This window comes from Lathyrus oleraceus, chromosome 2, assembly GCF_024323335.1.
Source record: "Lathyrus oleraceus cultivar Zhongwan6 chromosome 2, CAAS_Psat_ZW6_1.0, whole genome shotgun sequence".
Taxonomy (NCBI): Eukaryota; Viridiplantae; Streptophyta; class Magnoliopsida; order Fabales; family Fabaceae; genus Lathyrus; species Lathyrus oleraceus.
Window position 1 is genome coordinate 430,222,686 of NC_066580.1, and position 72,089 is coordinate 430,294,774.

The following is a 72,089-nucleotide window of genomic DNA, read 5'->3' on the forward strand; positions in this document are numbered from 1 at the left end:
ATGCCCCTATTTAAGGTCATTCTAGCCGGAGAAGTGAAGTTTAGAAATCTTCATCTTGACGCGGTAGAATGGGCTTAAATAACAGTAATGAGACAAATTTTGGTCCCTAAGAGACCTCATGATGCAAATGTATGCATGTAAAAGACACAAACTCTGTGGGGAATATGGTTCACACAGAAGAAAAGACGATCCATCGGAGTAATACACTCACCAGGAACGGAGACTCTAACAGGACTCTTATTGGGGATAGAAAGAAAAAGAATGCGTGAGCAGGACACGACTCTGAGTTAGGAAAAGCAAAACTCAGACTGGAGACTTTACTGGGGAGTGAAGGACTCAAACTGGGAAGAAGAATTCCAAAGGAAGACACATCCATTGGAAAGACACAAGCTGACTCAAACTATCCGCAAAGGATACTTCGGATAAAAATCCGGAAACGGACCAAGGAACAGATTCACAAAGAATCTCCCTGCCGGGGAAAAATGCGTATATTGGGGAAAACGCCAATACAACAAAGGGTAAAAATCACAACAGGAAACTCCACCGGAGAAGTGTCTAACAAAGAGACTCTCCTGGGGAAAAGCAACAAGATGAGGTGTTACCGGTATAAGGGTAACAAACTCAGGAAGAATGAATATCTAAGACCGGTATAAGGGTGAGAGATATCAATCAACCAATCATCTGAGAAAGACCTGAAAAAGGTACATCCACTCAGAAAAATCTGACTCCACAGGGGACCAAAGTCATAATAGGGAGCAGAAGGGAGGGAACACCAGGGATACCGAGGTATATAATAGGTGACCGACCGAAACATGAATTGGTATATATGCCAAGACACTCATCATCCAAAACACAAACTGGTTAAAGGACGGATATTCGATTCCACAAGGAATACGAATCTTACTCTGTGGAGACAACAATCAAAAGATTGACCCAAGAGTGCATGAGACATATTATTCATTACCGTCAGAACGTGAATAATATACTCGAAAGGAAGAGACACCAGAGATACCGGTTAGGGCATATAATAGGTGACCTACCAAAGCGTGAATTGGTATATATGCCAAAACACTCATCATCCGAAAGGAGGGCTTGAAAAAGCAAATCGACTTACAGGATGGACATTCGAATCCACAACGGGAAAACGAATCTTACTCAACTGGGGACACAACAGAGGACTCCAACCAAAGAGTGCATGAGATATAATATCCATTACCGTCAGAACATGGATAGAATACTCGCATGAGATATATTATCTATTACCGTCAGAACGTAGATAATACACTCGCATGGAAGGAAACACCAGGGATACCGAGGTATATAATAGGTGACCTACCGAAAACGTGAATTGGTATATATGCCAAAACACTCATCATCCAAAACACAAACTTGTTAAAGGATGGATATTCGATTCTACAAAGAATACGAATCTTACTCTACTGGGGAAGATCAACAAAGGACTCCAACCAAAGAGCGAAAGAGATATATTATTCATTACCGTCAGAACGTGAATAATATACTCGAAAAGGAAGAGACACCAGAGATACCGGTTATTGGGTATATAATAGGTGACCAACCAAAAAGAGAGACAATCGATACCAAGCATACGGGTAAACGAAAGACAACTCACAAGGGATAAATTGCTAGCATCCGACATTTATCCAAGAGCAACAAAGAATATTCGATTCCACAAAGGGAAATAACGAATCTTACTCGACTAGGGAAACACAAAAGGCTTCGACTGAAGAGTGCATGAGATATATTATCCATTACCGTCAGAACGTGGATAACATACTCGCATGGAAGATCATCCACAACCGGTTACTGGGTTAACAAAGGATAAATCGACCGAAAAGAAAGGCATCGGGATACCAAACTAGGTATATAAAGATGACCAATCAAAGGGACAACCAACATTACCAAGCAAACGGGTAAATGAAAGGCGATCTGCTGAGGATGAATTGCATAAACAGCAATTATCCACAAAGACTAGTTGGGGATATATTGATAAACAATCAATAATCCGGGGAACAAATCACTAGCAAACGGTGAAAGGACCCACTGGCGACTTCAAAAGGGATAAAATTGCAAGCATACGGAAATTATCCAGAAGACTTGTTGGGTATACAATTGCTAGCAACCGGCAATTACCCACAAGCAAGGGAGGAATATCAACATCGAAGATTGAATGAAGATAACCACAAAGAGTAACCATCATCGGTTAGGATGAACAACAAGGTTAACTCTGCAAAGGGGAGAAATTAGGGTTTACAACTACCGAATACGGGGTAGAATACCAAAACTCTGGTTGGGGATAAAATTGCTAGCATCCGGCAATTATCCACAAAAAGCACAGACTCCGTTGGGAATAAAACCACAACAGCACAAAATCCACCATCAACCAGACTGAACCACAAAGGTTACCTCTGCTAGGGGAAAAGAAATAGGACTTACAACTACCGAATACGGGGTAGTGGCCATCAAACTCTGACGAGGATACAAGAATTAGGGTTTACATCCACCGAATACTGGGTAGAAAACCAACAACTCCGCGTGGGGAATGAAAGAATCACAATTCCGCACGGGAAACAAAAATAGGGTTTATAACAAACCACCCACTCTTGCTGAGGAATAAAAGGTATATAACCACAAATTCCACCAAGAAGAGGGAACATAGGACTTACAACTACCGGTATAAGGGTAGGGGCCCAAAAAGATTCCGCTGGGATAAAAGAATTAATGCCGGTTACTGGGAGATTATTCATTTATTCCACAGGGAAGCACGAGAAACAACTGACAAATAGCCAATTCGGGATCAATCCGAAAAGACATACTGAATCAAGACACGTCCTAATGAGGATATAACTCAATAGGAACATCCATCCCAATATATATGTTGGGAGGAAACGGAAGAAACCGTCATCCACGAGGATAATCTCAGTGGGGAACTGCAGAAGGAAAGACAGACACTTTCTGCTTATGGGGTTGACTCTATATGGAGAGATTTAAACCCCCGACATCTGCTTGGGAAGATCCATTGAGATCTATGAAACCCATAGCAAGAGACAAACAAACAAGAGATATATGGCAAAAATGCAACATGAATATCTGTATGTTTATGATTATGCATGAATATGCGTGATTTATGTTCGATGAATGCTGACAAAACAGACATTTCTAACACAAACAGGCTCAGGAATCGGACGCCCCGTACTATACTTCCAGGGGAAAAACCAACTGGAAAGCCAATCTGCTGGAGATCTACATGCTGAAAAGCAAAGATCTGCGGGGAGGCAAAACAACTCCAAAGATATCACAAAATCTCTGAGTAATGGATCAACAATCAACCCAACTGGCACAGAAAGTCACAACAGGCAACAACGGCCACAAAGAAAAATCTGTTAGGGAAATGGAGAAATCCCAAAATATCTGCAGGGGAGCAAGAGCTCACTGCACAAGCGAGAACTACTATGAAAGCAACTCCACACAACTCCACTGGGGAACAACCCACTGAGGGAGAACAGATCATCCATGTAGAATCTACTGCATAAGCAACTCTACCTGGGGAGAACACAAATAGCCACTCCATCGGGGATACACCCACTGAAGGAAAAACATATCACACAAGTAGATTCTGCAACAAGCCACTCTACTGAGGATCAAGAGCAATCAGGGAATCAACCAAATCTCTGGATGTTAGGCTACCAACCAACCTACTAGAGAAAACAGAGGTTTCAACAGGCGGAAACTGCCACAAAAGCAACTCTATCAAGGATACCAGCTCTGACGGAGACTCTGAGGGGAATATTGCAGATGCAATCCCGACTCTGTTGGAGATACCAACTCCATTGGGGATTTTGCATAAATACAGTCCACCATACCACAAATCTACTGGCGGTTCCACTGGGAAATCCACTAAGGGAACCCATTGGGGAAATGGAAGAGAGCTGGGGAATCAACCACCAAATGCTACACCTTCTGAGGAGAACATCCACAACTGCTGAGGAGGAACACAATCACTGCTCTGCTGAAGGGAGAAGCGTTCTGACGGGGAGATATAGCAACTCTGCTGGCGACTTGGCCGGGGAAGAGGGTACTGTTGGAGAAAAACGACGTCTTCCACAAGCACTCTACTTTAGGGATATATCACAAATTCCACTAGTGACTGTGTTGAGGAAAGAAGCAACAGCTCATCCGGCGACTGCACTAGGGAGAGTGACGGGGTATCGGGGTCTCAAACCACCCACTACCGAAACTTCCAAACGGGAAACAACCATGTTGGGGAGAGAAAACTGCTGGAGAAGAAAATGAAGTCTTCAACAACATCTGCTAAGGGGAACAACCCCAACAAAAACCCTGCTTGGAGAACAACCCCAACAACAAAGCAGGAGAAAGAGGATACAACCAAATGCCAGGAATATGAACCAATGTCTTACCTGTTGGAACTCATGCCACCCTTGGGAGAGCACTGAGAGATTCTTAAGTATCCTTTCATCATTGTGAATATTCACTTTGTTTAAAACAACAATTTTGAAAAATTTATTTGTTTAAAACAATGACATTTTATCAATTAAAACATGCAAAACATTTGTTAAATTGAAACAAATAAGAGTGCAAATAATTGGATAAAAGCTCAAATTGATTTGATGGAATGGTAGCCTGCAAATGGCAAGACTCCATAGATCTGTACAAATTTGAAATCAGTGATATATATTGGAAGAGGGCTACATTGAACATAATGATCCTTTCTCTACCAATTTGAATCTCGATGTATTCGAAACTTCAGTTGACGACGAATCGAGAACCTCTGACGAAAAGACGGCTGCGGAACAGAAAGTCTTGTCAGGATGCAGTTACTTGCCAAATCCCTAATTTTTTGCCTAGATTGCCCCAGGGTGAGGTACTCAATCTAGCGGGATGCAAATATTCTTTTTTTCAAGTCTCTAATTTTTGCCTGGATTACCCTTGCGGGTTATCCACCGAGACGCTCATTTTTGCCTAAATCACACCTTGGGGAACATTCTGTTATCGAGTGATGCCCTTCGGTTTGAAGAACGTCGGAGCCACGTATCAACGAGCTATGACTACCTTGTTTCATGATATGATGCACAAGGAGATAGAGGTCTATGTTGATGATATGATTGCTAAGTCCCGAACAGAAGTTGGACATGTTGAGCATTTGTTGAAGCTTTTTCAGCGTCTGAGGAAGTTTAGACTTCGTCTGAATCCGAACAAATGTACATTTGGAGTCCGTTCCGGCAAGTTGTTGGGTTTTATAGTCAGCAAAAGGGGTATTGAGGTTGATCCTGCAAAGGTCAAAGCAATACAAGAGATGCCTGCACCCAAAACTGAGAAGCAAGTCCGAGATTTTCTTGGCCGCTTGAACTACATTTCCAGATTTATATCCCACATGACTGCCACATGTGCGCCGATATTCAAGCTCCTTCGGAAAGATCAGTCTCATGATTGGACCGAGGATTGCCAGAAAGCTTTCGACAGTATCAAGGAATATCTGTCTGAACCTCCGATCTTGTCTCCGCCTGTGGAAGGAAGACCTCTGATTATGTATTTGACTATGCTTGAAGACTCGATGGGTTGTGTACTCGGTCAACAAGATGAATCAGGGAAGAAAGAATCTGCTATATACTATCTCAGTAAGAAGTTTACTGATTGTGAGTCTCGATACTCTATGCTTGAGAAGACGTGATGTGCTTTGGCTTTGGCTGCTAAGCGTTTGCGCCAGTACATGATAAATCATACCACTTGGTTGATATCCAGGATGGATCCAATCAAGTATATCTTCGAGAAGCCTGCTTTAACGGGGAGGATTGCCCGTTGGCAGATGTTGTTGTCTTAGTATGATATCGAGTATCGAGCTCAGAAAGCTATCAAAGGTAGTATCTTGGCTGACCATTTAGCGCACCAGCCGATTGAAGATCATCAGTCTGTTCAGTATGACTTCCCAGATGAGGAGATTCTGTATTTGAAAATGAAAGATTGTGATGAGCCTACACTTGATGAAGGTCCGGAACCTGGTTCCAGATGGACGATGGTGTTTGATGGCGCTGTAAATCAATACGGAAATGGAATTGGGGCAGTAATCATTACTCCTCATGGCACGCATATTCCGCTTACAGCAAGGCTAACTTTCAAATGCACGAATAATATGGCTGAGTATGAGGCCTGTATCATGGGACTGGAAGAATGCATTGATTTGAGAATCAAACATCTTGATGTGTATGGTGATTCGGCCCTAGTTGTTAATCAGATCAAGGGTGAATGGGAGACGAATCAGCCAGGTCTCATTCCGTACAGAGATTATGCAAGAAGGATTTCAACGTTCTTCACAGAAGTTGACTTTCATCATATTCCTCGAGAGGATAATCGGATGGCAGATGCTCTTGCTACGCTTGCTTCCATGATTGTGGTCAAGTATTGGAATGAAGTTCCCAACATTGTCGTGATGCGCTTGGATAGACCAGCTCACGTGTTTGCAGTTGAATAAGTGAATGATGACAAGCCTTGGTATTTTGATATCAAGAATTTCCTCCAGAACCAGGTCTACCCGCCTGGGGCATCTGTGAAAGATAGGAAAACTTTGAGAAGGTTGTCAGGCAATTTCTACCTCAGTGGTGAAGTGCTGTATAAGAGAAATTTTGACATGGTTTTGCTCAGATGCGTGGATAGACACGAAGAAAACCTGTTGATGACTGAGGTCCATGAGGGTTCATTTGGTACTCATTCCAATAGACATGCCATGGCAAGAAAGATGTTGAGAGCAGGCTACTATTGGCTGACAATGGAGTCTGACTGCTGCAAATATGTGAAGAAATGCCACAAGTGTCAGATTTATGCGGATAAGATTCATATTCCTCCGACACTTCTGAATGTGATTTCATCACCATGGCCTTTCTCTATGTGGGGAATCGACATGATCGACATGATTGAACCGAAAGCGTCCAATGGACACAGGTTTATTCTCGTAGCAATTGATTACTTCACCAAATGGGTTGAAGCCGCTTCGTATGCGAACGTGACCAGGCAGGTGGTTGTGAAGTTTATCAAGAACCAGCTGATTTGCCGTTATGGTGTGCCAGATAAGATCATTACTGATAATGGATCTAATCTGAATAACAAGATGATGGATGAGTTGTGCACCGAATTCAAGATTGCACACCATAATTCCTCTCCTTACAGACCCAAAATGAATGGGGTTGTTGAAGCTGCTAATAAAAATATCAAGAAGATTATCCAGAAGATGACAGTTACGTACAAAGATTGGCATGAGATGCTGCCATTTGCTTTGCATGGTTATCGTACATCTGTCCGCACTTCAACAGGGGCAACCCCTTTCTCTCTTGTTTACGGCATGGAGGTTGTTCTCCCAGTAACAGTGGAGATCCCATCAATGAGAGTCTTGATGGAAGCCAAGTTGACTGATGCTGAATGGATTCAGAGTCGTTACGACCAGCTGAATTTGATCGAAGAGAAGCGATTAACTGCCATGTGCCATGGTCAGTTATATCAGCAGAGAATGAAGAAAGCATTCGATAAGAAGGTCAAGCCTCGTGTGTTTCAAGAAGGTGACCTCGTGCTCAAGAAAGTCTTGTCTTTTGCGCCCGATTCCAGGGGCAAGTGGACTCCAAACTATGAGGGTTCATATGTTGTTAAGAGAGCCTTTTCAGGCGGTGCTTTGATGCTTACAACAATGGATGGGGAGGATTTCACTCGTCCTGTGAATTCAGATGCAGTCAAGAGATACTTTGCCTAAAAAAAAAGAGTATATGCAAATGAAAAACAGAATAGCTCGCTAAGTTGAAACCCGAAAGGGCGGCTTAGGCAAAAATGAGCGTCTCGGTGGAGAACCCGCAAGGGTGATTCAGGCAAAAATTAGAGACTTGAAAAAAAAGTGAATTTGCATTCCGCTAGATTGAGTACTTCACCCTGGGGAAATCTAGGCAAAAATTAGGGATTTGGCAAGTAACTACATCCTGACAAGACTTTCTGTTCCGCAGCCGTCGTTTCGTCAGAGGTTCTCGATTCGTCGTCGACTAAAGCTTCGAATACATCGAGATTCAAATTGGTAGAGAAAGGATCATTATGTTCAATGTAGCCCTCTTCCAATACATATCACTGATTTCAAATTTGTACAGATCTATGGAGTCTTGCCATTTGCAGGCTACCATTCCATCAAATCAATTTGAGCTTTTTATCCAATTATTTGCACTCTTATTTGTTTCAATTCAACAAATGTTTCGCATGTTTTAATTGATAAAATATCATTGTTTTAAACAAATAAATTTTTCAAATTTTTTGTTTAAACAAAGTGAACATTCATAAAGATGAAAGGATACTTAAGAATTTCTCAGTGCTCTCCCAAGGGTAGCATGATTTCCAACAGGTAAGACATTTGTTCATATTCCTGGCATTGGTTGTATCCTCTTTCTCCTGCTTTGTTGTTGGGGTTGTTCCTCAAGCAAAGATTTTGTAGGGGTTATTCCCCAAGCAGAGTGTTGTTGAAGACTTCGTTTTCTTCTCCAGCAGTATTCTCCCAGCATGGGTGTTTTCCGTTTGGAAGTTTCGGTAGTGGGTGGTTTGAGACCCCAGTACCCCATCATTCTCCCTAGTGCAGTCGCCGGATGAGTTGTCGCTTCTTTCCTCAGCACAGTCGCTAGTGGGATCTGTGATATATCCCTAAAGTAGAGCGCTTGTGGAAGACGTCGTTTTCCTCCAACAATACCCTCTTCCCCGGCCAAGTCGCCAGTGGAGTTGCTATATCTCCCCATCAGTACGCTTATCCCTTCAGCAGGGCAGTGATTGTGTTCCTCCTCAGCAGTTGTGGGTGTTCTCCTCAGAAGAGTCAGCATTTGGTGGTTGATCCCCAACTCTCTTCCATATTCCCAGTGGATCCCTTAGTGGATTTCCCCAGCGGAGCCGTCAGTAGATCTGTGGTTTGGTGGATTGCATTTATGCAAAAAATCCCCAATAGAGTTGGTATTCCCAACAGAGTCAGGATTGCATCTGTGATATTCCCCTTAGAGCCTCCGCCAGAGCTGATATCCTCAACAGAGTTGCTTTTGTGGCAGTTTCCGCTTGTTGAAACCTCTGTTTTCCCCAGTAGGGTTGGTTGGTAGCCTATCATCCAGAGATTTGGGTTAATTCCCTGATTGCTTTTGATCCTCAGTAGAGTGGCTTGTTGCAGAATCTACTTGTGTGATCTGTTTTTCCTTCAGTGGGTGTATTCCCGATGGAATGGTTACTTGTGTTCTTCCCAGTAGAGTTGCTTGTGCAGTTAGACTCTACATGGATGATCTGTTCTCCCTTTGTAGGTTGTTCCCCAGTGGAGTTATTTGGAGTTGCTTTCATAGCAGTTCTTGCTCATGAGGATCCCCTGCAGATATTTTGGGATTTCTCCTTCTCCCCAACAGATTCGTCTTTGTGGTTGTTCTTGCCTGTTGTGACTTTCTGTACTCCAGTTGGGTTGATTGTTGATCCATTACTTAGAGATTTGATGATAGCTCTGATCTTTTGCCTCCTCGCAGATCTTTGCTCTTCAGCATGTGGATCTCTTGCAGATTGGCTTTCCAGTTGGTTTTTCCCCTGGAAGTATAGTACCGGGCGTTTGATTCCTGGACCTGTTTGTGTTAGATATGTCTGTTTTGTCAACATTCATCAAACATAAATCACGCATATTCATGCATATTCATAAACATTTAGATATTCATGTTGCATTGTTGCCATATATCTTTTGTTTGTTGTCTCCTGCTATGGGTGATATAGATCTCCATAATAGATCTTCCCAAGCAGATGTCGGGCGTTCAAATCTCTCCATATAGAGTCATCCCCATAAGCAGAAAGCGTCTGTCTTTCCTTCTGCAGTTCCCCACTGAGATATATCCTCGTGGATGACGGTTTCTTCCGTTTCCTCCTAACCCATATATTGGGATGGATTTTCCTATTGAGTTATATCCTCATAGGACGAGTTTTGATTCAGTCTGTCTTTTCGGTTCGATCCCGAATTGGCTATTTGTCAGCTGTTTCTTGTGCTTCCCTGTGGAATAGACGAATGAATTGCCCAGTAACCGACATTAATTCTTTTATCCCCAGCGGAATCTTTTTGGGCCTCTACCCTCATACCGGTAGTTGTAAGTCCTATGTTCCCTCTTCTTGGCGGAATTTGTGGTTATATACCTTTTATTCCTCGGCAAGAGTGGGTGGTTTGTTATAAACCCTATTTTTGTTTCCCATGCGGAATTGTGATTCTTTCATTCCCCACGCGGAGTTGGTCTTCTACCCCATATTCGGTAGATGTAAACCCTAATTCTTTATCCTCATCAGAGTTGATGGCTACTACCCCGTATTCGGTAGTTGTAAGTCCTATCTGTTTTCCCCTAACAGAGGTAACCTTTGTGGTTCGTTCAGGTTGATGGTGGATTCTGGTGCTGTTGTGGTTTTATCCCCAACAGAGTCTGTGATTTGATAGATGATTGCCGTATGCCAGCAATCCTATCCCCATCTGAGTTTTTGGTTTTCTACCTGGTAGTTGGTAATGTTAAACCTCTAGTTTCCTCAGCTAGAGAATTTCTCCCCTTTGCAGAGTTAACCTTGTTGTTCATCCTAACCGATGATGGTTACTCTTTGTGGTTATCTTCATCCAATATTCGATGTTGATATTCCTCCCTTGCTTGTGAACAATTGCCGGTTGCTCGCAATTGTATCCCTAGTAAGTCTTCTGGATAATTGCCGTATGCTTGCAATTTTATCCCTTTTGAAGTCGCCAGTGGGTCCCTTCACCGTTTGCTAGTGATTTGTTCCCCGGATTATTGATTGTTTATCAATATATCCCCAGCTAGTCTTTGTGGATAATTGCTGTTTATGCAATTCATCCTCAGCAGATCGCCTTTCATTTACCCGTTTGCTTGGTAATGTTGGTTGCTCCTTTGATTGGTCATCTTTATATACCTAGTTTTGGTATCCCGATGCCTTTCTTTTCTGTCGATTTATCCTTTGTTAACCCTTATACCGGTTGTGGATAATCTTCCATGCGAGTATGTTATCCACGTTCTGGCGGTAATGGATAATATATCTCATGCACTCTTCAGTCGAAGCTTTTGGTGTTTCCCCGGTCGAGTAAGATTCATTATTTCCCTTTGTGGAATCGAATATTTGTTGTTTCTTGGATAATTGTCGGATGCTTGCAATTTATCCCCTTTGAGTTGTCTTTCGTTTACCCGTATGCTTGGTATCGATTGTCTCTCTTTTTGGTTGACCACCTATTATATGCCTTAACCGGTATCTCTGGTGTCTCTTCCTTTCGAGTATATTATTCACGTTCTGGCGGTAATGAATAATATATCTCTTTCACTCTTTGGTCGGAATCCTTTGTTGATCTTCCCCAGTAGAGTAAGATTCGTATTCTTTGTAGAATCGAATATTCCATCCTTTAACAAGTTTGTGTTTTGGATGATGAGTGTCTTGGCATATATACCAATTCACGTTTTCGGTAGGACACCTATAATATACCTCGGTATCCCTGGTGTTTTCTTCCATGTGATTGTATTATCTATGTTCTGACGGTAATAGATAATATATCTCATGCGAGTATTCTATCCATGTTCTGACGGTAATGGATATTATATCTCATGCGCTCTTTGGGTTTGTGTCCCCAGTTGAGTAGGATTCGTTTTCCCGTTGTGGATTCGAATGTTCATCCTGTAAGTCGATTTGCTTTTTCAAGCCCTCCTTTCGGATGATGAGTGTTTTGGCATATATACCAATTCACGCTTTGGTAGGTCACCTATTATATACCCAGTAACCGGTATCTCTGGTGTCTCTTCCTTTTCGAGTATATTATTCACGTTCTGATGGTAATGAATAATATGCCTCATGCACTCTTGGGTCAATCTTTTGATTGTTTTCTCCAGCTGAGTAAGATTCGTATTCTTTGTAGAATCGAATATCCATCCTTTAACAAGTTTGTGTTTTGGATGATGAGTGTTTTGGCATATATACCAATTCACGTTTCGGTTGGTCACCTATTATATACCTCGGTATCCCTGGTGTTCCTTCCTTTCTGCTCCCTATTATGACCTTGGTCCCCTGTGGAGTCAGATTTTCCTGAGTTGATGTACCTTTTTGGTTTTTCTCAGATGTTTGGTTGATTGATATCTCTCACCCTTATACCGGTCTTAGATATTCATTCTTCCTGAGTTTGTTACCCTTGTACCGGTAACATCTCATTTCTTTGTTGCTTCCCCGTGAGAGTCTCTTTGTTAGACACTTCTCCAGTGAAGTTTTCTTGTGGTGATTTTTACCCTTTTTGCTGTATTGGCGTGTTCCCCAATATACGCATTTTCCCCGGTAGGGAGGTTCTTTGTGAATCGTTCCTGGCCCGAGTCCGGATTTTTATCAGAAGTATCCTTTGTGGATAGTGCGAGTCAGCTTGTGTCTTTCCAATGGATGTGTTTTCCTTTGGAATTCGTCTTTTCCCCAGTTTGAGTCCTTTACTTCCCCAGTAAAGTCTCCAGTCTGCTTTCTGTTTTCCCCAACTCAGAGTCGTGTCCTGCTCACGCATTCTTTTTCTTTCTTATCCCCGCAAGAGTCCCGTTTGAGTCTCTGCTCCTGGTGAGTGTATTACTCCGATGGATCGTCTTTTCTTTTGTGTGAACCATATCCCCACAGAGTTTGTCTTTTACATGCATACATCTGCATCATGAGGTCTCTTAGGGACCAAAATTTGTCTCATTACTGTTATTTAAGCCCATTCTACCGCGTCGAGATGAAGATTTCTAAACTTCACTTCTCCGGGTAGAATGACCTTAAATAGAGGCATCTGTAAGACCCTAATTTTGGCCCTAAGATCCCTCATGGCATCATATCATATCATATCATTGCCTCAAGGATCATTGTGCACCTTGCCTTCTTCCTTGTGGGTGGGTTATCTTTTGAGTGTGGTTCTTGATCACCAAGCATGTTTTGCATTTGTATATCATTGCTTTTCATTTGTTTACTAACCAAAAGTACAAAAATATTGTCATCTAACCTTATTACTTGCAGATGAAGCAACATTAGGTCAAACCAGTCAAAAGCATTCAATGAGCCAGTATATGGTGACCATTCTTAAGAATTTGGGCACCATTGATCATTCACAAGAGTTCAAATGAACCATGATATCATTTTGAATCAAAATCTCAAGTTGTAGAGGCTTGGATTTCATCAGAACATAGCTAGGTCAGCTTAAACCCTAGAAAAGTCAACACAAGTCAACTGTGCATTCAATTATGGATTTGAAGGTGGGAGATGGTTAGAGAGGCCTCATTCATGTCCATACAAGTCTCATTTGACATTTCAAACATTAACAATGGAGAATTTGAGGTCAGATGAAAAGTTTCCAAAAATAGTAAGTGACCTGTAATTTCAAACTGCCAAAAATGGAAAGGTCTTCTCATCAAGATTACATCATCAAGAAAGCTTCAAATCACATTTTGTCCAAAATGAAAGTTGAAGATCTTGCTCTCACCTTTCCAAAATGTCCAAGAACATCTATTTCTCATTTGTGGTTGGCAAGTTATCATCAAATCATTGTCAATGGAATTTGAACTTCAAGCTTGCATAACTTTCACACCAAAAGGCCAAATGGAGTGGTTCTTTTTGGAGCATTTCTCTCTTGATCTCTACTATCATAATAATGCATCATATTTCATCAATTTCCATCACAAAAATATTGCATTTTTCACTTGAATTTAATTTGAATTTTGGAGGGAAAGTGCTAGTTTGAAAATTATGCATTGCATTCATCTTTTACCAATTACACTTGCTTCCAAATAACATTTGAAACTCATTCCAAGTGAAATTCGTATTGTTCCATTGCCTTGCATATGCATAAGGGTGTTTCGGCCAAATTGCATAAACATACTAATTTCACTAATCCTTGGGTTTTTGGTTAAACATGATTAACAAGTTTGATTAGCAGGTGGTATTTAAGCATAATCATAACAGAAACTCACAAGAACAACTTCACAAAACTCAGATCTGAAATTTTCATCTCAAATTCTCTCAACTTTTTTCATCAATTTTCTTCATATCTTTTGCTTTGTTTTCGATCTGTTCATCATCTACAGGCATAATAGAAGAAGATTGAAGCAAGATCTTGTGGAATCCTTGTAGAATCGTGGACTGTTGGAGCTTGTGCATAACCATGGCATTTGAAGATTCCATCAAGATCCAGCATGATTGAGCTATTGTTCATCATCCATTCACCTATCCAAACATTGTAGAGTATCTGTTTCAACTTGCCAGGACCTGAGAAGCACGATTCCACTTCTGTTGCATCATTGAGGTCAATTTTCGAGGCTCATGATTCTTGAAATTGTTAGATGCATCTTGTAGATCGTTGAACATAGGTTATGCTGAGCTTTGGATCTCTTGATTTCATTAAGTATTGAGTTAGTTATCATGATTTGAAGTTTGATAGTTGAAACTTTCTTTGCTCGATTTGTTTGATACAGCTAGAATTAGGTTGAATTAATGTTGGATTGATGATGTGTGATGTGAGAGGATTCTATTGATATGCGTTTCATGAATTTTGGTGAACATTTGTTCTTGATGATGAAGAACACAATGAACAATGGATGAATGTTAGGGTTTTAATTTCCAGATCGTGCTTTGATCTTGCCTGGCCGAGTTTGCATGTGTTTTGTTGTTTCCCGCTCATGTAGTGGTCCATGTGTTGGCTTCTCATTGGCCAGCGTTTCAATTAAATGAAACGCTGCATTTCACATGGCGCCATATTCAAATTCACACGCGGTTCGATTCCGGACCAATGCATTTCACATATTTGCTTTGTACATTTTCTCCACTTATGCTTATCATGTTCATATGCCTTATTTCATGTTTTTTTAATTTTTCTTTTCATTCAAGAAATCATAACTACAAAAATACTTATCCAATTGATGTGAGATATTTTGCACAATAATCTTCCTGATGTCTACTATTTTATGGATATTTTTCCAGAATTTGTGCACGGTTGAAATTTGTTTTAGCCTAGGGTTTATGTTTACATGTCATACCTTGCACCTTGCTTGCCTTTTCCTTTGTGAAATGATGATGGTTGATCCAATGAACATGAAATTTTACATGCTTAATCTAGACACTTTGAATGATCTTTTGGCTTTGAGTTTGTATTTTTAGCATGTCTAGATGTTGAGTTATGATGTGATTAATGGAGGTGTGACAATGTGTGTCACACCATTTCTTGTCCAACTTACTGATTTTATTTACCATGCCAAATAAATGCCTAATGATCTGAATTTTTGCATGATGCTACTTCTGAATGTTAGGATTGATCATGAATGTTTGTGGAATTTTTAGATTCATTTCCCATTTTTTTGAGATTTTCTCTTTTGGCTTGTCATGTTTGAACTTTTGATGAGTGTTGAACTTAGATGATTTGTGAAATTCTTATGCCTTATCATATGAGCTTGAAATTTTACACATGTTTTCTAGACACATTGAAGTTTGTCTTGCCTTTGGTTTGAATCATTTATCACTTGTCATCTCTGTTTTAGGATTGCCTTCAGTTGATGTATCAATTTGTGCTTCCTTTGAGCTTGTTTTTGCTTACCATGACTTGTTGATTTTAATTGACATGCTTATACTTGTCCAAATGCCATGATTTTTGGTATGCTGATCATTTGATATGTTCTGTTTAGCCATGATTTTTCTTGAGATTTGTTGAGCCATTTTAGAATTAATATGCTTGTGTTCATTCTGTTTACCTCATTGAGCTTCCAACTTGCATACATTGCCATGATTGCTTTATGAAATGAAATTGGTTGATGCTATTGATATGAGACCACTTGGATATTGTTCTTGATTGATTAATCTTGATTCTTGTCAATTTTCATGTTCTGTTTTATATTTTTTCTCCTTCTTTGACCCTAGGCCTTGTCCTAGTGGTTTGCTTCTCATGTTTGAGTTTGTTTTCAGGACAAGAAGCATATGCCCTTGAGGAGTTTGATTCATTTGCTCATTTGGATTGATATTTGATTGATGTTGATTAACATTAAGTTGTTTTGTAGGTGGATTAGCTCCTTTGAGTTGAGCTTATGCTTTGCTTGATGCATTGTTTGTGTACAGTTGACTGTCTGTTGTCTGTTGACTTTCTTTTTTTGAGTTGTATACTGATTGTGTTGGATTGTTTTCAGGTACCTTAGTTGCTATAGTTCATTGTGAACTTGCTTTTGCTTTGTTTGATAGCTTGAGCATTGAGGTATAACATCTCTTCTTCATGTAGTCTGGAAGACCTGGCTTGTTATGTGGCCAGGCACCTGTCTGAAGTCCTCCTTAAGAGGCAATGCTTGTGATTGATTATCTTTGTCCCCAAGTAGGAAAAGTCCTTTTGATAAGGCAATTGATAGATAGAAGAGATGTGTAGTCCATCTCCTACTATTCTGTGTGTCTTCCCTTTGCTCACATTACATGTTGTAGCATTGTGGATCTTAACCCAAGATCTATAGAGTCATTAACTTGTGGAGAGAGTTCCAACTTTCAGAACTCCCACACCTTCTGATACTCAAAGCTCTCCCAGGCCAGGGATAAGAGCAATGAGGCACACCCCTCATATCCTTTCATCTGCTTCACCTTAACTCTCAATGTTAAGGTTAAGAACACCATTTACCCCATTCCAGTTGACTTTAAAGTCTAACCCTTGCTTGAGCCTAATTGTTTGTATATAGTGGGTGCTAATTGACTTTGTTTGACTGATTGCTTGGTTCATCTGTACATGTTTGCTTGTTTGCCTTTGTGCAGTTATCATCATTAATTGTTCATTATTGCATGATCATCATTTCATATCTTTGTGACCATATTTGGTTTGCCCATTGAGGAAGCAACTGTAAGTCCATCCATTGGCCATTGTTCCCATGATTTGGAAGGGATTGAGTGTAAGACCATTTCATTGGCCACTTATGTCTTTTTTGCTTAGTGCTTCTGTTTGTTTGTTGTATGTGAGGATTCAATTGTAAGTCCATGTTGTTGGCATTTGTATTCCTATGATCATCCTTTGGAGATTAGAGTAAGTCCAGATAGATTGGCATCTGATATCCATGTTTTGTTTTGCTTTAGGAGGTTGGAATAAGTTCGTTTATTGGCATCTGACATCCCTGTTTGTTTTAGGAGACTGGTGTAAATCCATTGAGTGGTATCCGGTATCCGCCTTTGTTTGTGAGATTGGTATAAGTCCAGCAATTGGCATCCGGTATCATTTGTTTTACTTATTTGTTATTGCTCATTTGCCTATTCCTAAGTACACACTTGAATCATCTTCTATATGATTTCAAGAGGTGAACTTCTGAGAAGTTTTACACTCCTCCACCCTCCACCCTTTTGTCCCAAAAACTTCCTTTTCACATTGCTAATTCAAAAACTTTGACTTGTTGTGCAAACATTCTGACATGTTTTTCAAAATAGAAACCTGGACCCTAAGTCCTTGACTTTTTTCAAACTCGATTTCATAACACTTCTTTGAATTGAACTCTAATCATACCTTGACCATATTTTGTGAATACTCATAATCAATTAACTTCACCCATTCAATTGTTTTGTGGCTTTGTCCATTGTTAATATGTTTTCATACATTAGCCATAGGTTTCAATTACCATAGTGGTTGATGTAAATCTTACCTTATCCTTAGTGAGTTGATTGTAAGTCTTCCATACTTATTATAGGGTTAACCCCTCACTAGTATGTTGAAGCCATCCTCGCATGGTGGATTGTTGGTTCAGGTTGAGTTTTCTCCCATTGGTAATGAAAAATCTTAGGGCTTGTGTTTTAAAATGAACTCACTCATATTTTTGGAAATCTTTTAGCCGAACTACGGCGTTTTGATCCTTACCTTTCATGGAAGGTACGTAGGCAATGGGTTCATCCGTTCAAACACAAAAATAATAAAATTGTACATTCTTTTCTCATCTTCCCATTCATGTTTGCACAATATGTCATAAACAAATAAACTTTCTTTTTTATACAACAAGTGTGAAAAGGGCTCCCTAGGAGTACCTAGGACGTTTTGGGTGCCTAACACCTTCCCATTGCGTAATTTACCCCTTACCCAGATTCTCTGATCTTTTTCATTAGTTTTCTACGTGTAAAACTTCTTAGGCTTTTGTTCGCTTTTTAGCCATTCCTTAGGATAAATAAAAGTGCGGTGGCGACTCGATTCTTTGTATGCTTTGCTTTTGGTTTAGTCAATAAATCATAAAGTGACGAATACACCGCTACAGAAAAGTGGCGACTCTGTTGGGGAGGAGTTGCAGGAGGCGGAGAAGGTTGATTCTGAGCAGACAGAAACTGCTCCATCAAAGCACTCAGACGAGCGACCTCTTCTTTCAGTTCTCTGTTCTCTTGTTCCAACTGATCCATTACTCTGGCAGAATTGGCTCTTATATAGTACCGGTGAGTCAGCTTGTCTTCAAAATAAATGAAGAACACAGAGTTAGGCCACAGACAAGAAGACCAAGAACGACACCTGCTTATGCAAAATGATGCATGCGATGCTTGTGCATATGCTTTGTTTTTTTCAAGGAACTTTTAGGGTTCTTTTTTGCAAATTTTAATTTTTTTTTAAGCACTTAATAGCATATGGAAAATATCTCATCAAATATATTTTTGAACAAAGAAGTACAACATTTTTTATCATTACAAGGGAAAAGGAAAATAAACATCCTATGGATCCCTAGAAGCTCGGGATGCTGGAAGACGAGATGCACACAGCTTCTTGATCTCTCTCTCATAGGCAGCTTCCATATCCGCTTTCTCCTTTGCAAGTCGATCATACTTCCTCTTCCAGAATTTGGAAGACTGAGGAAGCAGAGAAGTCCAAGTATCATTCGGATCATCGATCACCTGATGCTCGAGAAACTCAATCAGAGCGTCCTTCTCCTTAATTTGCTGAAGCAATTCTTCTCTTTCACGGATCCAAGCACGTGAAAGATCTTCTTCTCTCAACTCCTCTACATCTTGGTTGGGGAGGGTTGAAGGCCCAGCCACATCCAAAGGTGTAGGTCTCGGATGATCATACGGCATCAGGTACTCGGCAGCTCTCTGTCTGACCCAAGAGGTATATGGCTCTAAAGCAATGCAATTCTTCGGACCCAACTCATTCCTGGTCTTCTTGCAGATCTTGCGCCAAGCGCGGACAAATCTGGCTTTCAGGCCTTGGGGATCTTTACCCTCCTGAAAGAACACACCTTCTAACAGAATGTTATGAGGTTTATCCTTTAGGGGGAACCCAAGCTGACGACGTGCTAGAATAGGATTGTAGTTGATCCCACCACATGTACCAAGAAGAGGCACATTAGGGAATTCACCATAATAATCAATGATCTGCACGGTATCATACACGTGATCATACCAAGAGATATCGTCATTAGTGAGAGACATAAGTCTCTGAGACCACCGTAGACATCCCTTGTTCTCCTTGAAAGCAACTGTCTGCGGTAAGTGAGAAATAAACCACTTGTATAGCAGAGGCAGACAACACACATTCATCACTGAACAATTTTCAAGCCAAGAAACACCTGAATTCGTGCATATTTGGAATTGCTCAAAGTGAGAACAACAATGGTGAAGTCTTGAAACTGTGGAATCGTGCATAGCTGAGCTTCGATCTTCCTTCTAAACATCTTCATAAGCATCGTAGAGGACTCTCCAAGCATCACAAAGCCTAATTCCAGCTGAATCCGCTTCTGTTGCTACAAGAGAATTTGTGCACGGTTGAAAATGTTTTTGGCCCAGGGTTTATGTTTGTATGTCATATCTTGCACCTTGCTTGCCATTTTGGTTGTGAAATGATGATGGTTGATCCAATGAATGTGAAAATTGACATGCTTAAACTAGATATCCTAATGGTCATTTTGGTATATAGTTTGTATTTTTCTCATTTCTGGATGTTGAGTTATGATGTGATTAATGGAGGTGTGACAATGTGTGTCACACCATTTCTTGTCCAACTTGCTGATTTTATTTACCATGCCAAATAAATGCCAAATGATGTGAATTTTTGCATGTTGCTACTTCTGGATGTTAGAATTGATCATGAATTTTTATAGAATTTTTCAATCCATTTCCCATTTGTTTGAGATTTTCTCTTCTGGCTTGTCATTTGTGAACTTTTGATGAGTATTGAACTTTCATGATTTGTGAAATTCTTATGCCTTATCATATGAGCCTGAAATTTTGTACATTGATTCCAGACACATTGAAGTTTGTCTTGGCTTTGGTTTGAATCATTTATCACTTGTCATCTCTGTTTTAGGATTGCCTTAAGTTGATGTATCAATTTGTGCTTCCTTTGAGCTTGTTTATGCTTACCTTGACTTCATGAATTTATTTGCCATGCTTATACTTGTCCAAATACCATGATTTTTGGTGTGTTAATCCTTGGATATGTTCTGTTTAACCATGATTTTTTCTTAGGATTTATTGAGTCATTTTGGAATTAATATGCTTGTGATCATTCTGTTTGCATCATTGAGCTTTCAACTTGCATGCTTTGACATGTTTTGTTTATGAAATGAATTTGATTGATGATATTGACATGAGACCACTTGGATATTGTTATTATTTGATTAATCTTGATTCTTGTCAATTTTCATGTTCTGTTTTAAATTTTTTCTCCTTCTTTGACCCTAGGCCTTGTCCTAGTGGTTTGCTTCTCATGTTTGAGTTTGTTTTCAGGACAAGAAGCATATGGCCTTGAGGAGTTTGATTCATTTGCTCATTTGGATTGATATTTGATTGATTGTTGATTAACATTAAGTTGTTTTGTAGGTGGATTAGCTCCTTTGAGTTGAGCTTGTGCTTTGCTTGATGCCTTGTTTGTGTACAATTGACTGTCTGTTGTCTGTTGACTTTCTTTTTTTGAGTTGTATACTGATTGTGTTGGATTGTTTTCAGGTACCTTAGTTGCTATAGTTCATTGTGAACTTGCTTTTGCTTTGTTTGATAGCTTGAGCATTGAGGTATAACATCTCTTCTTCATGTAGTCTGGAAGACCTGGCTTGTTATGTGGCCAGGCACCTGTCTGAAGTCCTCCTTAAGAGGCAATGCTTGTGATTGATTATCTTTGTCCCCAAGTAGGAAAAGTCCTTTTGATAAGGCAATTGATAGATAGAAGAGATGTGTAGTCCATCTCCTACTATTCTGTGTGTCTTCCCTTTGCTCACATTACATGTTGTAGCATTGTGGATCTTAACCCAAGATCTATAGAGTCATTAACTTGTGGAGAGAATTCCAACTTTCTAAACTCCCACACCTTCTGATATTCAATGCTCTCCCTGACCAGGGATAAGAGCAATGAGGCACACCCCTCATATCCTTTCATCTGCTTCACCTTAACTCTCAATGTTAAGGTTAAGAGCACCACTTACCCCGTTCCAGTTGACTTTAAAGTCTAACCCTTGCTTGAGCCTAATTGCTTGGATATAGTGTGTGCTAAATGACTTTGTTTGATTGATTGCTTGGTTCATCTGTACATGTTTGCTTGTTTGCCTTTGTGCATTTATCATCATTAATTGTTCATTATTGCATGACTATCTTTTCATACCTTTGTGACACATCTTTGATTGCCCATTGAGGAATCAGTTGTAAGTCCACTCATTGGCCATTATTCCTATGATTTGGAAGGGATTGAGTATAAGACCATTTCATTGGCCAATTATATCCTCTTTGCTTAGTGCTTTTGTTTGTTTGTTGTATGTGAGGATGCAATTGTAAGTCCATGTTGTTGGCATTTGTATTCCCATGATCATCTGTTGGAGATTAGAGTAAGTCCAGATAGATTGGCATCTGACATCCATGTTTTGTTTTGTTGTTGGAGATTAGAGTAAGCCCAGATAGATTGGCATCTGACATCCATTTTTTGTTTTACTTTATGAGATTGGAATAAGTCCATTTATTGGCATCTGATATCCCTGTTTGTTTTAGGAGACTGGTGTAAATCCATTGAGTGGTATACGGTATCCATCTTTGTTTGTGAGATTGGTGTAAGTCCAGCAATTGGCATCCGGTATCATTTGTTTTGCTTATTTGTTGTTGCTCATTCCTAAGGACACACTTGAATCATCTTCTATATGATTTCAAGAGGTGAACTTCTGAGAAGTTTTACACTCCTTCATCCATACCCTTTTGTTTCAAAATCCCTTTTCACATTGTTAATTCAAAAACTTTGAACTATTGTGCAAACATCTTCATGTCTTTTCAAATTAGAAACCTGGACCCTAAGTCCTTGATTTTTCAAACTCCATTTCATAACACTTCTTTGAATTGAATCTTAATCATACTTTGACCATATTTTGTAAATACTCATAATCAATTAACTTCACCCATTCAATTGTTTTGTGGCTTTGTCCATTGTTGATATGTTTTCATACATTAGCCATAGGTTTAAATTACCATAGTGGTTGATGTAAATCTTACCTTATCCTTAGTGAGTTGATGGTAAGTCATCCATACTTATTATAGGGTTAACCCCTCACTAGTATGTTGAAGCCATCCTCGCATGGTGGATTGTTGATTCAGGTTGAGTTTTCTCCCATTGGTAATGAAAAGCCTTAGTGCTCTTGTTTTAAAATGAACCCACTGATATTTTGGAAATCTTTTAGCCGAACTACGGCGTTTTGATCCTTACCTTTCATGGAAGGTACGTAGGCAACGGGTTCATCCGTTCAAACACAAAAACAATAAAAATTGTATATTCTTTTCTCATCTTCCCAATCATGTTTGCACAATATGTCATAAACAAATAAACTTTTTTATACAACAAGTGTGAAAAGGGCTCCCTAGGAGTACCTATGACGTTTTGGGTGCCTAACACCTTCCCATTGCGTAATTAACCCCTTACCCAGACTCTCTGATCTTTTTCATTAGTTTTCTATGTGTAAAACTTCTTAGGCTTTTGTTCGCTTTTTAGCCATTCCTTAGGATAAATAAAAGTGCGGTGGCGACTCGATTTCTTTGTATGCTTTGCTTTTGATTTAGTCAATAAATCATAAAGTGACGAATACACCGCTACAGGAAAGTGGCGACTCTGCTGGGGAGAGATTAGACCGTCCCTGGTGGTATTGCCTACTTTTCACCCTTGTTGTATGATATTGTTATCTGTTATTTGACATATTTTTGTACAATTTGGGATAACTGTATTGATTATAATGTTTGAATTGCTTGATATACAATTGCTGTTTGCTTTGGTGATCTCTGTGAGATGAGTTCTATACCCGAACTCGAGTGCACTCTAGGATAGGAGAATGGCGTAGTCTTGTTGACTGGTGTGGAGTATTCCTTAGCCAGTTGACTTGCGAGTCCATTCACTTGGTGGAGGTCATGTTGGATTAATAATGTCACACAAGTTATTTGTGGTTAGGCATTATTCTTTCAATCATGTGCCTTAGAAGCCAAGGACCATTAGTTTACCAAGCCCATCTTGACCTATTTTTAGAACGTAGTGCGGAGGTCGTTCAGATGTCAGTTATGATGCGATTGTTACGCGATACTACACTCATAAGAGTCTCTCTTGAGAATATTCTTGGAATACGAGTATTCGTTTCTCCGATAATATCCGAGAGATGGGACGATGATTATGGGAACCTCTGGTAGAACATGTCCGGCAGGTTTAAACCCTAGTACACTCCCTTTGGGTGGTTCTTAACCGAGACTCCATGCTCGTGACTCTCAGCAAACCCATGATTCGTGGTTGAGTCGTTCAGATATCCTTAATATCAACGGAACTTGGGCGTCGATAAGGTGAAAACCATAATCCGCAAAAATGGATGGTTGATATTAAGGATGATTGAGCCGGTTCATGTACCGTTAATATCAATGGAACTTGGGTGTTGATAAGGTGAAAACCATAATCCACCAAAATTGATGATTGATATTAAGGATACTATGAGCTTTCCCATGACCTTTGTCTGGTGTGATTTGCTTGATCCTTGAGTGTGATTGTTGCATTCATGCACTCATGCATTCATCTGCACCCATATCATCAAAAAAATGAGAATTTTTTTTTTCAAGGAACTTAAGGGGTTTCTTTGCAAAAAATTTCAGATATGGAAAGACAAAGAATTATTCAATGAAATAATTTCCATATGCGATAAAATGACTAATATTTTCAAAGTTTGCAAATAAAACCCTCGAGTTCCTTTGAAATAGAAACAAAGCATATGCACAAACACTTCATGCATCATATGCATAAGCAGGTGTTGTTCTCAGCCTTTGGTCTTGTGGTCTGATCCCTGTTGCTCTTCATTTATTTTGAAGACGCACCTCGCCGGTACTACACCAGAGCCATCTCTGCAAGATTGATGGATCATTTTGAGCAAGAGAGTTGTGAACTCGAGGAGGAATTTGCCAGACTAGGTGCTTTTGATGGATTTATTCCTGGTTAGCCACCTGTCTTCTTTCTCATATATTGATGCTGAGGATGAAGTTGGAACTCCTTTCCAAGCTTTATCTATTGATGAACCAATTGAGAAGAAGTCTCATTCATTTGCTTCCTACCGAGATGCGAAACTGGCCATTGAATGTGGTGCAGTTGCTGGTTTAGGGAAGATGATTGAGCTTGAAGACAATAGATCCCGGGCTGGCATTGGCTATTCTTCTGGGGCATTCAACGAGCAAGGTTTGTTCACGAGTGGAGGTTTCATCCATGCTGATCAACCTGAAGAAGCTGCTGCTATCTTGGAAGAGGATGCAGAAGATTTGAACAACTTCATCATACCTGGTGGTGGCTGCCACAATTGGGTCGTTGTAGATGTTCCTACAGTCATTCATAGATCAGAGTAATGGTTCACTTTGTTCAAAACCCTTCTCCCATGCCAAAAGGAGAAGTGATGACATTGTTGGCAGCATTTATACAATGATGTTTTCATTCAATTAATGCATTGTTAAACATTGGTTTTTCCATTTGTTTTCACTTTTTGCTTTTTTTGCATGAAATCAGTGATCACAAAAAACCCTGAAAAACAAGAAAGCAATCTTTTCATCTGCATAAATGATTTGCTTGTTTAAATTCAAAAGCTTTTCATTATCCAGAATCATTAAGCAGGGATTTCTAAACCCATTGAACATAATGATCCAACGCCATCTCCCAATCTTGAATTCCTTGTATTTGAGGTAGAGGAAGATGATCTTGAAGGGGATTCCTGACGAGATTACCCGCCTTCTTTAGCAAAGAGGAGATCATTCAGCTGTATCTTAAGAATCAGCAAAACAGTCAAACTGGGGCATTACAAATGTAATCAAAAAAAAAAAAGAGAGGGGGTGAAAAATAAAAGAAAGAAGTCAAAAATCAGAAGAAAAAAAACTTAAAATAAAAGAAAGTATACCCTCAAGGCCCTAGTTGACTGATGCTGAATGGATTCAGAGTCGTTATAACCAGCTGAATTTGATTGAAGAGAAGCGATTAACTGCCATGTGCCATGGTCAGTTGTATCAGCAGCGAATGAAGAAAGCATTCGATAAAAAGGTCAAGCCTCGTGTGTTCCGAGAAGGTGACCTTGTGCTCAAGAAAGTTTTGTCTTTCGCGCCCGATTCCAGGGGCAAGTGGACTCCAAACTACGAAGGTCCATATGTTGTTAAGAGAGCCTTTTCAGGCGGTGCTTTGATGCTTACAACGATGGATGGGGAGGATTTCACTCGTCCCGTGAATTCAGATGCAGTCAAGAAATACTTTGCCTAAAAAAAAAGAGTATATGCAAATGAAAAACAGAATAGCTCGCTAAGTTGAAAACCCGAAAGGGCGGCTTAGGCAAAAATGAGCGTCTCGGTGGATAACCCGCAAGGGTAATCCAGGCAAAAATTAGAGACTTGAAAAAAAGAATATTTGCATCCCGCTAGATTGAGTACCTCACCCTGGGGAAATCTAGGCAAAAAATTAGGGATTTGGCAAGTAACTGCATCCTGACAAGACTTTCTGTTCCGCAGCCGTCTTTTCGTCAGAGGTTCTCGATTCGTCGTCAACTGAAGTTTCGAATACATCGAGATTCAAATTGGTAGAGAAATGATCATTATGTTCAATGTAGCCCTCTTCCAATATATATCACTGATTTCAAATTTGTACAGATCTATGGACTCTTGCCATTTGCAGGCTACCATTCCATCAAATCAATTTGAGCTTTTATCCAATTATTTGCACTCTTATTTGTTTCAATTTAACAAATGTTTTGCATGTTTTAATTGATAAAATGTCATTGTTTTAAACAAATAAATTTTTCAAAATTGTTGTTTTAAACAAAGTGAATATTCACAATGATGAAAGGATACTTAAGAATCTCTCAGTGCTCTCCCAAGGGTGGCATGAGTTCCAACAGGTAAGACATTGGTTCATATTCCTGGCATTTGGTTGTATCCTCTTTCTCCTGCTTTGTTGTTGGGGTTGTTCCCCAAGCAGGGTTTTTGTTGGGGTTGTTCCCCTAAGCAGATGTTGTTGAAGACTTCGTTTTCTTCTCCAGCAGTTTTCTCTCCCCAGCATGGTTGTTTCCCGTTTGGAAGTTTCGGTTGTGGGTGGTTTGAGTCCCCGATACCCCGTCACTCTCCCTAGTGCAGTCGCTGGATGAGTTGTTGCTTCTTTCCTCAACACAGTCGCTAGTGGAATCTGTGATATATCCCCAAAGTAGAGTGCTTGTGAAAAGACGTCGTTTTTCTCCAACAGTACCCTCTTCCCCGGCCAAGTCGCCAGCAGAGTTGCTATATCTCCCCGTCAGAACGCTTCTCCCTTCAGCAGAGCAGTGATTGTGTTCCTCCTCAGCAGTTGTGGATGTTCTCCTCAGAAGGTGTAGCATTTGGTGGTTGATTCCCCAGCTCTCTTCCATTTCCCCAATGGGTTCCCTTAGTGGATTTCCCAGTAGAGCCTCCAGTAGATTTGTGGTTTGGTGGGTTGTATTTGTGCAAAATCCCTAATGGAGTTGGTACCTGTAACACCCCGAATAAAATAAGAGAATTATTTAAATTAAGTTAATAATGTATTTATTAATTTAATTAAATAAATTGAATTATTGGATTATTATTATTATTATTATTATTACTATTATTTGGAATAATAATTAGTGGAAAATATATAAGTTGGAATAAGAGAAAAGGGTTTTCATTTTTTGGTAAAGAGTTTTCACGTGAAACAGAGAAGCGGCTGAAAAGTGGAAAGTGGAGAAAGGGCAAAGAGGAAGAGCTAGAGAGCAAAGGTTGAAGAACGGAAAAGCTTGAAGCTTAGAGATTGCCGGATTATCTCAGGTAAGGGGGGTTTATCGTCGTTTAATGGGTATTATAGATTAACATGTAATGGGTAGTGATAAACCGTTGAATTGACCCTAATTGGGATGTTGAATGCTGAAATATTGTGATGAATAAGTTGTATTAAAGCTGTAATTGAGTCCGTAATTGTGTGAGTCGTGTTCCCCCGAACGTATAGCTTTTTACGGAAATTGAATCGGAGGTCCGGAAGTCCTCCAACGGCGGAAAATGCGGAGAACTCTGCATTCTGCCTTGTGTTAGCGCAGGAACTGCTGTTTTGTCTGCGTTAACCGGTTAACCCAGGGCGTTAACCGGTTAACACTGTTATATTTTGTGAAAATGTGCTGTTTTGCCTGCGTTAACCGGTTAACCCAGGGCGTTAACCGGTTAACACTGTTGCGTTTTGCCAGAAAATGTGTTTTGTCCTGCGTTAACCGGTTAACCCAGGGCGTTAACCGGTTAACACTGTTGGAAATCAGAAAAATTGGTATTTTAATGTTGTGAACATAATTGGTGATTGGCCTATTATCGTTAATTTTGATGAATAATTTTGTTGGGTTATGTTATGAAGTGTTGATACAAATATGTTGATAAGTTGTGTTAAAGTTGTTGAAAATACTGCGTTGTAGGCTTGGTGAGCCAAAGTTGATTATAAGTTGATTTTGTTGAAAATACTAAGTTGTAGGCTTGGTGAGCCAAAGTTGATTATAAGTTGATTTTGTTGAAAACATTGTTGTGTTGCTATTATCATTATGTTGTCGAAAGTGTAAAGTCGTGTATGCCATGTACATTCATATGCATTAAGTCGGAGCTTTGCTCACACCACGTTGGCCTGGATTGGCAAATTTTAAGTTGAAAGTTGAAGGCTTACGCCTTGATGGAGCTTTGCTCACACCACGTTGGCCTGGATTGGCAAATTTTAAGTTGAAAGTTGAAGGCTTATGCCTTGATGCCCAATAAAATGGCAATGATTTTAAGTTGGGAGTTTTACTCCGATTGGTACCACATGCATGACGAGTCGAGTCTCATTTGAGTTGCATTTTATGTTGTTATTGAGTTGCATTTTATGTTGTTATTGAGTTGCATTTTACGTTGTTATTGAGTATGATATTTGAGTTGATGTGCCGTTACTGAATGCATGATATGATTAGGGTGATTAACGTGTAAATTTACTTAGCATTACATGATGATTTATAATGCTTATTATATCGATTGAGGAACTCACCCTTACAACTATTTTTCAGGCAACGAGCAGTGAGTGAGTAGAAGCTAGTGCTTGGAGTCTAGTGTGGTCTCTTTAGTGGGTCATGCTCTGATAGATGTAACATCGGGACGGGATGTTTTAACTTGTTGAATAATTTTATGTGTAATGTATTACATATGTTGAATGATCTCTATCCGCTGCGTATTTTGCAAGAAGTGTTTATGTTGAATTAAATAATGAGCATGACTGATTTTTATGGTGAAATGTGTGAAGTGTTGTGTGACACCCTTAACTGCAATAATTACTCTGATTTATATATTTGTTGTTGTAAATTAAATATTTGGGGTATTTTAGAAGGGTGTTACAGTACCTCCAACAGGGTCAGGATTGCATCTGTGATAATTCCCCTCAGAGTCTCCGCCAGAGCTGGTATCCTTGACAGAGTTGCTTTGGTGGCAGTTTCCGCCTGTTGAAACCTCTGTTTTCTCTAGTAGGTTGGTTGGTAGCCTAGCATCCAGAGATTTGGTTGATTCCCTGATTGCTCTTGATCCTCAGTAGAGTGGCTTGTTGCAGAATTTACTTGTGTGATCTGTTTTTCCTTCAGTGGGTGTATCCCCGATGGAGTGGCTATTTGTGTTCTCCCCAGGTAGAGTTGCTTATGCAGTAGATTCTACATGGATGATCTGTTCTCCCTCAGTGGGTTGTTCCCCAGTGGAGTTGTGTGGAGTTGCTTTCATAGCAGTTCTCGCTTGTGCAGTGAGCTCTTGTTCCCCTGCAGATATTTTAGGATTTCTCCATTTCCCCAACAGATTTGTCTTTGTGGCCGTTGTTGCCTGTTGTGACTTTCTGTGCCAGTTGGGTTGATTGTTCATCCATTACTCAGAGATTTTGTGATATCTTTGGAGTTGTTTTGCCTCCCCGCAGATCTTTGCTTTTCAGCATGTAGATCTCCAGCAGATTGGCTTTCCAGTTGGTTTTTCCCCTGGAAGTATAGTACCGGGCATCCGATTCCTGAGCCTGTTTGTGTTAGAAATGTCTGTTTTGTCAGCATTCATCGAACATAAATCACGCATATTCATGCATAATCATAAACATATAGATATTCATGTTGCATTCTTGCCATATATCTCTTGTTTGTTTGTCTCTTGCTATGGGTTTCATAGATCTCAATGCATCTTCCCAAGCAGATGTCGGGTGTTTAAATCTCTCCATATAGAGTCAGCCCCATAAGCAGAAAGTGTCTGTCTTTCCTTCTGCAGTTCCCCACTAAGATTATCCTCGTGGATGACGGTTTCTTCCGTTTCCTCCCAACATATATATTGGGATGGATGTTCCTATTGAGTTATATCCTCATTAGGACGTGTCTTTATTCAGTCTGTCTTTTCGGATTGATCCCGAATTGGCTATTTGTCAGCTGTTTCTCGTGCTTCCCTGTGGAATAAATGAATAATCGCCCAGTAACCAGCATTAATTCTTTTATCCCCAGCGGAATCTTTTTGGGCCCCTACCCTTATACCGGTAGTTGTAAGTCCTATGTTCCCTCTTCTTGGTGGAATTTGTGGTTATATACCTTTTATTCCTCAGCAAGAGTGGGTGGTTTGTTATAAACCCTATTTTTGTTTCCCGTGCGGAATTGTGATTCTTTCATTCCCCACGCGGAGTTGTTGGTTTTCTACCCAGTATTCGGTGGATGTAAACCCTAATTCTTGTATCCTCGTCAGAGTTTGATGGCCACTACCCCGTATTCGATAGTTGTAAGTCCTATTTCTTTTCCCCTAGCAGAGGTAACCTTTGTGGTTCAGTCTGGTTGATGGTGGATTTTGTGCTGTTGTGGTTTTATTCCCAACGGAGTCTGTGCTTTTTGTGGATAATTGCCGGATGCTAGCAATTTTATCCCCAGCCAGAGTTTTGGTATTCTACCCCGTATTCGGTAGTTGTAAACCCTAATTTCTCCCCTTTGCAGAGTTAACCTTGTTGTTCATCCTAACCGATGATGGTTACTCTTTGTGGTTATCTTCATTCAATCTTCGATGTTGATATTCCTCCCTTGCTTGTGGGTAATTGTCGGTTGCTAGCAATTGTATCCCCAGCAAGTCTTCTGGATAATTGTCGTATGCTTGCAATTTTATCCCTTTTGAAGTCGCCAGTGGGTCCTTTCACCGTTTGCTAGTGATTTGTTCCCCGGATTATTGATTGTTTATCAATATATCCCCAACTAGTCTTTGTGGATAATTGCTGTTTATGCAATTCATCCTCAGCAGATCGCCTTTCATTTACCCGTTTGCTTGGTAATGTTGGTTGTCCCTTTGATTGGTCATCTTTATATACCTAGTTTGGTATCCCGATGCCTTTCTTTTCGGTCGATTTATCCTTTGTTAACCCAGTAACCGGTTGTGGATGATCTTCCATGCGAGTATGTTATCCACGTTCTGACGGTAATGGATAATATATCTCATGCACTCTTCAGTCGAAGCCTTTTGTGTTTCCCTAGTCGAGTAAGATTCGTTATTTCCCTTTGTGGAATCGAATATTCTTTGTTGCTCTTGGTTAATTGCCGGATGCTAGCAATTTATCCCTTGTGAGTTGTCTTTCGTTTACCCGTATGCTTGGTATCGATTGTCTCTCTTTTTGGTTGGTCACCTATTATATACCCAGTAACCGGTATCTCTGGTGTCTCTTCCTTTTCGAGTATATTATTCACGTTCAGACGGTAATGAATAATATATCTCTTTCGCTCTTTGGTTGGAGTCCTTTGTTGATCTTCCCCAGTAGAGTAAGATTCGTATTCTTTGTAGAATCGAATATCCATCCTTTAACAAGTTTGTGTTTTGGATGATGAGTGTTTTGGCATATATACCAATTCACGTTTTCGGTAGGTCACCTATTATACACCTCGGTATCCCTGGTGTTTCCTTCCATGCGAGTGTATTATCTACGTTCTGACGGTAATAGATAATATATCTCATGCGAGTATTCTATCCACGTTCTGACGGTAATGGATATTATATCTCATGCACTCTTTGGTTGGAGTCCTCTGTTGTGTCCCCAGTTGAGTAAGATTCATTTTCCCGTTGTGGATTCGAATGTCCATCCTGTAAGTCGATTTGCTTTTTCAAGCCCTCCTTTCGGATGATGAGTGTTTTGGCATATATACCAATTCACGCTTTGGTAGGTCACCTATTATATGCCCTAACCGGTATCTCTGGTGTCTCTTCCTTTCGAGTATATTATTCACGTTCTGACGGTAATGAATAATATGTCTCATGCACTCTTGGGTCAATCTTTTGATTGTTGTCTACGCAGAGTAAGATTCGTATTCCTTGTGGAATCTAATATCCGTCCTTTAACCAGTTTGTGTTTTGGATGATGAGTGTCTTGGCATATATACCAATTCACGTTTCGGTCGGTCACCTATTATATACCTCGGTATCCCTGGTGTTCCCTCCCTTCTGCTCCCTATTATGACTTTGGTCCCCTGTGGAGTCAGATTTTTCTGAGTGGATGTACCTTTTTCAGGTCTTTCTCAGATGATTGGTTGATTGATATCTCTCACCCTTATACCGGTCTTAGATATTCATTCTTCCTGAGTTTGTTACCCTTATACCGGTAACACCTCATCTTGTTGCTTTTCCCCAGGAGAGTCTCTTTGTTAGACACTTCTCCGGTGGAGTTTCCTGTTGTGATTTTTACCCTTTGTTGTATTGGCGTTTTCCCCAATATACGCATTTTTCCCCGGCAGGGAGATTCTTTGTGAATTTGTTCCTTGGTCCGTTTCCGGATTTTTATCCGAAGTATCCTGTGCGGATAGTTTGAGTCAGCTTGTGTCTTTCCAATGGATGTGTCTTCCTTTGGAATTCTTCTTCCTAGTTTGAGTCCTTCACTCCCCAGTAAAGTCTCCAGTCTGAGTTTTGCTTTTCCTAACTCAGAGTCGTGTCCTGCTCACGCATTCTTTTTCTTTCTATCCCCAATAAGAGTCCTGTTAGAGTCTCCGTTCCTGGTGAGTGTATTACTCCGATGGATCGTCTTTTCTTCTGTGTGAACCATATTCCCCACAGAGTTTGTGTCTTTTACATGCATACATTTGCATCATGAGGTCTCTTAGGGACCAAAATTTGTCTCATTACTGTTATTTAAGCCCATTCTACCGCGTCAAGATGAAGATTTCTAAAATTCACTTCTCCGGCTAGAATGACCTTAAATAGGGGCATCTGTAGGACCCCAATTTTGTCCCTAAGATATTAATGTATTAATTTTAATGTATTAATTTTAATGTGGAGACCCACCCTAAATTACCTAGATGATTTTAAAGTATTGATTTCATTGTGGAGATTCATCCTAATTACCTAATTGATTGTAAAATACGACCTTTGAATATGTGATCTTGGACCTCTCTTTGTTGCCCTACGGTATTACGGTATTATGGTCATGTCCCGCGAATGTGGGGGTACACTTAGCAAAGACCCTTCGATTAAATCATCATGTCCCTCTAAAATAAATCATAGCCCCTCGGATGTTGCCTTCGAATATATGATTTTGTCCCTCGATGACCCTCCGGTGTAGCCTACGGTTAAATGATGATAGTCCCTTCGAATGCTAAGGTATCCTTACAACCGTTGCTTTCAATGACCAATCGATGACCCTACGATGACCCTTTTACATCCAAAGGATAAAACTACTTATTTCTCAATAATAAGGACGGTTTTACCCTCACAAGGATAGGAAATGCCCATCAAGACCTTGGGTAGGTATAACTCTTAATTTCTTACTCACAATTTAAAAATACTTTTCACACTTCACAAATACTAGAAAATCACCACTTGGTATACATTCATACTAGAATCATTACTGAGTTATATTTTTCTAAACCATTTTCAAAACTAAACGAGATAACCACTTTGTATACATTCATACGAGAATCATTACAAAGTTAAATTCTCTTTTTCAAAACTTTTTCTAAACAATTCACGAACACCTTTTTCAGACAAGAAAAATAATATAAGTTATCAAGCAATTAAGAGCCCATGGATAACCATGGATACAAAGGGTGCTAACACCTTCCCTTTGTATAATGTACCTCCCGAACCCAAAATCTAATTAAGGTCTTTCCTGTTCTTTTCCACCTTTCCTTATTGGATAAAAGAAAAGTCGGTGGCGACTCTTGCTAACCGCGACATTTGCTTTCCAAAGCAAATCACATCAAAGTCAGTTCACCGTATGACAGAACTGGCGACTCTGCTGGGGACTATTAAAGAGAGGTTACCTTAAAGAACAAGATCACTTATTCAAATTGTCTGATTTACTTTTAAGGGATTGCTTGGGTATTTTATGCTTGAGTGAAAGATCCTACACCCGGATCTAGTGTACCTTAGGTAAGTAACAATAGATCATCGCGACTATCCGGCGTATACTGGAATGGTCAAAATGATGGCTACGATTAATGTGACACTTTGGATGTCCTGATGTTCCTCATGTTTACTTGAGGAAAAATTTGGCTTCCGCGTGGTGTCATCAAAGCATTAACCAGACCTTTAGAACCCTAATTGACTCATCCTAGCCATTAGAAAGTAGTGAGATAACTGACTTCGGTTCCGACTGGGGCTGGTTGAGACTCGATACTACACTCTTTGAGATTGGACTTTAGGGAAGCTTCGGTCAACCATTTGGTGTTGCACTGAAGTGGACTTAAAGGAAGGTCAATGATTTGAGATCCTTCTAGAACCCGGTTACTATTCTAGGACAGGTTGAACCAACCAAACTTCAGTGGGGAGGGTACTTACCTATGGAACTCATGTAAGTTGAACACTCCACAAAAGTTCACAAATGACTAAACAACAAAGAAAAATCCAATCAAATAGGAAATGGATCTAAAACTTCTACAAAAAATCATGCTCAAACAAGACATCCAGAAGTGTTATCATGCAAAAATCCAGAGCATTTGGCATAGCATAAGCATGGAAAATAAAATCAAGAACATGGACAAGAAATGGTGTGACATACATTGTCACACCTTCAAAGATCACATCATATCTCACAATCCAGGAACTCAAAAATAGCAAACTATATACCAAAATGACCAGGAATGAGTCTAGATCATGCATGTAAAATTTCAAACATTTCCAATTAGGCATCAAGATTTCATGAAAGAAATAGTAAGCAAGGTGCACAAAATGATACATGGAAACAAACCCTAGGCATTTATTTTTTCTACACGTGCACAAAATTATTAAAAAACACCAAAAAAACAAGGACATGATGATGGACATTCCACAAAAAATTGCACATGATTTGGATTATTTTTGAGTGAGTTATGATTTCCTAATGTCATGAAAAAAATAAAAAATGATGAACAAAGCAAGGTGAAACATGGAGTCATGGTGAAAATAAATGTCACAAAGGCAAAATGAACTTGCTCTAGCACGGAATCGAAGTAGGTCGGCATTCAAATCGGGCGGCAAATGCTATGGAAAAATTTGGCTTCCGCGTGGTGTCATCAAAGCATTAACCAGACCTTTAGAACCCTAATTGACTCATCCTAGCCATTAGAAAGTAGTGAGATAACTGACTTCGGTTCCGACTGGGGCTGGTTGAGACTCGATACTACACTCTTTGAGATTGGACTTTAGGGAAGCTTCGGTCAACCATTTGGTGTTGCACTGAAGTGGACTTAAAGGAAGGTCAATGATTTGAGATCCTTCTAGAACCCGATTACTATTCTAGGACAGGTTGAACCAACCAAACTTCAGTGGGGAGGGTACTTACCTAGGAAGGATCGTTGTGTGACTTGTTTGTATTTGTTACTTATTTAACATCATAACATCATAACATCATAACATCATAACATCATGGCATTGTACTAACCATTTCAAGGACTTAGGGATTTAACTTTTCTCTGAAACAAGGCTATGGCTTCCAGAAAGACCATTCGGATCAATTTTGTAGCAATCTCTCCTCAACTAAAGGATTTAGTGTCAGAACTTCCCGATCATGCTCAGTTCATCAAGAAACATGGTTCCCTCCTCAATTTGGTTACCACTGGTTTCAAAGAGGATATGATGAGGGTTCTATTCCAGTTCTTCGATCCTAAACATCATTGCTTCACCTTCCCAGATTATCAGTTGGTACCCACATTAGAAGAGTTTTCCAGGCTGCTCGGGATGCCTATCCTTGATCAAATACCTTTCAGCGGTTTAGAAAAGATTCCGAAGTCTGAAGAAGTTGCCGCGGCTTTGCACAGGACAAAGTCCGATATTGAAACCAATTGGGTAACAAGAAGTGGAGTTAAGGGTTTACTTGCCAAGTTTCTGATAAATAAGGCCTGAGAATTCTTAAAGGTTATGAATGTCCATGCTTTCGAAGATGTTCTAGCATTACTAATCTATGGTTTAGTGTTATTTCCTAATCCAGACCAATTCGTAGATAGGAATGCTATTAAGATATTTCTCACTCATAACCCTGTGCCTACCTTGCTTGGAGACATTTTGCATTCCCTTCACACTCGTACTATGAAAAGGCAAGGGACTCTCATGTGCTTCATACCTTTATTGTCTAGGTGGTTTATTTCACACCTTCCTCAATCAGTCTTGAAGAATGAGCAAAATCTGAAATGGTCTCAAAGGATAATGTCGCTCTCCCATTCAGACATCCGTTGGTGTCCTCATCTCAAAGAAAATGTTTTCATCATTGACCGGTGTGGAGAATTCTCTAACGTACCACTCCTGGGGATAAGAGGAGGTATTACTTATAACCCAGTTTTAGCCCTACGCCAGTTTGGTTATGCTCAAAGAGATGGTCCACATGAAGTAATTATTCAAGGCACCGTGTTTGACTATGACAACGACTCTCAAAGTCTCCGTCAAAGGTTTATACGAGCCTGGGGCATGGTGAAAAGAAGTACTTTAGGACAGAAAAATTCTATTCCTATGGAACCTTATCTCAGATGGGTACGCGCCAGAGCTCGTGAGCTTGTCATGCCATATCTTGCAGTCGGACCGCTGATTGTTGAACCAGAAGTTGAGGGAGGTACTCCTCAGATCATTCCTTATCCAGATATGCCTACCGATGTTGAAGAATTGAAGAGATCCTGGGTCCAATTGAGAGAGGAAAGGGATACTTTTTTAGCCCAGTTCTGTGCCGAGAGGAAGAAAGTGTTAGAACTTACCAGCCAGCTTAATGAGGAACGAAGACTCAATGCATATCTTCGCCCAAAAAGAAGTCGTCCCTAGGAGACTTGAGCTTTCATTGTATTTTTATTATTATTTCTTGTAATGAACGATGATTAAAGAAATTATTAATAAAAAGTTCCTCTCTTTTTGGTGGTTTATGCAAAGTTAAATCCCAAAAGTCCTTGAAAACATTTCATACATTGCATGGCATAACATAACATTGCATAACAGGTATTCCAAAAGATCAATGTTCTTACGGTCTTCCCTCTGAACAGAAAGATGGCCCTCGAACAAACTGTCAAAGATCTCCAGGCTCAGAATGCTCAATTCCAAGAGATGATGCTGAGCTTATCCAAGGGGCAGGAAGAACTAAAGGCTCTCTTGCTCGAGAAGAAGAAAGACCCGAAACCTGTGAGTTACATTAACCCGGGAAGGAGGCGTAAAGGACAGGCTGCAGGAGTCAGGATTAGACTTCCGAAAGAGCAAGAAGAGGAGACAGAAAATGATTCAGGAGAGGAGGATGTTGATCTCTTCAACCCTGAGGACGACGATGAAGATTACGAGAATGAACAGTACTCTCCAAAAGATGGCAAGTACAAGTTGCTAGAAGAACGTATGCTAGCTATGGAAGGCCAGAAGGCGCCCAGTCTGGATTTTGAAAGCTTGGGTCTGGTTTCCGACGTGGTCATCCCCCGCAAGTTCAAGATCCCCACTTTCACTAAGTACGATGGTGCGTCTTGTCCTCAGATGCATCTGAGAGCTTATGTGAGAAAGATTCAGTCGTATACCACTGACAGGAAGCTTTGGATCCATTTCTTCCAAGAGAGTCTGTCTGGCACACAGTTAGAGTGGTACTATCAGCTCGAAAGCTCTAACATCCGCACCTGGACTGATTTAGCAACAGCTTTCTGAAGGTGAGAAAAACAAGAAAGGGGGGGGGGTTTGAATTGTTTGGAAAATAAGCGCTTTTTCAAAATGAAAAACACACAAGGATTTTTATACTGGTTCGCTTATAACACAAAGCTACTCCAGTCCACCCGGCCAAGGTGATTTCGCCTTCAACAAGGACTTAATCCACTAATCTTGAAAGATTGATTACAAACAACGTCTAAGAGAAAGATCTCTTAGTCCTCTCAAGTATACAGACTGCACAGAGTCACTTGAGGAAATACAACAAAGATAAAAACTTATGTAATCTAGAGTGCTTCTAAGATAAGCAAATATTACAACAGTAAGAACAAAAAGTGTTTCACGTTTTAAGCAAAAGCTATTTGAAGATTGAGAGAATAAAACGTTTTTATGAGTGTTGATGTTTCAGTATGTTCTTGTTGTGTTGTTGTACTTGTATGTTCTACACACAATGTTGATTTGCAGTCCTTTATATATAGGAGTGAAGTAGTCGTTGAAACTGATGGTCAATGCTTTGAAATAATGCCATAACTTATATAGCTTCTTGCCAAAAATGAATTTCTCTCCTTGAATGACTACTTTCCAAATATAGTTCCTTTTCATTTGAATTTGGAGTTTAACGTCTCTTTCTGCATTAGGAAATCCATTTCCAAAACTTTATTTGAAGTTAACGTTACTCTTCCTTATTTAGCAATTCCATAATCAGAGTCTTCGTGTTTCTAGAGATCTTGGAATCTTGCTATCTAACTTCTGATGTTGATCTCTTTTGAGTTCTGATGGTTTCTTCAGATAGCGCTGAGAACTTCTGGAGTTTGACATACCGTTGTTCAGAGTCAGAACTTCTAGAGCGTACTTCTTGTTCAGATGCTTATGATATTTTACTGTTTTGCTCAGAGTTAGACTTTCTTGAACGTGTTTCTACTTCAGATGCTTCTGGTCTTCTGATAATTTGTATCTGATATGATTCTGTATCTGATGATTTCTTCCTTCTTTCCTTAGAACCCTGCACACTTAGAAACTTTTCGTTAGGGTGCCATTTTTGGTTTCATCCTTTGTTATCATCAAAATCATGGAATCTGTTGTAGAACAATTTTTGTTCTTACAATCTCCCCCTTTTTGATGATGACAAAACAAACTTAATTAGCAGATGAAACATAAACAATATCAGATCAGATAGACAAGAGCTGCCCCTGAGATAGGCCAGGGAGTTCAGAAGTTCTTACCAGAGCTTCCAAGCAATGAGGTTTCTTGATACCTTCTGCAATTTCTTAAGTCTAGTGTTAGATAAAAAATTTTAAGAAAAATATGTTGCAGAGTGCTTAAGGTATTTAGACAGTATTTTCATCAGAGCTATTAATGACTTCTCCCCCTTTTTGTCAGAATCAAAAAGAAATAGCAAAAAAAATAATAATAATTCAAGAAAAAAACATTGTATTCAGATAAAAAGCAACAGAGGCAAAAGGAACAAGTAAACATCAGAAACAAAGAAAGTAAAGCAACAAAATCCTAAGTGCCTAAGGGTTGGGAGGCGGAGGCATTCTCTGAAGCAATTGAGCCAGCATGTTCTGAATGTTGTCGTTGACAGTGTCTTGTTTATCCATTCTGGCACGGAGTTCCTTCTGATCTTTCTTCAGTTCTTCCAGCGTCTGGAGAACCATAGGAACGACAGAAGATGACTCCCCCTGAGTCAGAGCCTGCTGTGCTTCAGCAGCGGCCTTTGCTTCAGCTTCAGCAGCAGCCTGTGCTTCAGCTTCGGCAGCAGCAGCAGCATCGGCCAGAGCTTTAGCTTCAGCTTCCTTTGCCCTTTCTTCCTCTAGCCTTCTGGCTTCTTCTTCAGCTTCTCTTGCTAGTCTCTCTTCCTCCAGCCTTCTGGCTTCAGCTTCTCTTGCAAGTCTTTCCTGGAGTCTTACCTCAGCATCTCTGATGTAGCCATTTCTGACTTGCTCAGAGATGTTCTTCAGCTTAAAAGCCTCAGAGGTCATCCAGCCAATGACTCTGTTCCAGTGTGTCCTTACAGAGTCAGGATCATCACTGACTTCAGAGTTAATGGTCAGAGACTTGACCTTTTGTACTGAAGCCCCTGCGACCAGCATTATGGCTTCCTCAAGGGTAGGTACGAAAATGTTAGGTTCAGAGGTTTGAGGTGAAGAGGTTGGAGGGCTGAGATTTAATGTTAGAGGTTCAGGTTCAGCTTCAGGTTCAGGTTCAGGTTCAGCGGAGGTGTTTGAAGGGGTGATATCAGAGGTGTGGAGGTCAGAGGGTTGAGTTTCAGAAGGTTGGTCTTCAGAAGTAATGTTGGTTGTTTGTTCTGGGGGAGGTGAAGTTGCTTCAGATTGTGTCTGTTGTTGTGAAGCAAGGTTTTGAGCCTGAATTTGGGCTAAGGTTGGAGAGTTAGGGTCAGAGTATTCTGGGTCAGAGGAGAGGTCAAGGTATGGAGGTGATTCTGGGGCTGAAGATGATGAAGAGGAAGTGGTAGTGTGAGCAAGATTAAAATTGGGTAGAGGTTGTGAGGTTCTGGTTGTAGAAGGTGGGGTTTCAGAGGATGTGTATATAGGTGGTGTTGGGAGAGGATTAGAAGAAGCCATAAGTTGTTCAGAGGGAATAGAGGGAGCAGACTTACCAGTAGATATTTGCAGAGGTGCTGGAGATCTTATTTAAGAGATTTCTCCTATCCTTGCTCTCTTTGCCTTTGAAGACTTATTCTTAAAGGGACCTCTTTTGAATCTGACAAAGTCTTCTTCTGAATCTAGACAATCTTCCAATCTGAAGTCAGATATGTCGACTCCTTCATCCTTCAGACGCTGCAGATAATGGAGGATTGCATCTACGGGTTCATTCTTGAAGAACCTTGCAAGACCATGGGGTGGCTTCCTCTGATCTTTCAAGGCATCCCAGGAGGTGTCCATAGTGGGTCTGACTTGAATCTTCTTCAGAATTCCCATGCTTTTCAGATTTCTAGCGTTCAGAGGCTTTCCAGTATCTATCGCCAGATCTTTCATCAGTCTGTTCTTCTCCAGATGATCTACCAGCCCATTTTCTATGAAGACATCAGACAAAAGCGTTCCCAGAGGGATGTAGGCTCTGGGTTTCATGTGGTTTCTGGTCTCCCTTATAGAGTCTCTGAGATATCTGAAGAGAAGTGCAGGAAGGCAGAGCTTCACACCCTTGTGAATGCAATACAGAATGCACTTCTGATCTGTATTGATGTAGTCAGAGGAGTTTGTTGCTGGGCGATGATGAATGGTTCCCAGAATGATCTTGAGCCATACTCTGAGGTTCTGATGAAGTTCTTTGTTCTTTGAAGGATTTCCTTCAGTGTTGAGTTTGAAGATGGTTGGATTGATTTCTTCAGCAATGCGCCTTGACCTAGGGTTGATGTTGTAAATCCTTTTTCCTCCATCTTTCTCCATGTTCAGTAAAGAAGCAATTGACTTTTCAGTAATCACTATCTTTACCCCCAAAACATAGGAGACGATGAAATGGTCATCAGCGTCAGCAAATCTCCAGAATTCTTTGATGAGATTTGGGTAAACAGGGCCATACAGCCTTTGGAAGTAATTTTCCCACCCTTGTAGACGGAGTTCTTCAGTAAGATCTACTCCATTTCTCTTCATGTTGTCGAAGTCCACTAGAGTTTCACACAACACTTTCAGTCCCTCAAAGGGAGTTGCTAGGTTTATGTGGGGTTCACGATCAAGAACATGGGGTTCCTTGTACACTGGAGTAATGGAGACTCCTGTAACAGTTGGAGTTGGAATGCTTGAACTTTGGGCAGTGGTGTTGGATTCCATTTGCTGAGAAAAGTTGAAAACTTGTTGTTGTTGAGCATCCGTAGTTGATGAAGATGAAGGTGAAGATGAAGAGTTTGTAGAAATGCTTCAGAGAGGGTTTGAGAGTGAGTGAGAGTGATAAGTGTGTGAAATGTGAGAAAAGTGTTTAAATACCCTAAACGAAAACACATGCAAAACGACACACTATTCAGCGTTAGCACAAAGCACAAGTTAGCACGCTTGGAGGAAAAATGATTAAGGCTCATTAATGAATGTCTAATCCCAACAGTATGCACACTGCTCGAGGAGATCTCAAACGTTTCCCCTTTGATTTTCTTTTGGACAGCTGTCTAGAAGTTCTAGGGTTAGACGCTAAGTGCTCCACGTGTTGATGTATCTGATCTTCAGGAATACCAAAGGATTGGTTCCTGGAGATTTCTAACTCAGATATCTTCTTAACTGGTAGAAGTATCAGAGTCAGAGGCAGAAGCACATTTGTTTATGTCAGAGTCTCATTTTACATCTTCAGAGCCACACTTCATTCGGGGCAATTTTGAATGTTCAGATTGTCTAAGATAAAAAGAAATCTATCTTCAGCTAGAGGCTTAGTAAAGATATCTGCCCATTGATGATCTGTATCAATGAACTTCAATGTTACTATCCCTTTCTGAACATAGTCTCTGATAAAATGATGTTTTATTTCAATGTGTTTAGCTCTGGAATGTAGAATGGGATTCTTACTTAGACAAATGGTAGCAGTATTATCATAGAAGATAGGAATGTTACTCTCGAAGATTTGCATATCTTCTAACTGATTCTTCATCCAGAGCATCTGAGTTGTGCACAGTGATGCTGAGATATATTCTGCTTCTGTAGTAGATAGAGCAATAGTTGACTGTCTCTTGCTGGCCCAGGATATCAGATTGTTTCCCAGAAGCTGGCAATTTCCAGATGTGCTTTTTCGTTCTAGTCTATCTCCTGCATAATCTGCATCACAGTAACCAGAAAGTCTATACTCTGATGTTTTCTCATACATCAGGCCCAGGTTAGGAGTTCCTTTCAGATACTTAAGAATTCTCTTAACTGCTGTTAAATGAGATTCTCTAGGATCTGGTTGGAATCTGGCACAGAGACAGACACTAAAGAGAATATCAGGACGAGTAGCAGTTAGATACAGAAGAGAGCCTATCATACCTCGATAGAGCTTCTGACAAACCTTTGTGCTTACTTCTTCCTTTTCAAGAATGCATGTCGGATGCATGGGAGTTTTTGCAGAGTTACAGTCAGCCATGTCAAATTTCTTCAGAACATCTTTAATATATTTGCTTTGATGAACATATGTAACTTCTGAAGTTTGGTTAATTTGAATTCCCAGAAAGAACTTTAGTTCTTGCATTAAGCTCATTTCAAATTCTGCCTGCATTAACTCAGAGAATTCTTGACAAACAAAGGCGTTAACTGAACCAAAAATAATATCATCAACGTATATCTGGCATATCATGAGATCATTGTTAAGGTTCTTACAGAAGAGTGTGGAGTCAACTTTCCCTCTGATAAAATTGTGTTCCAGAAGAAAATTGCTTAAACGTTCATACCAAGCTCTGGGAGCTTGTTTAAGTCCATATAAAGATTTTTTAAGTTTAAAAACATGTTCTGGAAAATTTGGATTTTCAAAACCTGGAGGTTGGTTGACATACACTTCTTCTGATATATAACCATTAAGGAATGCACTCTTGACATCCATTTGATATAATTTAATAGAATGGTTAATAGCAAAAGATACAAGAAGACGAATAGATTCTAACCTTGCGACTGGAGCAAAGGTTTCATTATAGTCAATACCTTCTTGTTGACTATAACCCTGAGCTACCAGTCGAGCTTTGTTTCTGACGACTTCTCCTTTCTCATTTAGCTTGTTTCTGAATACCCATCTGGTTCCAATAACGTGAGTGCCTCTGGGCTTTGGAACAAGATCCCAGACATCATTCTTTGTGAATTGATCTAATTCTTCTTGCATGGCTGAAACCCAGTCGTTATCTTGAAGTGCTTCATCACAGGACGTAGGCTCAATCAGAGACACTAGTCCCAGAGGAGTATCTTCAGAGGTCCTGAAGGTAGATCTGGTTCTGACAGGTTCGTCCTTGTTTCCCATAATCAAATCTTCAGATACGTTGATACGACTTTTAACTTTCTTTGGGATTTCTGGGGATTTAATTTCTTCAGAGTTCTGAGTGACAGTTGCTTCTGGAGTTTTATTAGATCCTGCAAGAGTGATTTCTAAATCTGCAAAATTTTCAACTAGCTTTGACTTTTCAGGGTCAAGCTTATCATCAAATCTGACATGAATTGATTCTTCCACAATTTTGGTTTCTGTGTTGTATACTCTGTAGCCTTTAGAGCGTTCTGAGTATCCTAACATAATACCTTTCTGTGCTTTGGAATCGAACTTGTTCAGATGTTCTTTAGTGTTTAAGATAAAGCAAGAACATCCAAAAGGATGAAAATATGAAATGTTTGGTTTTCTTCCTTTACACAGTTCACAGGGAGTCTTTTCTAGAATAGGTCTTATAGAGATTCTATTCTGATTGTAACACGCTGTATTTACAGCTTCTGCCCAAAAATGCTTTGCCACATCAGTTTCATTGATCATGGTTCTGGCCATCTCTTGGAGTGTCCTATTCTTCCTCTCTACAACTCCATTTTGTTGTGGAGTTCTAGGGCAGGAGAAATCATGGGATATTCCATTAGAGTCAAATAATTCCTCAAAATCTTTGTTTTCAAATTCTCCACCATGATCACTTCTGACTCTAATAATTTTAGAGTCAAATTCTTTTTGCACTTTGGAGCAGAAACTAGTGAATACAGAGTGAGACTCACTCTTGTGCTTTAGGAATTTCACCCATGTCCAGCGACTGTAATCATCAACAATGACTAGTCCATACTTCTTTCCATTGACTGATGATGTTTTCACAGGACCAAATAAGTCAATGTGGAGAAGTTCCAGAGGCTTAGAGGTAGAAACAACATTTTTCTTTTTAAAGGATGTTTTTGAAAATTTTCCTTTCTGACATGCTTCACACAGAGCATCTGAAGAAAACTTCAGTTTAGGTAGGCCTCTGACTAACTCGAGTTTATTTAGCTGAGAAAGTTTCCTCATGCTAATGTGGCCCAAGCGTCTATGCCACACCCATTGCTCTTCGTGAACAGTCATTAGACATTTAACATTTTGTTCTTTTAAATCAGAAAGATTGATTTTATAAATGTTGTTTTTCCTCTTGCCTGTGAATAGGACTGAACCATTGTTTTGATTTATGGCTTTACATGTTTTTTGATTAAAGATTACATCATAACCGTTATCACTTAATTGACTTATGGATAACAAGTTATGCATTAATCCTTCTACGTAAAGGACATCAGATATAGAGGGAAGAGTACCATTACCAATAGTTCCGGAGCCTCTGATCCTTCCTTTCTGATCTCCTCCGAAACCTACAAATCCAGCGTCTTTAAGTTCCAGACTTTGGAACATAGACTTTCTTCCCGTCATGTGTCGCGAGCATCCAGAGTCCAGGTACCATGACTGGTGTCTGAACTTTGCTGCATAGGATATCTGCAACATAAACAATCTTATCTTTCGGTACCCAGAATCTCTTGGGTCCTTTCTGATTAGTCTTCCTAGAGTTTCTTATAACTTTGGGTTTTCTAGCATTTTCAAATTTTTGTTCTTGTGTGTGTGTATAGTGATATGAAAATGGAGATTTAAGTTGGTCACTAGAAGAAGTTTTAACTTCCTTAGGATCATACCCAATTCCCTTTTTATTGTTCTGACTGACTCCATAAATCATGGATGCCATAATACTCCTACCTATTCCATTTTTCAGAAATTCTTGAAAGGCTTCTTCGTATTCATAAATTAATTTATTTGAAGTTTGTGGTGCTTGAGACAACGCTTCTTCTAATTCTAAGCTTTTTCTTTTTGCTCCATCTCTTTCTAATGTTAAAGATCTGATTGTATCTTCCCGCGCTAGAATTGTCATCTCAAGCTTGCCACATTCTTCAAATTTTGCTTTAAGACAGCCTTTTATGTTTTTAAGCTTTTGTTTTAATTTCTGATATGAGCTAAGAGTTTCTGACAAGCATGATTCTAGATCAGATCGAGAGAGTTCAGAAAATACCTCTTCAGATTCTTCATCTGAGCTGCTCCTGGATGTGGTAGCCATAAGTGCCACGTTGGCCTGTTCATCAGAGTCAGATTCTGATGACCCAGATTCACTATCATCCCAGGTAGCCATTAATCCTTTCTTTGTCCTGAAGGTATTTTTCTTGAAGCTTTCTTTTCTAGAATTGTCTTTCTTTAGCTTGGGGCATTCATTCCTGTAGTGACCTGTTTCTTTACATTCATAACAAGTAATATCTTTGTTAGTTTTACCTTTTGAGGTTGATTCTGATCGATCCCCTCTGGGTCTTGGTCTTCTGAAGTTGTTGTTCCTCTTTTTCCAGAGTTGTTTAACTCTTCTGGTCAGGAGGGACAATTCTTCTTCATCATCAGAATCTTCTGGTTCAGAGTCATCAGTATCTTCAGTTTCTGCCTAAAGAGCTTTGATTCTGTCAGGTTTGCGTCTTTCATATCTGGACTTTAATGCTACGGACTTGTTCCTTTTCTGAGGCTCATCTTCCTCTAGTTCTATCTCATGGCTTCTGAGGGAACTGACAAGTTCTTCAAGACTGATATTGTTCAGATCCTTTGACAGCTTCAGAGCAGTAACCATGGGTCTCCATTTCTTTGGCAGACTTCTGACTATCTTTTTGACGTGGTCTGCAGTTGTGTATCCTTTGTCTAGAACCTTGAGACCTGCAATCAGAGTTTGGAATCTAGAGAACATTGCCTCTATGGCTTCATCATCTTCCATTTTGAAAGCTTCATATTTCTGGATAAGCGCCAGAGCCTTTGTCTCTTTGACCTGAGAGTTTCCTTCATGAGTCATCCTCAGAGAGTCAAGTATGTCTTTGGCTGTTTCTCTGTTGGTGATCTTTTCATACTCGTTGTAAGATATAGCATTGAGGAGTATGGTTCTGGCCTTGTGATGATTTTTGAAAACTCGCTTCTGATCATCTGACATCTTACTTCTGGGAACTTCAGCTCCATCCTCTGTGATAGGAGGTTTGTATCCATCTGTGACAATGTCCCAGAGATCAGCATCATAGCCTAGAAAGAAACTTTCAATTCTATCTTTCCAGTAATCGAATTTCTCTCCATCAAAGACAGGAGGCTTAGCATTGTAACTATCCTTTTCATTTGTGTGGGCCATAGTTTTTCTCGTTCTGGATCTCTCTACACTGTTAAGTGTTTGATTAGAAAATCAATAACAGAGCCGGAGCTCTGATACCAATTGAAGGTGAGAAAAACAAGAAAGAGGGGGTTTGAATTGTTTGGAAAATAAGTGCTTTTTCAAAATGAAAAACACACAAGGATTTTTATACTGGTTCGCTTATAACACAAAGCTACTCCAGTCCACCCGGCCAGGGTGATTTCGCCTTCAACAAGGACTTAATCCACTAATATTGAAAGATTGATTACAAACAACGTCTAAGAGAAAGATCTCTTAGTCCTCTCAAGTATACAGACTGCACAAAGTCACTTGAGGAAATACAACAAAGATAAAAAATTATGTAATCTAGAGTGCTTCTAAGATAAGCAAATATTACAACAGTAAGAACAAAAAGTGTTTCACGTTTTAAGCAAAAGCTATTTGAAGATTGAGAGAATAAAACGTTTTTATGAGTGTTGATGTTTCAGTATGTTCTTGTTGTGTTGTTGTACTTGTATGTTCTACACACAATGTTGATTTGCAGTCCTTTATATATAGGAGTGAAGTAGTCGTTGAAACTGATGGTCAATGCTTTGAAATAATGCCATAACTTATATAGCTTCTTGCCAAAAATGACTTTCTCTCCTTGAATGACTACTTTCCAAATATAGTTCCTTTTCATTTGAATTTGGAGTTTAACGTCTCTTTCTGCATTAGGAAATCCATTTCCAAAACTTTATTTGAAGTTAACGTTACTCTTCCTTATTTAGCAATTCCATAATCAGAGTCTTCGTGTTTCTGGAGATCTTGGAATCTTGCTATCTAACTTCTGATGTTGATCTCTTTTGAGTTCTGATGGTTTCTTCAGATAGCGCTGAGAACTTCTGGAGTTTGACATACCGTTGTTCAGAGTCAGAACTTCTAGAGCGTACTTCTTGTTCAGATGCTTCTGATATTTTGCTATTTTGCTCAGAGTTAGACTTTCTTGAACGTGTTTCTACTTCAGATGCTTCTGGTCTTCTGATAATTTGTATCTGATATGATTCTGTATCTGATGATTTCTTCCTTCTTTCCTTAGAACCCTGCACACTTAGAAACTTTTCGTTAGGGTGCCATTTTTGGTTGCATCCTTTGTTATCATCAAAATCATGGAATCTGTTGTAGAACAATTTTTGTTCTTACACTTTCTACAAGCAGTACCAGTATAATTCTGAACTAGCGCCTACTCGGCTACAGTTGCAGAATATGACTATGGGATCTAAAGAAAGTTTCAAAGAATATGCTCAAAAATGGAGAGATTTGGCTGGCAGAGTCAAACTCCCTATGACTGATCGAGAATTGGTGGACATGTTCATGGGTACATTGACTGGTCCATTCTACAGCCATCTACTGGGAAGTTCTTCATCAGGTTTCACTGAGCTTATATTGACAGGTGAACGTGTTGAAAGCGGCATTCGAAGTGGAAAGATACAGGCGACTACCTCTGCAAGCACCAAAAGGTCCTACCAGGGGAGGAACGAATCAAATGCTGTGTACGGTCAAAAGGGTCGTAACAAGAAAAATCGTGACCATACCATTGGAGCAGTTACGATTGCAGCACCGCCATCTCAAAACTTCCAGCACAGACAAGACAGGCCAAGAAGGCAGTTTACCAGGATCAATATGACTTTAGCACAGGCACTGCAGGGTATGCTAAAGGCAAATTTGATTACCCTCAGAGATCCTCCTACGAATCCCAACACTACTTCTTCTCATTATAATCCCAATGCCAGGTGTGCATATCACTCCGATAGCCCCGGGCATGATACAAACGATTGTTGGTCGTTGAAGAATAAGGTTCAGGATATGATCGACGCTGGGGAAATTGAATTTGAGCCTTCGGAGACTCCTAATGTCATCATTGCACCTATGCCTAACCATGACAAGACTGTTAATGCTGTGGATGACAATTCTCACATTTCTAATGTAGCTGATTTAACATCTCCTCTCCTGATCATCAAGAAGAATTTATTGCAAGCTGGTTTATTTCCAGGTTGTGCTGAAAATTGCGATCGCTGTATACTCCGACCCAATGAGTGCTTGAAGTTGAGGAATGGTATTCAACGACTGATGGATGATCGCACAATGCTCTTCGAAAAGGTTCCTAAGGTGGAAAACCCTACTGAAGAAATATCTGTGATTGCTAGGTCCAAAGTTCCAGTGAAGATTACCGCTACCAGAGTGCCTGTGAAGATTACTGTTGAACCCAAGGTTGCTCCCCTAATCATTACTGCACCTGGCCCAGTACCGTATTCCTCAAGCAAGGCCATCCCGTGGAATTATGGGGGTGATGTTTACATCCATGGCATAAAGCAAGTTGATAATTCTACTAATCCTAATGACATTGTTGGGACTAGTAAAGTTACTCGAAGTGGAAGGATCTTCTCTCCATAAATCTCACCTCCCGCCCCTGAAACTCGAGGAAAGGAACCAGCGATCAAACCTGCTCAGTCGAAGACACCAGTCGAAGTTACTACTGAAGATGTTGCCAAACAAGAAATTGAAGAAATGCTGAAAATCATCCGCAAGAGTGATTTTGACGTGGTAGAACAGCTGGGGCATACCCCGTCTAAGATCTCGATGTTATCCTTGTTATTATCTTCTGAATCTTATGCCAAAGCGTTGATAAAATTCTTGAAGACTGCTCATGTACCTCAGGAGACCTCTGTCGATCAGTTCGAAAACTATGTTGCTAACCTGACTGTTGACAATGGCTTAGGCTTTTCCGATGCTGATCTGACACCAGCAGGAAAGAATCACAATAGAGCTCTGCATATCTCCATTGAGTGTGAGGGGATCACCTTATCTCACGTATTGGTCGACAACGGCTCTTCTTTGAATGTGCTGTCGACAGTTGTGCTCGATAAACTTGACTGTAAGAGCATCGAATTGAAACCTAGTGATACTGTGGTGCGTGCGTACGACGGTGCAAAAAGTGTTGTCCATGGTGAAGTGGTTCTCCCTATCAAGATAGGACCTCAAGTCTTCAACACTATCTTTCACGTAATGAACATTCGTCCTGCCTATTCATGCTTGCTAGGACGCCCTTGGATTCATGGGGCAAGTGTTGTAGCCTCGTCTCTCCATCAAAAGCTGAGGTATCCAATAGAGGGCAAGATTGTCACTGTGTATGGAGAAGAAGAGTACATTGTCAGTAGTGTGCAGGCCTTCAAATACGTTGAGATGGATGGCGAATTCTTGGAGACTCCTTCTCAGTCATTTGAAGTAGTTCCTCCGACTAATCCTGTCCTTAAGCCGACTTCCTGTGTGCCCAAGGTTATCCGTGCTCCTCCTGCCATGATTTCTCTGAAGGACGCTCAAGCCGTGGTTGAAAATGGTGGTCGTACTGGTTGGGGTCAACTGATCAATGTACCGTATAAGTCTGACAAGTCTGGTCTGGGATTTAACTCTGAAAAGATGGTCAAAGATCAAATTAATGTTGTAGAAGATGCTGATAGCGATTGCGACCTGGATAGCTGGATTTTCCCAACAATTGGTGACGGACTCAATAATTGGAAGGCTGAAGACACTTTCCCGATTTCCTTTAGTCAGGAGTAATTGTTATTGGCTATTTTAGTGTTGCAAATTTTTTTAGTTTTTTACAATTGAACTTCTTAAAGCATTGTGTCTATGCCCGGGGCACAATAGCTAATTTGTTAAGGGTTGTCATTTTCATAAGCATATTCACATTCAATAAATCAATGGACTTTTTGCATTCAAATATTGCGCTCTTTATCTTTCCTGTCATCTTCCGAAAAAGCTATGTTTTCTTACACACACTCACATAACGAATTGCAGATCCATGCCCACTCTGGATCCTGTTGATAATAGTTCTACTATTGTTCATTATGACTTTGAAAATCCGATCTACCAAGCCGAGGATGGAAGTGAGGAAGATTGTGAAGTACCTGGAGAACTTGCCAGACTGGTACTGCAAGAAGAGAAGACTATACAGCCGCAGGAAGAGTCAATCGAAATTGTAAACCTGGGTACTGAAGTGGACAAGAAAGAAGTCAAAATAGGAGCAGGCTTGGAAAACAATATTAAAGAAAGATTGATTCAGATGTTACATGACTATGTAGAGATTTTTGCTTGGTCTTATGAAGACATGCCAGGACTGGATACTGATATAGTAGTGCATCGTTTGCCGATGAAGGAAGATTGTCGTCCTGTTAAGCAAAAGGTTCGTCGCATGCGTCCTGAAATGTCCGAGAAAATCAAAGCCGAAGTTATGAAACAATTTGATGCAGGTTTTCTGGCTGTTACTTCTTATCCTCAATGGGTTGCTAATGTGGTACCGGTACCGAAGAAGGATGGTAAGGTGCGAATGTGCGTCGATTACAGAGATTTGAATAAAGCGAGTCCCAAAGATGACTTTCCACTCCCGCACATTGATGTTCTGGTAGACAATACCGCTCAACACAGAGTATTCTCCTTCATGGATGGATTCTCGGGTTATAACCAGATTAAGATGGCACCTGAAGACATGGAGAAAACTACGTTTGTGACGCAATGGGGCACTTTCTGTTACAAAGTAATGCCATTCGGTTTAAATAACGCTGGGGCAACGTACCAGCGTGCTATGGTGGTTTTGTTCCATGATATGATTCATCATGAAATAGAAGTATATGTGGATGACATGATAGCCAGATCTCATACTGAAGAAGAACATCTCGATCATTTGTACAAACTGTTTGCGAGGTTGAAGAAATACAAGTTGAGATTGAACCCGAACAAATGCACCTTTGGAGTAAGATCCGGTAAACTCTTGGGATTTATTGTCAGCGGTAAAGGAATTGAGGTTGACCCGGCTAAGGTGAGAGCTATCCAAGAAATGCCAGTGCCCCGTACAGATAAGGAAGTCAGAGGTTTCTTGGGACGTTTGAATTACATCGCCCGGTTTATCTCCCATTTAACTGCTACCTGCAAACCCATCTTCAAACTACTGAAGAAAAATCAAGAGATGGTATGGAATGATGAATGTCAGGAAGCTTTTGATAAAATCAAGAGGTATCTCCAGGAACCTCCCATTCTGATACCACCAGTTGAAGGAAGACCTCTAATCATGTATTTGACCGTGTTAGAAAATTCAATGGGGTGTGTGTTGGGGCAACATGACGAGTCTGGTCGAAAAGAGCATGCCATATACTACCTTAGCAAAAAGTTTACCGACTGTGAAACAAGATACACACTGCTCGAGAGAACTTGTTGTGCTTTGGCCTGGGCTGCTCGCCGACTAAGACAGTATATGTTGAATCATACCACTTTGTTGATTTCTAAGATGGATCCCATCAAATACATATTTGAGAAACCTGCCCTCTCCGGAAGAATAGCAAGATGGCAGATGATTTTAACAGAGTATGATATCCAGTATACTACCCAGAAAGCAATCAAAGGAAACATGCTGGCCGATCATTTGGCTCATCAAGCAGTGGATGATTACCAATCTATGAATTTTGAGTTCCCAGATGAGGATGTCATGCTTGTTAATGATTATGAAGAACCTGGACCGGATGAAGGACCCGAACCGGGATCCCGATGGACTATGGTTTTTGATGGATCTTCTAATGCATTGGGCAATGGTGTTGGTGTTGTAATTATTTCTCCCAAGGGTTGCCATACGCCTTTCACTGCTAGACTATGTTTCGATTGTACCAACAATATGGCCGAGTATGAAGCATGTATTTTGGGACTCAGAGCTGCTATAGACCTGAGAATCAAGTTTTTGAGTGTGTACGGAGACTCAGCATTAGTAATCAGTCAGATCAAAGGAGAATGGGACACTAAACATCCGAATCTCATCCCTTATCGAGAGCGGGTGTTGACATTAATTCCATACTTTGAAAAGATTATATTCGAACATATTCCACGATAAGAGAATCAGTTGGAAGACGCCTTGGCCACCATGTCATCTATGTTCAGAGTCAGATGGGACAATGAAGCTCCCAGGATCACCATTGAACGACTAGATGAACCAACATATTGTTATGAACTTAACGCTGATGAAGTAGAAGAGAAACCTTGGTTCCACGAAGTAAAAAGATATTTAGAAGTTCAGGAATACCCTGAAGGGGCGTCCATCAATGACAGAAAATTCCTGAGGAAGTTCTCCGCTAAATTCTTTTTGAGTAATGGAATATTATACAAACGTAATCATGATTCGACTTTGCTTCGTTGTGTGGATAAAAAGGAAGCAAAAAAGATTATGGAAGACATGCACGACGGTATTTTTGGGACTCACTCTAGTGGACATACGATGGCCAAGAAGATTCTGAGATCAGGGTATTATTGGTCTACCATGGAAGCTGATTGCCACCATCACTCCAGGACTTGTCACAAGTGCCAGATCTATGCGGATAAAATACATGTGCCTCCTGCTCCATTGAACGTGTTGACAGCACCCTGGCCCTTTGCAATGTGGGGCATTGATATGATTGGAGAGATTAAACCTACTGCTTCCAATGGACATCGTTTCATCCTTGTTGCTATTGATTACTTTACGAAATGGGTAGAGGCAGCCTCATTCGCTTCTGTCACCAAGAATGTGGTGGCACGATTCATCAAGAATAATCTCATCTGTCGATACGGCATTCCGGAAAGAATTATCACTGACAATGGTACTAATTTGAACAACAAGATGATTACTGAACTCTGCACGCAGTTCAACATAAAACACCATAACTCTTCTCCGTACCGGCCAAAGATGAACGGCGCCGTGGAGGCTGCTAATAAGAATATCAAAAAGATTATACAAAAGATGACAGTAACGTACAAAGACTGGCATGAGACGTTACCCTTTGCTCTCCATGGTTATCGCACTTCAGTGCGCACTTCGACAGGGGCAACTCCGTTCTCTTTAGTCTATGGAATGGAAGCCGTTTTACCAGTGGAAGTCCAGATTCCCTCTCTAAGAATCATGAAAGAGGCGGGCTTAGATGAAGATGAATGGATTCAGACTCGACTCGATCAGATAAATTTGATTGATGAGAAGAGACTTGCGGCTGTTTGTCATGGGCAGATATATCAGAAGCGCATGACCCAGGCGTTCAACAAAAAGGTCAAGAGGCAGGTGTATCAAATCGGCGAATTGGTGATAAAGCGTATCATTCTACCACAAGGTGATCCCAGGGGCAAATGGACTCCCACATACGAAGGGCCATTTGTAGTTAAGAAGGTATTCTCTGGTGGAGCCATGATACTTGCTACGATGGATGGCGAAGACTTCCCACATCCCGTGAACGCAGACATAGTTAAAAAATACTACGCATAAAAGAGACCCGCTAGGTCGACGTACCTAGGCAAAAGTAAGGGCATCCCGGCGAACCAAAAGGGTTCGGGCAAAAATTAGGGATAAACATATAAAAATGTACACCCGGCAAGTCGAAAACCTGAAAAGGCGGCTTGGGCAAAAAAGGGTATCCTGGTGGACTGAAAACCTGAAAAGGCGGTCCAGGCAAAAATTAGGGATTAAAGCGTAAGACTATGTCCCGTTCTCAGCCAGTTTCAACCCAGTTCAAAGGACTGAACAAGCTAATCACTTCCATCCGACAGCAAGGGATGAGATACTTGAAGACATAATGACAGTAGTAGAATTAAAATCAACAGGGCTTTTCCTTCATAGCTTTTTCTTTGTTTTCTCGACAATTTCCTCTTACTAGGATTTCTGTCTCCCTGTACACGAATTGCCTGTTTATAGGCCCTCTTTCAAAATCAATACAATTTTATTTCCAAAAAGATGATTGTGTTTTTACTTTTTCTGTTTTGTTTGCGTAAACGTCCATTGATTTAATTTGAATTAATATATGCATTTGAATATGATCAAGGTTTACCAAAAAATACATACATAAAATGGCAATAGCAATTACTAAAAGACTTCAGGATCGAGAAAAAGGTCTAACCAGGCTTTCTAACAAGTCCGATTGCTAATTCTATTCCCCAACAAAAACCCGTTATTTCCCAGAAGAGGTCGGCATCACCAGACAGACGGATCATCTCTTCTATCCCCAGTGGGTATTTCCACCATCAGACAAAAATCAAGTATCCCCAACTTAGAAAGGGTCATCAATACAGATATCTCCAATCATGATATGGGGATTTATTTTCCCCAGTGGAGTCGCCAAAAAAAAAACTTCTCAGACGCATAATTCATTCATTACTTCATTTCACAGCATACGCATGCATACATTGTTCGCATTTATTTTCATAGGCATAAAACATCTCATGCATCATGACATGGCATGAAGCTAACTTTATTTTTCAGGGTAATTATCCTCCTGATACAGTCAAAACAAAGGTCCGTTCAGACGGACATCTTTATCAATTACATTCAAGATTCGACTACATCTCAGATATTCGTTGCAAATACAACATATACGAATACTATCAGATATAGCCTAACGTACGGTTCATTCTGATTCAGCCCGACATATGATTGCCTCAACTACTCCAATATGGCCTAGCGTACGACCCATTTGGATCTTCATTCCTCAGATACTACCTAGCGTACGGTACATTCCGAGGTGTAGTCTAGCGTACGACTACTTTCTGCAGATACAGCCTAATGGACGGCTCATTCTACGATTCAGATACAATCTGGAATACGATCCATTCTGATCCTCATTCCTTCAGATACAGCCTAATGGACGGCTCATTCTACGATTCAGATATGATCTGGCATACGATCCATTCTGATCCTTATTCCTTCGGATACAGCCTAATAGACGGCTCCTTTTGCAACTCCAATACGGCCTAGCGTACGACCCATTTGGATGTTCATCCCCTCAAATATGATCTATCGTACGATCCGTTCTGATCTCTCATACCCAGTGAAGTCACCCGCTTAATGGACAACTCATTCTACTATTCAGATGCGGTCTAGCGTATGATCCATCCCGATCCTTTATCCCCAGCAGTATATAACACACCCCGACTCCCCAGCAAAGTCGACGGCCTAATGGGCGACTCACTATACGGTCTAACGTACGACCCGGTATGACACCCATGTCTTCAGATATCGTCTAACGTACGACACAATCTGAAGCTCTCCTCATCAAACTTCCTGGATGGCATCTTTAAGCCCATCTCCATCAAGACTAATTGACAAGTGCAAATTTTTGGGGCATTCTAGTGTTCAATAATCTTCCACCTCCAGACCACGAATGGCATACTTGCCAACCTAACTCTCTCGGTTCAAGAATATTGAACAGGGGCAGCTGTCATACCCCAAAATTTGCCCATTAATCTTGCAAAACATTTCTCGAAGCACTCCAACTTATTCTGCAAGGCACTGACCTTAAAGGAACAAAAGTCCAGCTCACAACAGACCCAATCCAGAAAAAGGCCCAAATTAGCTTGCTCGCTAGGCGAGCAACTCCTTCGCCTAGCGAAGCTTGCGATATATCAGAATTTTCGGGCTTCATTCTGAGCCCATTAGGTCACAATAAACCATTATAAATACCAACATTTCAGTCAGAGAGAGGGAGAACGAAAACGGAGAAAGGAGAACCCTAGCCAACAAACCCTAACGCTCACAGACGGCAAACCCCGGAGGCAAACCCTGAAGGAACTCAGCGGTATCAAGGTTACCTCTGCCCAATTCAATCTGATTTGCCAATCCAAGGTCGCAATTCAATTTGCAAACAGGTTTGCATTGCTATTACCGCCTTATGTTCTTAATTTGCATATGGCATTATGATTAAATTTATGAAAATATCTTAAGTTTGGCATGTGAATTTGTAGTATGTATCTGAATACCTTAAATGATTAACCATGTGATTGCTGTAATGAAAGCCATAAGGCATAAAATTGGCTGAAATTGTACTGTTATCAAAACCGGAATCCGCAGCCGCTCGCTAGCACATCGCTAAGCGAGCATGCAGCGAGTATTCGCTAAGCCTTCGCTAGGCGAAGCAGGAGCGAACGTGACAGTAGCTGACTTTTCTATTCTGATTTCTTTTTTCTCATCTGACATGTTTTATCATAGCCATGCATTGTTTATCTGATCCTATTACTGTTGTGATTTCCTTCGTGGTGTAATTCTCGATTGCACCCTGATTTGGTATTCTGACATGTTTGCTGAGTTTTGTAAAGGTTCACATATCCCCGGAAAAGATAGCTTGGTAGGTATTCCACTTTCCTTGTGGGATACCCTTGCGGAGATTCACCCTAAATCGCTTAACTGATTTTAATGTATTAATTTTAATGTGGAGACCCACCCTAAATTACCTAGCTGATTTTAATGTATTGATTTCATTGTGGAGATTCATCCTAATTACCTAATTGATTGTAAAATACGACCTTTGAATATGTGATCTTGGACCTCTCTTTGTTGCCCTACGGTATTACGGTATTATGGTCATGTCCCGCGAATGTGGGGGTACACTTAGCAAAGACCCTTCGATTAAATCATCATGTCCCTCTAAAATAAATCATAGCCCCTCGGATGTTGCCTTCGAATATATGATTTTGTCCCTCGATCACCCTCCGGTGTAGCCTACGGTTAAATGATGATAGTCCCTTCGAATGCTAAGGTATCCTTACAACCGTTGCTTTCAATGACCAATCGATGACCCTACGATGACCCTTTTACATCCAAAGGATAAAACTACTTATTTCTCAATAATAAGGACGGTTTTACCCTCACAAGGATAGGAAATGCCCATCAAGACCTTGGGTAGGTATAACTCTTAATTGCTTACTCACAATTTAAAAATACTTTTCACACTTCACAAATACTAGAAAATCACCACTTGGTATACATTCATACTAGAATCATTACTGAGTTATATTTTTCTAAACCATTTTCAAAACTAAACGAGATAACCACTTTGTATACATTCATACGAGAATCATTACAAAGTTAAATTCTCTTTTTCAAAACTTTTTCTAAACAATTCACGAACACCTTTTTCAGACAAGAAAAATAATATAAGTTATCAAGCAATTAAGAGCCCATGGATAACCATGGATACAAAGGGTGCTAACACCTTCCCTTTGTATAATGTACCTCCCGAACCCAAAATCTAATTAAGGTCTTTCCTGTTCTTTTCCACCTTTCCTTATTGGATAAAAGAAAAGTCGGTGGCGACTCTTGCTAACCGCGACATTTGCTTCCAAAGCAAATCACATCAAAGTCAGTTCACCGTATGACAATTGGTCATCTTTATATACCTAGTTTTGGTATCCCGATGCCTTTCTTTTTGGTCGATTTATCCTTTGTTAACCCTTATACCAGTTGTGGATAATCTTCCAGGCGAGTATATTATTCATGTTCTGATGGTAATGGATAATATATCTCATGCACTCTTCAGTCGAAGCCTTTTGTGTTTCCCTAGTCGAGTAAGATTCGTTATTTCCCTTTGCGGAATCGAATATTTCTTTGTTCTTGGATAATTGTCGGATGCTTGCAATTTATCCCCTGTGAGTTATCTTTCGTTTACCCGTATGCTTGGTATCGATTGTCTCTCTTTTTGGTTAGTCACCTATTATATGCCCTAACCGGTATCTCTGGTGTCTTCCCTTTCGAGTATATTATTCACGTTCTGACGGTAATGAATAATATATCTCTTTCACTCTTTGGTTGGAATCCTTTGTTGATCTTCCCCAGTAGAGTAAGATTCGTATTCTTTGTAGAATCGAATATTCCATCCTTTAACAAGTTTGTGTTTTGGATGATGAGTGTCTTGGCATATATACCAATTCACGTTTTCGGTAGGACACCTATTATATACCTCGGTATCCCTGGTGTTTTCTTCCATGCGAGTGTATTATCTATGTTCTGACGGTAATAGATAATATATCTCATGCGAGTATTCTATCCACGTTCTGACGGTAATGGATATTATATCTCATGCGCTCTTTGGGTTTGTGTCCCCAGTTGAGTAGGATTCGTTTTCCCGTTGTGGATTCGAATGTTCATCCTGTAAGTTGATTTGCTTTTTCAAGCCCTCCTTTCGGATGATGAGTGTTTTGGCATATATACCAATTCACGCTTTGGTAGGTCACCTATTATATACCCATTAACCGGTATCTCTGGTGTCTCTTCCTTTTCGAGTATATTATTCACGTTCTGACGGTAATGAATAATATGCCTCATGCACTCTTGGGTCAATCTTTTGATTGTTTTCTCCAGCTGAGTAAGATTCGTATTCTTTGTAGAATCGAATATCCATCCTTTAACAAGTTTGTGTTTTGGATGATGAGTGTTTTGGCATATATACCAATTCACGTTTCGGTCGGTCACCTATTATATACCTCGGTATCCCTGGTCTTCCTTCCTTTCTGCTCCCTATTATGACCTTGGTCCCCTGTGGAGTCAGATTTTCCTGAGTTGATGTACCTTTTTGGTTTTTCTCAGATGTTTGGTTGATTGATATCTCTCACCCTTATACCGGTCTTAGATATTCATTCTTCCTGAGTTTGTTACCCTTGTACCGGTAACATCTCATTTCTTTGTTGCTTCCCCGTGAGAGTCTCTTTGTTAGACACTTCTCCAGTGAAGTTTTCTTGTGGTGATTTTTACCCTTTTTGCTGTATTGGCGTGTTCCCCAATATACGCATTTTCCCCGGCAGGGAGGTTCTTTGTGAATCGTTCCTGGCCCGAGTCCGGATTTTTATCCGAAGTATCCTTTGTGGATAGTGCGAGTCAGCTTGTGTCTTTCCAATGGATGTGTTTTCCTTTGGAATTCGTCTTTTCCCCAGTTTGAGTCCTTTACTTCCCCAGTAAAGTCTCCAGTCTGTTTTCTGTTTTCCCCAACTCAGAGTCGTGTCCTGCTCATGCATTCTTTTTCTTTCTTATCCCCGCAAGAGTCCCGTTTGAGTCTCTGCTCCTGGTGAGTGTATTACTCCGATGGATCGTCTTTTCTTCTGTGTGAACCATATCCCCACAGAGTTTGTCTTTTACATGCATACATCTGCATCATGAGGTCTCTTAGGGACCAAAATTTGTCTCATTACTGTTATTTAAGCCCATTCTACCGCGTCGAGATGAAGATTTCTAAACTTCACTTCTCCGGGTAGAATGACCTTAAATAGGGGCATCTGTAAGACCCCAATTTTGGCCCTAAGATCCCTCATGGCATCATATCATATCATATCATTGCCTCAAGGATCATTGTGCACCTTGCCTTCTTCCTTGTGGGTGGGTTATCTTTTGAGTGTGGTTCTTGATCACCAAGCATGTTTTGCATTTGTATATCATTGCTTTTCATTTGTTTACTAACCAAAAGTACAAAAATATTGTCATCTAACCTTGTTACTTGCAGATGAAGCAACATTAGGTCAAACCAGTCAAAAGCATTCAATGAGCCAGTATATGGTGACCATTCTTAAGAATTTGGGCACCATTGATCATTCACAAGAGTTAAAATGAACCATGATATCATTTTGAATCAAAATCTCAAGTGGTAGAGGCTTGGATTTCATCAGAACATAGCTAGGTCAGCTGAAACCCTAGAAAAGTCAACACAAGTCAACTGTGCATTCAATTATGGATTTGAAGGTGGGAGATGGTTAGAGAGGCCTCATTCATGTCCATACAAGTCTCATTTGACATTTCAAACATCAACAATGGAGAATTTGAGGTCAGATGAAAACTTTCCAAAAATAGTAAGTGACTTGTAATTTCAAACTGCCAAAAATGGAAAGGTCTTCTCATCAAGATTACATCATCAAGCAAGCTTCAAATCAAATTTTGTCCAACATGAAAGTTGAAGATCTTGCTCTCACCTTTCCAAAATGTCCAAGAACATCTATTTCTCAGTTGTGGTTGGCAAGTTATGATCAAATCATTGTCAATGGAATTTGAACTTCAAGCTTGCATAACTTTCACACCAAAAGGCCAAATGGAGTGGTTCTTTTTGGAGTATTTCTCTCTTGATCTCTACTATCATAATCATGCATCACATTCCATCAATTCTCATCACAAAAATATTGCATTTTTTATTTGAATTTAATTTGAATTTTGGAGGGAAAGTGCTAGTTTGAAAATTATGCATTGCATTCACCTTTTACCAATTACACTTGCTTCCAAATAACATTTGAAACTCATTCAAAGTGAAATTCATACTGTTCATTGCCATGCACATGCATAAGGGTAACTTTGCCAATTCATCAAAACACCTTGTTTTCACTAATTTTCCATTACCAATTGATTAATCGTGATTTAGTTTGGTTAATTAGGAGTATATAAGTGAAATCATAACAGAAAATCACAACCACAATTCACAAATTCAGATCTCAAATTTTTTCTCTCAAATTTCTCTCAATTTTTCTCTCATTTCTTGAAAGCATTTGCATAGTTCTTGCTCTGTTCATCATCTAGGCATCATCACTGAACAATTTTCAAGCCAAGAAACACCTGAATTCGTGCATATTTGGAATTGCTCAAAGTGAGAACAACAATGGTGAAGTCTTGAAACTGTGGAATCGTGCATAGCTGAGCTTCGATCTTCCTTCTAAACATCTTCATAAGCATCGTAGAGGACTCTCCAAGCATCACAAAGCCTAATTCCAGCTGAATCCACTTATGTTGCTACAAGAGGTCACAAACTAATTCTCATAATCTTGATTTCTACTATGCTAATGTTATAGATCCTTGATTGCTGAGTTGATTGAGCTTTGAATCGTGTTAAACCATGCTGAAATGAGTGAGAATCGATGATTTGAAGTTTTGACATGAAATTTTATTTTGCTCGATCTGTGCGTTTTATGTTGTTATATGCTTGTTGATTGTTTGATTTATGATTTATGATGTGTAAGCTACGTGATTATATGCTCAATTTGTGTTTCTGTGCATGTTGAAAATTTCTGGAAAAGTGATGATGAAGATCATGAGGATCTTCATCGTGTTCATGTTCGCTGGAGATTACCTACGGATTTTTCCATGGCCTTCATACCAATTCCTGCGGATTTATCCGCGTGTTCATCCGCATTACCTGCGGATTATGGCCATGCATGCGCCTAGGGTTAGTCCAAAATGACTGTGTTTTGGTTAGCGCACGCAGGATATTCAAATGCACACACGGTTCGATCCATGGCTATGTCATTTCCATAATTGCCTTGCATTTTGTATTTCATATTTTCTCCTTGTTCATGCTATTCCATTTCACATGATTTTTATTTTTTCTCTTCATTAAAAAATTCATAACTCAAAAAATACTTATCCAATTGATGTGAGATTTTTTGCACAATGATCTTCATGATGTCTTCTATTTTTTGGATATTTTTACAGAATTTGTGCACGGTTGAAAATGATTTTGGCCTAGGGTTTATGTTTGTATGTCATATCTTGCACCTTGCTCTCCATTTTGGTTGTGAAATGATGATGGTTGATCCAATGAATGTGAAAATTGACATGCTTAAAGTAGACATCCTAATGGTCATTTTGGTATACAGTTTGTATTTTTATCATTTCTGGATGTTGAGTTGTGATGTGATTAATGGAGGTGTGACAATGTGTGTCACACCATTTCTTGTCCAAGTTTCTGATTTTATTTACCATGCCAAATAAATGCCAAATGATGTGAATTTTTGCATGTTGCTACTTCTGGATGTTAGGATTGATCATGAATTATTATAGAATTTTTGGATCAATTTCCCATTTGTTTGAGATTTTCTCTTCTGGCTTGTCATTTGTGAACTTTTGATGAGTGTTGAACTTTAATGATTTGTGAAATTCTTATGCCTTATCATATGAGCCTGAAATTTTGTACATTGATTCTAGACACATTTGAGTTTGTCTTGGCTTTGGTTTGAATCATTTATCACTTGTCATCTCTGTTTTAGGATTGCCTTAAGTTGATGTATCAATTTGTGCTTCCTTTGAGCTTGTTTATGCTTACCTTGACTTCGAGAATTTATTTGCCATGCTTATACTTGTCCAAATGCCATGATTTTTGGTGTGTAATCCTTGGATATGTTCTGTTTAACCATGATTTTTTCTTGGGATTTATTGAGCCATTTTGGAATTAATATGCTTGTGATCATTCTGTTTGCATCATTGAGCTTTCAACTTGCATGCTTTGACATGTTTTGTTTATGAAATGAATTTGATTGATGATATTGACATGAGACCACTTGGATATTGTTCTTGATTGATTAATCTTGATTCTTGTCAATTTTCATGTTCTGTTTTAAAATTTTTCTCCTTCTTTGACCCTAGGCCTTGTCCTAGTGGTTTGCTTCTCATGTTTGAGTTTGTTTTCAGGACAAGAAGCATATGGCCTTTAGGAGTTTGATTCATTTGCTCATTTGGATTGATATTTGATTGATTGTTGATTAAAATTAAGTTGTTTTGTAGGTGGATTAGCTCCTTTGAGTTAAGCTTGTGCTTTGCTTGATGCCTTGTTTGTGTACAGTTGACTGTCTGTTGTCTGTTGACTTTCTTTTTTTGAGTTGTATACTGATTGTGTTGGATTGTTTTCAGGTACCTTAGTTGCTATAGTTCATTGTGAACTTGCTTTTGCTTTGCTTGATAGCTTGAGCATTGAGGTATAACATCTCTTCTTCATGTAGTCTGGAAGACCTGGCTTGTTATGTGGCCAGGCACCTGTCTGAAGTCCTCCTTAAGAGGCAATGCTTGTGATTGATTATCTTTGTCCCCAAGCAGGAAAAGTCCTTTTGATAAGGCAATTGGTAAATAGAAGAGATGTGTAGTCCATCTCCTACTATTCTGTGTGTCTTCCCTTTGCTCACATTACATGTTGTAGCATTGTGGATCTTAACCCAAGATCTATAGAGTCATTAACTTGTGGAGAGAGTTCCAACTTTTTGAACTCCCACACCTTCTGATATTCAATGCTCTCCCTGACCAGGGATAAGAGCAATGAGGCACACCCCTCATATCCTTTCATTTGCTTCACCTTAACTCTCAATGTTAAGGTTAAGAGCACCACTTACCCCATTCCAGTTGACTTTAAAGTCTAACCCTTGCTTGAGCCTAATTGCTTGGATATAGTGTGTGCTAAATGACTTTGTTTGATTGATTGCTTGGTTCATCTGTACATGTTTGCTTGTTTGCCTTTGTGCATTTATCATCATTAATTGTTCATTATTGCATGACTATCTTTTCATACCTTTGTGACACATCTTTGATTGCCGATTGAGGAATCAGTTGCAAGTCCACTCATTGGCCATTATTCCTATGATTTGGAAGGGATTGAGTATAAGACCATTTCATTGGCCACTTATATCCTCTTTGCTTAGTGCTTTTGTTTGTTTGTTGTATGTGAGGATGCAATTGTAAGTCCATGTTGTTGGCATTTGTATTCCCATGATCATCTATTGGAGATTAGAGTAAGTCCAGATAGATTGGCATCTGACATCCATGTTTTGTTTTGTTGTTGGAGATTAGAGTAAGCCCAGATAGATTGGCATCTGACATCCATGTTTTGTTTTACTTTAGGAGATTGGAATAAGTCCATTTATTGGCATCTGATATCCCTGTTTGTTTTAGGAGACTGGTGTAAATCCATTGAGTGGTATCCGGTATCCACCTTTGTTTGTGAGATTGGTGTAAGTCCAGCAATTGGCATCCGGTATCATTTGTTTTGCTTATTTGTTGTTGCTCATTCCTAAGGACACACTTGAATCATCTTCTATATGATTTCAAGAGGTGAACTTCTGAGAAGTTTTACACTCCTTCATCCATACCCTTTTGTTTCAAAATCCCTTTTCACATTGTTAATTCAAAAACTTTGAACTATTGTGCAAACATCTTCATGTCTTTTCGAATTAGAAACCTGGACCCTAAGTCCTTGATTTTTCAAACTCCATTTCATAACACTTCTTTGAATTGAATCTTAATCATACTTTGACCATATTTTGTAAATACTCATAATCAATTAACTTCACCCATTCAATTGTTTTGTGGCTTTGTCCATTGTTGATATGTTTTCATACATTAGCCATAGGTTTAAATTACCATAGTGGTTGATGTAAATCTTACCTTATCCTTAGTGAGTTGATGGTAAGTCTTCCATACTTATTATAGGGTTAACCCCTCACTAGTATGTTGAAGCCATCCTCGCATGGTGGATTGTTGATTCAGGTTGAGTTTTCTCCCATTGGTAATGAAAAGCCTTAGTGCTCTTGTTTTAAAATGAACCCACTGATATTTTGGAAATCTTTTAGCCGAACTACGGCGTTTTGATCCTTACCTTTCATGGAAGGTACGTAGGCAACGGGTTCATCCGTTCAAACACAAAAATAATAAAATTGTACATTCTTTTCTCATCTTCCCATTCATGTTTGCACAATATGTCATAAACAAATAAACTTTCTTTTTTATACAACAAGTGTGAAAAGGGCTCCCTAGGAGTACCTAGGACGTTTTGGATGCCTAACACCTTCCCATTGCGTAATTTACCCCTTACCCAGATTCTCTGGTCTTTTTCATTAGTTTTCTATGTGTAAAACTTCTTAGGCTTTTGTTCGCTTTTTAGCCATTCCTTAGGATAAATAAAAGTGCGGTGGCGACTCGATTCTTTGTATGCTTTGCTTTTGGTTTAGTCAATAAATCATAAAGTGACTAATACACCGCTACAGAAAAGTGGCGACTCTGCTGGGGATAAATCTTTAGACCTTCCCTGGTGGTATTGCCTACTTTTCACCCTTGTTGTATGATATTGTTATCTGTTATTTGACATATTTTTGTACAATTTGGGATAACTGTATTGATTGTAATGTTTGAATTGCTTGATATACAATTGTTGTTTGCTTTGGTGATCTCTGTGAGATGAGTTCTATACCCGAACTCGAGTGCACTCTAGGATAGGAGAATGGCGTAGTCTTGTTGACTGGTGTGGAGTATTCCTTAGCCAGTTGACTTGCGAGTCCATTCACTTGGTGAAGGTCATGTTGGATTAATAATGTCACACAAGTTATTTGTGGTTAGGCATTATTCTTTCAATCATGTGCCTTAGAAGCCAAGGACCATTAGTTTACCAAGCCCATCTTGGCCTATTTTTAGGACGTAGTGCGGAGGTCGTTCAGATGTCAGTTCTGATGCGATTGTTACGCGATACTACACTCATAAGAGTCTCTCTTGAGAATATTCTTGGAATACGAGTATTCGTTTCTCCGATAATATCCGAGAGATGGGACGATGATTATGGGAACCTTTGGTAGAACATGTCCGGCAGGTTTAAACCCTAGTACACTCCCTTTGGGTGGTTCTTAACCGAGACTCCATGCTCGTGACTCTCAGCAAACCCGTGATTCGTGGTTGAGTCGTTCAGATATCCTTAATATCAACGGAACTTGGGCGTCGATATGGTGAAAACCATAATCCGCCAAAATGGATGGTTGATATTAAGGATGATTGAGCCGGTTCATGTACCGTTAATATCAATGGAACTTGGGTGTTGATAAGGTGAAAACCATAATCCACCAAAATGGATGATTGATATTAAGGATACTATGAGCTTTCCCATGACCTTTGTCTGGTGTGATTTGCTTGATCCTTGAGTATGATTGTTGCATTCATGCACTCATGCATTCATCTGCACCCATATCATCAAAAAAATGAGAATTTTTTTTTTCAAGGAACTTAAGGGGTTTCTTTGCAAAAAAATTCAGATATGGAAAGACAAAGAATTATTCAATGAAATAATTTCCATATGCGATAAAATGATTAATATTTTCAAAGTTTGCAAATAAAACCCTCGAGTTCCTTTGAAATAGAAACAAAGCATATGCACAAACACTTCATGCATCATATGCATAAGCAGGTGTTGTTCTCAGCCTTTGGTCTTGTGGTCTGATCCCTGTTGCTCTTCATTTATTTTGAAGACGCACCTCGCCGGTACTACACCAGAGCCATCTCTGCAAGATTGATGGATCATTTTGAGCAAGAGAGTTGTGAACTCGAGGAGGAATTTGCCAGACTAGGTGCTTTTGATGGATTTATTCCTGGTTAGCCACCTGTCTTCTTTCTCATATATTGATGTTGAGGATGAAGTTGGAACTCCTTTCCAAGCTTTATCTATTGATGAACCAATTGAGAAGAAGTCTCATTCATTTGCTTCCTACCGAGATGCGAAACTGGCCATTGAATGTGGTGCAGTTGTTGGTTTAGGGAAGATGATTGAGATTGAAGACAATAGATCCCGGGCTGGCATTGGCTATTCTTCTAGGGCATTCAATGAGCAAGGTTTGTTCAAGAGTGGAGGATTCATCCATGCTGATCAACCTGAAGAAGTTGCTGCTATCTTGGAAGAGGATGCAGAGGACTTGAGCAACTTCATCATACCTGGTGGTGTCTGCCATAATTGGGTCGCTGTAGATGTTCCTACGGTCATTCATAGATCAGAGTAATGGTTCACTTTGTTCAAAACCCTTCTCCCATGCCAAAAGGAGAAGTGATGACATTGTTGGCAGCATTTAATACAATGATATTTCATTCAATTAATGCATTGTTAAACATTTGTTTTTCCATTTGTTTTCACTTTTTGCTTTTGCACAAAATCAGTGATCACAAAAAACCCATAAAAACAAGAACAAAAGCAATCTTTTTCATCTGCATAATGATTTGCTTGTTTAAATTCTAAAGTTTTTTATTAACCAAAATCATTATGCAGGTTGATTCTAAAACCCATTGAACATAATGATCCAGCGCCATCTCCCAATTTTGAATTCCCTGTATTTGAAGCAGAGGAAGATGATGTTGAAGAGATTCCTGATGAGATTACCCGTCTCCTTGAGCACGAGAAGAAGATCATTCAGCCGCACCTTGAAGATCTGGAAACAGTCAACTTGGGGTCTGAGGATTGTGTTCGTATGGTGAAGATTGGGGCACTTCTTGAAGAGTCTGTCAAGAAGAGATTGATCAGTTTGCTACGAGAATATTCCGATATCTTTGCTTGGTCGTATGAAGACATGCCGGGTCTAGATACAGATATTGTGCAACATTTCCTGCCCTTGAAGCCTGAGTGCGTGCCTGTGAAGCAGAAGCTCAGAAGAACTCATCCAGATATGGCAGTGAAGATCAAAGAGGAAGTTCAGAAGCAAATTGATGCGGGGTTTCTGGTGACTTCTACATATCCTCAATGGGTGGCCAATATTGTGCCTGTGCCTAAGAAGGACGGAAAAGTCCGTATGTGTGTTGATTACAGAGATTTGAATAAAGCTAGTCCGAAAGATGATTTTCCTCTACCACACATTGATATGTTGGTAGACAATACAGCTAAATTCAAAGTCTTTTCGTTTATGGACGGATTTTCCGGTTATAATCAAATCAAGATGGCACCCGAAGATATGGAGAAGACAACATTCATCACACCTTGGGGAACATTCTGTTATCGAGTGATGCCCTTCGGTTTGAAGAACGCCGGAGCCACGTATCAACGAGCTATGACTACCTTGTTTCATGATATGATGCACAAGGAGATAGAGGTCTATGTTGATGATATGATTGCTAAGTCCCGAACGGAAGTTGGACATGTTGAGCATTTGTTGAAGCTTTTTCAGCATCTGAGGAAGTTTAGACTTCGTCTGAATCCGAACAAATGTACATTTGGAGTCCGTTCCGGCAAGTTGTTGGGTTTTGTAGTCAGCGAAAGGGGTATTGAGGTTGATCCTGCAAAGGTCAAAGCAATACAAGAGATGCCTGCACCCAAAACTGAGAAGCAAGTCTGAGGTTTTCTTGGCCGCTTGAACTACATTTCTAGATTTATATCCCACATGACTGCCACATGTGCGCCGATATTCAAGCTCCTTCGGAAAGATCAGTCTCATGATTGGACCGAGGATTGCCAGAAAGCTTTCGACAGTATCAAGGAATATCTGTCTGAACCTCCGATCTTGTCTCCGCCTGTGGAAGGAAGACCTCTGATTATGTATTTGACTGTGCTTGAAGACTCGATGGGTTGTGTACTCGGTCAACAAGATGAATCAGGGAAGAAAGAATCTGCTATATACTATCTCAGTAAGAAGTTTACTGATTGTGAGTCTCGATACTCTATGCTTGAGAAGACGTGATGTGCTTTGGCTTTGGCTGCTAAGCGGTTGCGCCATTACATGATAAATCATACCACTTGGTTGATATCCAGGATGGATCCAATCAAGTATATCTTCGAGAAGCCTCCTTTAACGGGGAGGATTGCCCGTTGGCAGATGTTGTTGTCTTAGTATGATATCGAGTATCGAGCTCAGAAAGCTATCAAAGGTAGTATCTTGGTTGACCATTTAGCGCACCAGCCGATTGAAGATCATCAGTCTGTTCAGTACGACTTCCCAGATGAGGAGATTCTGTATTTGAAAATGAAAGATTGTGATGAGCCTACACTTGATGAAGGTCCGGAACCTGGTTCCAGATGGACGATGGTGTTTGATGGCACTGTAAATCAATACGGAAATGGAATTGGGGCAGTAATCATTACTCCTCATGGCACGCATATTCCGCTTACAGCAAGGCTAACTTTCAAATGCACGAATAATATGGCTGAGTATGAGGCATGTATCATGGGACTGGAAGAATGCATTGATTTGAGAATCAAACATCTTGATGTGTATGGTGATTCGGCCCTAGTTGTTAATCAGATCAAGGGTGAATGGGAGACGAATCAGCCAGGTCTCATTCCGTACAGAGATTATGCAAGAAGGATTTCAACGTTCTTCACAGAAGTTGACTTTCATCATATTCCTCGAGAGGATAATCGGATGGCAGATGCTCTTGCTACGCTTGCTTCCATGATTGTGGTCAAGTATTGGAATGAAGTTCCCAACATTGCCGTGATGCGCTTGGATAGACCAGCTCACGTGTTTGCAGTTGAAGAAGTGAATGATGACAAGCCTTGGTATTTTGATATCAAGAATTTCCTCCAGAACCAGGTCTACCCGCCTGGGGCATCTGTGAAAGATAGGAAAACTTTGAGAAGGTTGCCAGGCAGTTTCTACCTCAGTGGTGAAGTGCTTTATAAGAGAAATTTTGACATGGTTTTGCTCAGATGCGTGGATAGACACGAAGCAAACCTGTTAATGACTGAGTTCCATGAGGGTTCATTTGGTACTCATTCCAATGGACATGCCATGGCTAGAAAGATGCTAAGAGCAGGCTACTATTGGCTGACAATGGAGTCTGACTGCTGCAAATATGTGAAGAAATGCCACAAGTGTCAGATTTACGCGGATAAGATTCATATTCCTCCGACACTTCTGAATGTGATTTCATCACCATGGCCTTTCTTTATGTGGGGAATTGACATGATTGGCATGATTGAGCCGAAGGCGTCCAATGGACACAGGTTTATTCTCGTAGCAATTGACTACTTCACCAAGTGGGTTGAGGCCGCTTCGTATGCGAATGTAATCAGACAGGTGGTTGTGAAGTTTATCAAGAACCAGCTGATTTGCCGTTATGGTGTGCCAGATAAGATCATCACTGATAATGGATCTAATCTGAATAATAAAATGATGGATGAGTTGTGCGCTGAATTCAAGATTGCACACCATAATTCCTCTCCTTACAGACCCAAAATGAATGGGGTTGTTGAAGCTGCTAATAAAAATATCAAGAAGATTATCCAGAAGATGACAGTTACGTACAAAGATTGGCATGAGATGCTGGCATTTGCTTTGCATGGTTATCGTACATCTGTCCGCACTTCAACAGGGGCAACCCCTTTCTCTCTTGATTACGGCATGGAGGTTGTTCTCCCAGTAGAGGTGGAGATCCCATCAATGAGAGTCTTGATGGAAGCCAAGTTGACTGATGCTGAATGGATTCAAAGTCGTTACGACCAGCTGAATTTGATCGAAGAGAAGCGATTAACTGCCATGTGCCATGGTCAGTTATATCAGCAGAGAATGAAGAAAGCATTCGATAAGAAGGTCAAGCCTCGTGTGTTCCGAGAAGGTGACCTCGTGCTCAAGAAAGTCTTGTCTTTCGCGCCCGATTCCAGGGGCAAGTGGACTCCAAACTATGAGGGTCCATATGTTGTTAAGAGAGCCTTTTCAGGCGGTGCTTTGATGCTTACAACAATGGATGGGGAGGATTTCACTCGTCCTGTGAATTCAGATGCAGTCAAGAGATACTTTGCCTAAAAAAAAGAGTATATGCAAATGAAAAACAGAATAGCTCGCTAAGTTGAAACCCGAAAGGGCGGCTTAGGCAAAAATGAGCGTCTCGGTGGAGAACCCGCAAGGGTGATCCAGGCAAAAGTTAGAGACATGAAAAAAAAAAGTATATTTGCATCCCGCTAGATTGAGTACCTCATCCTGGGGCAATCTAGGCAAAAATTAGGGATTTTGGCAAGTAACTGCATCCTGACAAGACTTTTTGTTCCACAGTTGTCTTTTCGTCAGGGATTCTCGATTCGTCGTCAACTGAAGCTTCGAATACATCGAGATTCAAATTGGTAGAGAAAGGATCATTATGTTCAATGTAGCCCTCTTCCAATACATTTCACTGATTTCAAATTTGTACAGATCTATGGAGTCTTGCCATTTGCAGGCTACCATTCCATCAAATCAATTTGAGCTTTTTATCCAATTATTTGCACTCTTATTTGTTTCAATTCAACAAATGTTTCGCATGTTTTAATTGATAAAATATCATTGTTTTAAACAAATAAATTTTTCAAATTTTTTGTTTAAACAAAGTGAACATTCATAAAGATGAAAGGATACTTAAGAATCTCTCAGTGCTCTCCCAAGGGTGGCATGATTTCCAACAGGTAAGACATTTGTTCATATTCCTGGCTTGGTTGTATCCTCTTTCTCCTGCTTTATTGTTGGGGTTGTTCCCCAAGCAGAGCTTTTGTAGGGGTTATTCCCCTAAGCAGAGTGTTGTTGAAGACTTCATTTTCTTCTCCAGCAGTTTCTCTCCCCAGCATGGGTGTTTTTCGTTTGGAAGTTTCGGTAGTGGGTGGTTTGAGACCCCGGTACCCCGTCACTCTCCCCAGTGCAGTCGCCGGATGAGTTGTTGCTTCTTTCCTCAGCACAGTCGCTAGTGTAATCTGTGATATATCCCCAAAGTAAAGTGCTTGTGGAAGACGTCGTTTTTCTCCAACAGTACCCTCTTCCCCGGCCAAATCGCCAGCGGAGTTGCTATATCTCCCCGTCAAGGAGCTTATTCCTTCAGCAGGGCAGTGATTGTGTTCCTCCTCAGCAGTTGTGGGTGTTCTACTCAGAAGAGTCAGCATTTGGTGGTTGATTCCCCAGCTCTCTTCCATTTCCTCAATGGGTTCCCTTAGTGGATTTCCCAGTAGAGCCTTCAGTAGATCTGTGGTTTGGTGGATTGCATTTATGCAAAAATCCCCAATGGAGTTGGTGTTCTCCAACAGAGTCAGGATTGCATCTGCAATAATTCCCCTCAGAGCCTCCGCCAGAGCTGGTATCCTTGACAAAGTTGCTGTTATAGGCAATTTCTGCCTGTTGAAACCTCTGTTTCCCCAGTAGGGTTGGTGATCTAGCATCC